The sequence below is a fragment of the Pangasianodon hypophthalmus genome, chromosome 29 (assembly GCF_027358585.1).
Source record: "Pangasianodon hypophthalmus isolate fPanHyp1 chromosome 29, fPanHyp1.pri, whole genome shotgun sequence".
Taxonomy (NCBI): Eukaryota; Metazoa; Chordata; class Actinopteri; order Siluriformes; family Pangasiidae; genus Pangasianodon; species Pangasianodon hypophthalmus.
In genome coordinates this window covers 10790580-10862668 of record NC_069738.1, presented here as the reverse complement: position 1 = coordinate 10862668, position 72089 = coordinate 10790580, and the positions used below count along the sequence as shown (strand labels likewise).

General features: G+C 40.0%; 1 protein-coding gene across 1 annotated transcript; it reads right to left on the bottom strand.

The window, feature by feature from the left end:
* Window positions 1-38015: 38015 nt before the first annotated feature.
* foxo6b (forkhead box O6 b) lies at window positions 38016-71303 on the bottom strand. The gene is made up of 2 exons (XM_026942110.3): window positions 69867-71303; window positions 38016-42414 (listed from the first exon to the last, which is right to left on the bottom strand). The coding sequence occupies exons 1-2, from the start codon at window positions 70314-70316 to the stop codon at window positions 40744-40746; spliced, it is 2121 nt and encodes a 706-aa protein (XP_026797911.2). The 5' UTR covers window positions 70317-71303; the 3' UTR covers window positions 38016-40743.
* Between the last annotated feature and the right edge of the window lie 786 nt (window positions 71304-72089).

The window sequence follows — 72089 nt, the reverse complement described above, 5'->3', positions numbered from 1 at the left end:
TTTTCGTGTCTCTTCCAAAGGCATGTTCGTGGGGGGGTTTGGGGGGGTGGAGTTAAAACCCACCTTGCTCATTAAATCTGTGACTCTAGGTCACTTTTGCTTGTTTAATTAATTACACGAGTATTTATTTATTTATTTATTTATTTCATGTTTTTATTTTTTCGTGACTAGACTTCACGTGAGTCATTTCAGTCACTGCTGATGATGTGTTACGAATGTGTTAAAAATTGCACTGGAAATCTAGAGAGCATTGCACTCTGTGTAATTACTGACATGACTGTCACTGACAGGCTGCGTGAATCTTCGTCATACTATTATGTGTATTTTTCTTACTTTGATAGCACTGTTGTATTTGGTTCCACTACTGAAATCCAAAAGATTCCACTTTAAAACATTTGTGAACAGCAAAAATAAGCTGATGACCTAAATGAAATCTTATATCCATGGGGGGGTTTCAGTGTTTGAAAGACAGAGTGGTTTAGCCCTGCTAGCCCATTGATACCAGCCACTCCTGATCGTCGAGATAAGAACTTGCAATCTCCCATTGATAAGGGACCACACAATACTTTTTGATCATTATTGAAGTGGACAACACTGCTTCCTATTAGCATCAGGAGAAACCCACAATCTGTGTATTACTGGCAAGGAAACAATCCCAGTTGTGGTGAGAATCAGTATTTATTCGTACTCTTAATTGATTGGCAGTATATGTCTAGCCTGAAATGTGATCTGCATAATGTCTGAGATATGAAAAATTAATATCATAGACAACACAAGATTTCTTTTAATAACCACAAGAGCAGTACCCACCCTAACCATTGAAAAAGAGTCTCATGCAGTGATTATAGCACAAAACCTAGGCATTCCTCTTTCAGGAACAATAGTCTACTAGGAAAGAAGGCTTGAATAAGGTCATGTCCCCTTATTCAGTGGAGACACAGGACTGACTGGGACAGAGACGTGGCTTGGAGAGCACTTGGGTGGAGGCCTTGAATCATAGGGGAGAAATATTGTTTTCCAGATTGTTGTGTTCACTGAGTAATGTTCCCAATGTTCCCAATATGCAGTGTCTGGGTGAACTGACTGTGCTTTTAGCCTCTCTGTTACTCTCATTCTATCTCTCTCTCTCTCTGTGTGTTTGTGGTAATGACTTACACATGTTTTCATTAAGACCCTTGGCACTTGGCATAACTCTCTTTCCCCCTGCCGTTAATTGATATAGCTCTCTGAGCTCTGATGTGGTTGAGAGGGGAGGAAAAGAGCTGAGAGGGAGGGAGAGGGAATGACACAGATGTAGAAACGGTGCAGCCACTTGCAGTGTGACACAGAAGCTTCAGAAAACTTGACAATAGATGCAGAAGCATTAAGTGGAGACTATGGAAAATCAGGACACCTGTATTATAAGCTTCTATCTGGTATTTGTGCAAATGGAATGACTTAAACACATAACCTTTTTTATTTTGGTGAAATATTTTTTAAAAATTAAAAGTTCTATCAACAAACTCACAGACAAACTTGACTTTATAAGGTTCTATCTGCCAGACAATCCTCATCCAGGATAAACATAGGATGAACACGACATAGACAGCCTTGACCGATCAACATCTGCGTTCTGTTTACATTCTGACAGAGAAGTAGGGCAAGCCAGAGAAGAAAGCAACTTTTAGCGGTATAATTTACAGCTAAACACATATTCTCCAAAAACAAAAAAAAGTACAAAAAATGTACAGAACAGGCACAATACAGAGTCACTGTAGTCGCTGGTTTTACAATGTATAAACATTCTGCCGCATTAGAAAGTCTCCAGCTCAGTGGAAAGCTAATATCGTGGCTAATATCAAATTACATTAGCATTAAATATTACTGACATTAGCTAGCTACATGCAATGTGCTTAATAATCAGGACTGAGAGTCAGCTAGCAGACTTGTAAGGTATGTTCATGTGGTTGCACAGAAACATGTATTGTGTGGACTAATGCATTTTAATGTTGTTAAATGTTTTACAATGAAATCCATCCATCCATCCATCCATCCTCTGTACTGCTTATCCTACTCAGGGTCACGGGGAGCCTGGAGCCTATCCCAGGGAACTTGGGGCACAAGGCAGGGGACACCGGGAACAGAGTGCCAACCCATTGCAGGGCACAATTGCACACACACTCACACACTAGAGACAATTTGGTAATGCCAATCAGCCTACAACGCATGTCTTTGGACTGGGGGAGGAAACCGGAGTACCTGGAGAAAACCCACGAAGCACAGGGAGAACATGCAAACTCCACCCACACAGGGCAGAAACGGGATTCAAACCCCTAACCTTGGAGGTGCGAGGCAACAGTGCTAAACACTAAGCCACCATCTCCCCCACAATGAAATCTCAAGGTAAAAATTTTTTACGTTTTTTGAAAAGTCTATTTGTAGTTTAGATCCCAGAGAATATATTCAAAAAGAATAATCTTATCAAAAAGCCTATATGGCCAAATTGTGATCTTAATATGCTCAAATGTTTATTACCATTTATTAGTTATTTAAGGAGATTAAGAGATTGCCTAATAAGAAACAGACAGATAGAAACTTATAAAACCAAACTGGAGTTGATTTGATTTGACAGAATAATAAGGTTCTGTGTTTGGTCACTGCTCAAAAATGTACTTTTTGTTTCGCTCAGAATTTCAATAATGTAAATGTGAAGTTACACTGAAGTGTAGGCCTCGTTGAGCTTTTAATGATGTACATTTCAGTACTTTAGAGTTTTGCTAGCTGGAAAGTCAAAACTTTGATGTCCCATATCTCAAAACAGCGCTTTCACCCAAATAGAAACTTTAATACTAAGGTCACAGAATGGAAAAACCATGGCACAAACCATAATACATGAAATCCAAAGATTTCTTACGATTGTGTATAATCTTAACAAGTGATACCTCATGAGTATCACAGAGCTACACCAAGCCTATGTAAGCCCCTTCTGACATGTGACATAAACCTAAACTAGACATTTACAGTATATAGGCTTATAGCAACACATTTCAGCTTAGATAAAGATTGCTTTTAATGTTTAACAGCAAGCTGACCTTATATCTTAGTAATGTGACATAATGTAGAATTTTTTTGACATAAAATTGTGTTATGATGTTTTATTAACTGATTTATGTTAAACCATCATAGCATCATGGCAGGTGAGTGCACTGCTGTTTCAGGGTCACATAATGGTGAAGATGTGACATCATTAAAACCAAATTCAATTAAAAATAAGATAAAATATACTTTTTTTAACCCTTTCTTACATCCGTACATCCATTCAGCCAGAAGAATGGAAATCGACTTTTCAATCAGTATAAATAAATGTATTACTTTGTCTCTGCAACTCTGTTATAAGATTAGTCAAGACAGTGTTGGGTTTCTGTGTGTAGAGTATCGTGACTCTGAGGTGAGAAGGGTGCTGGGAAAGGGTAGGGGTGTGAGCCCTCTGCTGGGCAAACAATTCACACCTCTCCACAATAACACTGGTACAGAGATAAAACAGGCAGCACAACTAAAGCTTTTTTTGATAGTAAAACACCACATACAACTGCCACAATAAAATTATACATTTAAACCTAGAAGGATAGGTTTAAAAAAAAGAAAAGAAATACTTACGAAAAACTGCGAATTCTTAAAGCCCTTATGAGCCATTAACCGTGGCGTGTGACATCACAAATAAATTCAATGCTGAACACAGACAGCCCCAAAACAGACGGAACTTCCGTTTTTTGACCGCTTGTAAAAAGCGCTAATTAAAATCTTATAAATAATGAGATGAAACTCACTTTACTCAAGTGACGATGTCATGGATTTGTCATAAACATTCATAAAAATCTCATATAGGTAAAAAAATAAAATCAAGTACTGTGTCATGGCACTGTCTTAAGTATTCATAAAAATCCTAAAAAAGAAGTTTATTTAATATACAGAACTCTGATTGACAAAAGTAGTGTTTATTACAGCCGATGTCTTTTGGAAGCCATTATAAAATCTGATATAGATTTATGTCAGCTGTCAAGAAGGTCTTATGTAGGTGTCATGAAGCCTTATGAAGAATGTCCTTAAGAAAATTGTTTCTATTAATTCTCAGAAATCTCCTGCTAGTAATCTGAACTCTCATTCATTCTACACAAGCCAATTCAATGATGCTCAAGTACCCTTCCAAGCTATTATTGAAGAAGACCCTGGACTACCACTCCACTTAATAAATATTTTAATGAAAAGGTTACATTTTTCTTTTTTCCATTGTCAAGAAGCCGGTATTGAGCTGAATTGTGGAATTTCTGCACTGCTCTCAGGCCTACTCATAATTTCATAAGACTCTTGAGTTAAAATCATGTCCACTTCTCTCTGAGCAAATCATTGCTAGTAGTCCTAGAGGTGAAGCAAGTGCTGCTCTGTGATCAGTTTTTCCTTACTACCTTTATTAGTCATACACAACTGATCGAGGAACAGCATGGGCTTGGGCATCTTTGACCCCTGACCTTTAGACCTGCTGTACTCCACAAACTACAGTGGATGTGAGGGAGGATGCCTGGGCAAAAAAAGAACAGCAAATGGACAGGACACACACACACACACACACACACACACACAGAGTTCCCTTCAGGTGGCTTGGAGCAGGAAATAGGAAACAGGAGTGTGACCAGCCAGCTGTATTTCAGCCAGGCCCTCCAGCTACACAGAATGACCTGAAACAAATATGTGCATGTGTGTGTGTGAGTGTGAGTGTGTGTGTGTGTGTGTGTGTGCGCGAGGAAGAGCCTCCAAACTCACTGGAATGATCACACCATCACAGTATGACACTAAAGTACTACTCTGAATGATATAAATTATACTCATATATACACTATATGGCCAAAACTTTGTGGACACCTGATCAATCACACCCATATGTCCTTGTTGAACATCCCATTCCAGATTTAGTTCCCCCCTCCTGCTTGTTGTTGTTGTCTCCACTCTTCTGGGAAGGCTTTCCACTAGATTTTGGAATGTGGCTGTGGGGATTTGCTCATTCGAGGTCAGGCGAGAAGATCTGGCACATAGTCGGCGTTCCAGTTCATCCCAAAAGTGTTCAGTGGGGTTGAGGTCAGGGATGTGCGCAGGGCACTCGAGTTCTTCCACTCCAACCTTCTCAAAACATGTCTTCATGGAGCTCGCTTTGTGCACAGGGGCATTGTCATGCTGGAACAGGTTTGTGCTCGACCCTTTAGTTCCAATGAATGGAAATTGTAATGCTACAACATACAAAGAAATTCTAGACAATTATGTGCTTTAAACTTTGTGGCAACAGTTTGGGGAAGATAAAGATATGTGATGGTCAGGTGTCCACATACTTTTGGCCATATAATGTAAGTAGGCACCATTTTGTGAAATATATTCATGTTTTCCTAAACTTGAAGTGTCAAAACCCAATTTATGCTAAAACCTGGCAAACATTTTCATCAGTTCTGGTTGTTTTCCAGACACAGCAACATCTGATGGGTTTTCCTAGGCTGCGATACAAGGGATCGAAACAACATAGTAGTAGACGGCATATAAATTTACCTTCAAGTTAAATTTTATTTTAAATTTCATCTTACTACAGACATTGTGCGCAGGCCATTATGATCTGGGTGCAATAAAAATAAACGGTTGTGATCTTTTGCACACACACCTGCTCCAGGAGGATCCTCAGTCCGGTTTTGTCTGTCTATTTCCATGAACATTGTTTATATTACTTATATTACTTATAATGAGCTTGAATAAGGGAACATTAATTGCTTAATAATGAACAGAAAAAACAAACACAAGAAGTGAAGTACTTAGGTTTGATCAACTCTTGCAGTTTGGCTACTCTTGGCAACAAGATGCGATCCAATTAGACTCACAAAATTAGCAGCTAGATGCAAGTGACTGTGTTTATCTGAGAAACTGTGATTATTTCTGTCACAAAAACTTCTATTCCCCTCATAAACCTTCTTCTTTTAGTTCTTTAGCTCTGCTCTGGCCCATTTATCTGATGCTTAAGGTGGCTTTCATTTGATAACATGCATTACCAGTGATGATATTAGATGGAAAGGTTAAAATCTAATATGTCCAGTGTTTGACAGTGAAACTATTAGGCTTGAGCAATGCATTATATCACAGTGATGTGGGGTAAATTATTAGACACACTCTTAAAGGCAGATAGGCAGCTGCACTCATGAATTCAAATTTTTAAAAAGGGTTTCAAATCTGTAATGTCCTTCGGGGTTCATGCCATGTTTCCTTTGAATTCTTTCCTTGAATAGAAAAGAACGAAAGACTGTAACTCTTTCATTCAAACACGGTTTTGTCATCTGTCCTTTTGTGTAATTTGTACTTTGTTTGGATTTGTTTGTCTACTTTTAGTTTTTCCTCCAAGGCATTTTGGAAGAAAAAAGAATAATAAATAATCAGTAAATAATCCACCTTATTCACATTCATTACACTCATGACTATATTTCACATAAGTATTCTCAATCACTGCTGATGATGCCATATGGACTTGTCATCAAAGCATATTAACCCAAAAGAAGATTAATCTACGGTCAGGGCTAGAAAGAAATCAGCCAAAGCCTCACTTCTTCATACCATTCTGTGTATTTTTCTTACCACCATTGGTGGCACTGTTGCGCTTTCTTTGACATAAATCCAAAATAATCTGCCTTAAGACATTTGTTAAAAGCAGATAATCTGACGTGGACACCAAAAAATGAAACCTTATATTGAAGTCTTTTTATCTTTAAAGACAGGAGTCTTTGCCATGCCCATTTATACCAGTTCTAGATATAGTTTCATGACAAAGTTGAATTTTCATGTCCTTGGAGACATTATTATTATTATTTGATTATTGATTGGTACTACTTGGATGCAAAAATTCTAACATGTAAATTAGTAGATTTAAGTCATTACTACCATTACCACCCACCACTGATGATAAGGATGTGAATCATGAGCCCTATTACATGCTTGAATGGGTATAACACAATAAATGCACTTAAATACCACTGATAGTGACCTGCACCAACACGATCCACACACACACAAACCTCCACCCTGTAATTATACAGCGCTATCTCTTTCACCCAGTACTTCAGCCCTCACTTTGTGTCAAAACCTGCCGTATTGTGTGTGTCGGCATCCCCCACCTCCCACTGAGGCAGTGTGTGATGATTGCAGAGCCCGGGCCCCTAACATCAGGGCCCCATCTACTGCCTCTACCATCGCTGCCTCGTTTTACGCTAAATTAACCAACATCAATTGGCTAAACAGATGAAACAGTTTAATGGTTGGACAAGTCCGCAGAAAAACAGAACTGGGAGAGAGAAGAGAGAGGAGGGAAAGTTGCAGCAAACATAAAAGGGAGAACCAGAGATGTCTCGTAAAAAATCAAACCCAAAGCAAAACGGAAACTGAACGGCTTTGGCTTTTAGATATTCCCTTTTAACAGTGAAATTCTTTCATAACCCAGAGCCTATTTAAGGATCAGGGAGGAGAAGGAGGAGGATGAAGAAGCCACATGCGTGAGAATGGAGGGAAACTGTAAAAGAAACTTGAACTTGTGGTAAATGGTTCGTTCAGATGGGTGGAGGAGACAAGGCATGGAATGATTGCTAGCTCCCCTTTGTGGCCTGTTTTGTGATACTAGTTTATATGTATAAATAATAATAAGTTTAAAAAATGGAGATAAGTGTGTCTGTGTGGCTTTAGGACCACATACAATCATGCAGACACTGGAGCTGGCCTGTTGTATCGAGCAATCTTTGCATTCTGCAGATGTGTGGAGGTGAAGAACACTCCCACTATCATCTCTCTCTCTCTCTCTCTCTCTCTGTGTGGCAGGTGTTTGGGGTGGATTGAGGTGAACAGGCCTGAGGGGAGGGAGAGGAAGAGCGACAGTGAAAGTTCAGACTGGTTCCTCATTGCTCCTGGGGGACTTTCGTCTCCAGCAGTTTCGACAGATTAAACTGTGACTTGAGTGTATAACATAGCATTACGTTACCATCTTGACTTTGTGCTTATAGCTATGGAAATCAATATAAGGTGTATATAATTCCATCTATCAATAGGAAGATTGTTCTTGAGCATCAAAAGACTTCTAGTTTTTTTTTATATTGTCTGCTATTAAACCACAACACTGTTGAATTCTCGATATACTGTATAGTATAACATATAGTATAACATTATACTGACAGTATCCTAGTACATTATTGTTTCTATAGTAACAACTAACTCAAAGGGACTTGTATGAGACTCGCATAATTAAAGTCTAACAATAAACACATTTTTAAGTGTTGTTATTTTACAGATGAAAATGGCATGATCTATAATTAAACTTTCTGTAAGAAGAGGTTTATTTAACATTTATGGAGTCTCCACATTTGAAGCGATTTGAAGTAAAGCTGTAAGTATTCTGCCATGGAGAAAGTCTTCAGGATAGAGGCCTTTCCGCTTTGTGGTTTCTTGGTAACATGAGAAGCTCCATTTTTTTGTCTTATGAACGCAGAGAGAGAGAGAGAGAGAGAGAGAGAGAGAGAACTCTTTACAGTTATTTTATGGATGTTTCACAACAATAAATGTACCTGTAAAGAGACAAAAATTACAACATTCTTTAATAAATATAAAAATGCATTTCTTTGTCATATTGCAGAGGTATAAGAGGAATAAAACACTTCAGATTCTGAAGTTATAGGAATATAATCAAGCATCATATTGTTTTATTTTATTTTCTTTAATTTTATTTTGCTATAACTGTCAAAAGCTGTCATGCTTTTACTTAATATGCAAATTAAACAAAAAAGCTATTCACCTGTAAACAAAACTGAATGATGGAGTGAGATATGTACATATAAGTGTAATGTGGAAGGCCATGCCTTATCCCGCACTGTTTTTCTTTCTTTCTTTTATCTATCTTCTTTAGTAGGAACTCAAGCAGATCAGCTTACAAACTCCACTGAGGTGGCCCTACCCTTCACGACCATCTGTCTTTGTGTGTCTTCATGAGTAGGGACCGTTAGACATTCTGGGCCGATGCCAGAATGCCTGCTGCTATGCCATTCTGTGCCACTCTCGGCCCCCCATCTCTTCCTGTATGCATCTGTATGCCAGTCATGATTTGTGTCTGGGTGGGTTGAGGTGGGGGGTGTGTGTGCAGTTCCTTTAAGAGTGTGGGAATGAGGACACACATACACACACATACTGCTTGGGCCCCTATTTTCACACATTCCTGAGGAGGGCATATTGAGCTCATTAACGATACTAACTACAATGCCTCTTTGTACTGGGGAATGGGATTTGAGGAGGCGCCAAATTGCCTCAAGTGTCTAGTGTGAGCATGCGGGTGTGTGTATGTGTGTATGCTTATAAGCAGGGAAAACGGAATGCAACACACTTAAGTATTGTGCTCCACAGACATGCATTAGCAGGCAGGTCTTCTGATTCCGCCATTCTCGTTGTCCTGGGATGATCTTTCCGACTGGACCGATTTTCTGCAGCTACAATGTTCCTCATGTCATTTTGCATTTCAATCATTGGCGCACCAGTTAATAAATACGTGCACCATTATGTGTCTGCTTCCAATCATAGCTGTCTAAATCTGATTTCGTTTTTGGCATTAAGTTGTCATAATCATATCATCAAAAAAGACATGGTGAGATAATACACAAGCAATCCTGGGATTGTGCAACGTGCTTTTCACCCAGCCTCTATATTCCTCTGTCTATCTCTGTGTATTTCTCGTCATGGCCCTTCTGAGTCTTTTCCCGCGGAAAGCGCGAGAGGAAGGGGTAGAGAAAGAAGAAGGGTGGGAATGCACCCCAGTCAACAACCTTTTCCTCCAGTGCCGGGAAGAAAAGGTTAAAAGGGGCCGTCTTTCAAGCGCTCTTCATCGTCTGTGCACCTGCATAATTTATGGGCTTGTTACTGTAATCAAAAATTCTTATTTATTTGGAGGGGTTGTTGGGGTAGAGGCAAGAGGGAAGAGGGAAAAAAGAACACACACACATATGGATACACACACCCACACACACAACTTCCCTGTAAGTCTCTTGCTTTTCATGTGAAACGAGATGCCGCTGTGTTGTCCCCAGGGTGGGGTTCTACAGCACGCTCCAACGCACACACACACACACACACACACAAACAAAAAAACACGCTCACACATAAACTTATTGAAGTCTGAGTACAAACACACACACACACACACACACACACATACACACACATCATGCATATTAAAATTCTCCAACTTTATGATGGATGTACGCTGCCAGTATGCTGCCTGTCCCCCGGGGTGAGGTCCAACCACACACACAAACCCACATACACCAACATAAAGCAAACTTAATGATTAGTCTTCGTACGGTGCCACACACACAAGTAGAGTCAAAGACTCCTGCATAACAAGAACCACAATCTGCATAGTGAACATACTTTCTCAAAGTTGGGCAGCTTGATCAGGACGTGATGCTGCTCTTACTGTGGCAAGCACAGACATGTGAAGGAAGCTTCCACTCACTAATGAACAAACACTCATCCGTTCCAATAGTTCATGTGTTGAATGATTCTCAGTGAGAATGTTTATCTGGATTAGTTCTGAGTGTGTGCGGTCTAAAGGAAGCAGGCCTGTCTATCCACTGTGCGTCCTTATGGAGAGACCAACTAAAATCTTCTGTGGTTACAGTTCTTACACCAAGCAATCTGTCATTATGGCAAAGAAGAGTGTATAAAGGAACCGTTCTCCTCATTCTTTTATTTTGAATGAATGTGCATGCGTGTATATGTGTGTGTGTGTGTGTGTGTGTGTGTGTGTGTGAGAGAGAGAGAAAGAGAGAGAGAGTGCACTGCCTGCAACGTGCGTGCCTGTTTATGAACATTTCTACTCAAACTGCTGCAGCTGACCCCGGTGATGAGCAAATGGATGGGCTCGCACCACTGGAATCTTGTGTAACACCACAGATGAAATTTTCTTCTACAACCACAGCCGCAGGACCGCTAATTTGTGCAAACGGCCATCAGTTCCCGAAACTGCTGGCCCCAAACCTCCTGTGCTGAGGTGATTATTGCGTGTGTCACACACATCAACAGCAAGCCTGCTGGCAATCACAATACCTGCATGAACACATCCGTTTCCGTGTTTACACATTTACACAGCGTCATGAAGTCGCTGATCCACAAATGGCGCTGTTCCAGGACAGGATTAAAGCAAGACACCTGTTAAAAACATAGTGCTATTGGTCCAGGATTAGACCTCTGGGAGGATCAGTGAAACTAGACGTTCTGGGCAAAGAGATAGAGTAAACACATACTGTACTGATCACATACAATATTGGTTTAATAAATTTCCAGTTTCGCCGTGTTTATTTGGCATAACACAATGTAACATATCTACTAACAACTGTTTTAAAATATGAGGGAAAAAAATGTCTTAAATAAACATTTCAGATTTTATACTCAAACAAAAGGCAACACTACAGTCCTTACGTTTCGCTGTAAGGAAAACTTTCCAATACTATTTTCTTTCAGAACATATGTAGCAAAACTATTTTGAATAGTTTCCTCCAAGTAAGACACTGTACTATAATTTAGTCTGCTGAATTTCAATCCTTAATTATTTTCCTCTTGGCTGGATATACTAGTGGTTTTAAGGAAATGAAAATATTTGTGGATAAAATCTATTTAGCTTTCCCATACTTGGAATGTGAGAACGACTTGCCTCGCCTTCCTGCTTATTTTTAAGCCCCAGAGAGGATTCATCTGTAATGAATCTACAGCCATCTTCCTGCTTCAATGGATAACAAGATGCTGAACCCAAAACCGAAATTTGCTGAGATACTTCTCGGTACTACAGTCCCTACTATCACCAGCCTACAGGTGTAATGTAATACCATATCTGTATCTGCATCTGTGTATCTTTTTATTGCTCCAAATGTCCATGTCTGTATTCAGATTTAGCCCTGAAGTGGGTGTGGCCTAGCCTGAAAGTTGATGGGTGTTTTTGTTTGTTTAATTGTTTTTTTTTTTAATTAAATATGAACCCTACCATTAAGGTACCATTAAGGTCTGTAAATTCTGGCTCTGACAGTTCCTCAACCTCAGCTGCATGACTTGTATTCATAATTGGTCTCAACTAGAGATGTACACAAGAATTTTACACAGTTATTATTTTGGTTTGTACCTGATTGTGATGTTTTCTAAAGAATTAAGTTGGCTCTATTTCCCAAAATATGAACATACTAGCAGCCTAATTGAAACCATCTCGACCTTGACCAGGCAGTTACTAAGGATGCTGTAAATGCATCACACAGTGACACACTTCATATCTGACCGCTTGCTCGTGCCCACAGGAAAGTAATAAACTCCCGCTCGCATGACTTTCATTGAGACTCGTGATCCCAGTCCCAGTGTGCACCTGTAGTCTCAACCACATGGCCCATGAATCTTTCTGGCAAGCTTTTGAAAATAAAAACAAATAGTGTGCCTCCTATTTGTATCTGTTTAGAACATTTTTCAATCAGAATAATAGATTTGCATTCAGTTACATCCCTAGCCTAGCCTTTATGTCAATTAAGTCAACTGTAAACATGTCATCAAATTAATTTTGTCACAAGAATAGCGTGTACTAATGAACAAAGATGAAGAGTATTCATAGATATTCAGGGCTTCATTTCACAATATAGGAAAGACCCAGAGTAATACTGTCTAAATATCTACTGTGTTCCTAACCATTACTTTCTCTTTCCCAATCTCTTTCTCATTTTCACTATCTCTCTTTCCGCAGGCAGTACAAAGTGGATGAAGAGGGGAAATTCTCATCTGTTTGATGGATAATTTGAAAAGAGCATTTAAGATTGAAGGAGAGAGGGAATGAAATATTGCTTGCCCTCCATTCTGAATCCCATCGCTCCATTGCTTTAAGAATTTGGTGTGTGTGTGTGTGTGTGTGTGTGTGTGCCTTTGAAACTCAAAAGCTTTATACATGAACAAAGGCAAAACCATCTGAAGTTCCACAATAGAATCCTTTATTGTGATTTTTTTTTCTCTCACACATACACACAGACACATACTTTCATATATTGTCACACATGCAGACACAAACAGACTCACAAACACACTCACACGTACATATCAATCCCCTAGCTTCCTGCAGTGACACACCTCCTCAGCATCCTCCACGCCACCTTACCAGCCTACACTTCCACTCATATTCGGTTCCAAACCCCATGGGGTTCTTTCTCCCCCTCTCTAATGAAGGGGTGCGGCTGTGGTGTCTATGGAACGTCAGGAATGCCCTATTCAGCTAGCGGTGTCCCACAGGGCTTGATGACGGAGCTGTGGCAGAACGAAGAAGGACAAGGACATTGCCGCTGACAGGGAATGAGTGTCCAGTCCTCCTCTGTGTAACACAGCACGGTCTCCTTAATCCTGCATATCTGCGCATTTGTGTGGGATGTATACTTCAGGCTGGGATGGTAGAGGTTAATGTATTTAGGTCCCCTTCACTCTGGCATGGCACCAGCATGGGGTGGTAATTGATTCTCTGTGTGCCATTAGTCTTTGAGACAGAGATGCGCCAACGAGGGAGGGTGCTGTCACTTAGAACCTGGCAACGTGCCCAGTGCATACACATACCAATAAACACATGCGCACTATGCAAGCTAAGAAACACACCCACACTATTAGCGTCGGCCATCAAGGTCTAGTGCATGAAGGACGAACTATTAACATATGTGCAAAACATGAATACACATTAAACTAAAGGAGCCATACACTAATGTTAACACATATCTACAACTCATAGCAGACAAAGTCCAGCGCTTCTCTTGATCGTATTAGTGCTAACAAGAAGCTGCGGCACAGCCTGTATGCTAATGCTAATCTGATAAGCCTGCCTAAGGCAGAAACAGGAGTCAGCGCCATCACACACTCATCATCACCTGGTGCCTCTTGCCATCCCTCGACCTCATTAGCACCATTCCTCCCTTCATCATTAGCTCGACTTCTTGGAGTTGATGGAACATCAGTGTCATTAGAGGCACGCCTATCAATGTGGCAGAAAAGAATGCTGATAGCAACAGTTACACAGTTAGGATCATCACTGCCTAAAACACTGCAAGATTAACCTTTCTGGCTTTGCTGGTGCATTTCCTCTTTCACATGTTCAGCTCTCTGCTGCACCACTGTATGTAATGTTGACAAAAATACATCAAAAAACATTTTTTTAATAAAACATATCATATATCAGTGCATTGCAAAGCTACTGTTTAGCTGGATCTAGTTTGTGATTTCCTTTAAGTCTCCTCAGAACACTGCCAAGAACTGTACTAGGTCTAGATTAGGGATGTAACTGAATATGAATACATTATTCAGAATGAACAGTTAATGTGTTCTAAATGAATACAAATACAGACACGAAAAGGAAGTGACATTTTTTCACTGGTTTGCTTCAGTAGCCTCAAGCTACTGAACTCTGCATTACTTGATCTTCATCATAAAACCATATTGCTACCATACCATATATTTATAGAGCTGCCACTCCATATAACTCACGCAGACCACGTTCAGTGCACAGGGCAGCATCTCTGTCGGGGTCTCCAAAAAATAACTGAATTCATTTTAAAACTGTTAACTTTTCATTTTTCATCATTATTCAATAAAATCTTACTGGAAAATTATACAGACTTTACATAAAATGCTCATTAAAGGACCCTATTTTCACTAGCGACTAGCAGTGCCAGCTTCACAGTAGATTCTGATTGCGTGTCCACCAAACTATTCTGATATTGTAATTTGGGATTGTAACAAGCCCAACTAAAGTACTGAAGTAAATCTGATAAAATATTATTAGGTGGTTCCTAAAACTTCCAGTTTTGTCTATGCCAGTTCAAATCCATATACAGATACAGATGTTTGGAGCACTAAACAGATACAGATAGTAATCTTTACATCCAGCTTTACACCCCTAGCATAGATATACACTATATGGCCAAATGTTTGTGGACACCTGACCATTGAACCCATATGTGTTTCTTTCTCTAAACTGTTGTTCCACAAATATAGAAGCACACAATTGTATATAATGTCTTTATATGTTGTAGCATTACAATTTCCCTTCACTGAAAATAAGAGGCCCAAACCTGTTCCAGCATCACACTGCCCCTGTGCACAAAGCGAGCTCCATGAAGACATGATGTGTGAAGGTTGGAGTGGAAGAACTCGAGTGTCCTGCACAGAGCCCTGACCTCAACCCCACTGAACACCTTTGGAATGAACTGGAATACTGACTCACCGAACATCAATGCCTGACCTCACTAATGCTCTTATGGCTGAATGAACACAAATCCCCACAGCCCCACTCCAAAACCTAGTGTAAAGCCTTCCCAGAAGAGTGGAGGTTATTATAACAGGAAAGGGAGACTAAATCTGGAATAGGATGTTCAACAAGCACATGTAAGTGTGATGGTCAGGTATCCACAAACTTTTGGCTATACAGTATAGAAGGTGCTTGATCATCTTTCCTAGAATTTTGACTTTGGCTCATATTCATAATCACATACCTGTAAAATGGGTTTATGTTTTTGTTTTTCAGTTTGGTAATGTGACTGTTTTTACTCCATTGCTTTTTATGTGATCACTACATCACAAACATACTACATATCTTCATCCATTTATTCATTCATCTTCATTTCATTTTTTGTCTAGTGTTTTTAACAATGGACATTTTCACAAAGCAGTTTTACAGAAATCCAGATGTAAATTTAGGTCCTTAATAAATACACCAGGAAGGAAAAACTCCCTGAGATGACATCAAGAAAAAATCTTGAGAGAAACCATACTATAAGGGAACTATTGTGTTCCGAGTGATGCTGAACAGTGAGATTACATTTGACAGTCATATAGAAAAAAGGCAATCAGTACTAAAAATGTTAAAAAGATACAGAGTCTTTGGTATGAGCATATTGTGAATAGGAGTCCTAGGATGAGTACAGGATCTGAAACCTATCCTGTGCTCAAAGCAGGAATACACATTGAATGGGACCGTCCATTGCAGGGCATCACATTCTGACACACCTAGGGGCAATTTAAAGTATCCAATCTACCTAATATTTTAGGAGGTGAGTGGAAACTGGAGAACCTGGATGAAATCCACATGGACACAGGGAGGACATGAGAGACTCCACACAGACAATAACCTGAGCCTAGGATCAAACCCTAGACGCTGGAGCTGAGCAGCAGCAACACTACCTCCTGTTCAATCATGCTATGCTAAAAAAAAAGGGTGGTTTCCATTTCCTCAATATTAAGTCATTGCCGATTTCCACCACCAGCTAGTTTTACCTATTACACGAAAGTTACTAACTTAACAGGATGCTTCCTCTGAGACATTGGAAACCATTGCCAATACTAACAAAAACTGTAAATACATGATTATATCTTCTGTTCAGCTGAGGATATTATGTCATTTCCACTGCATGTACGTGTGGAATAATCACATGGATTTCACTCATTGTTTCATGGATGTGTTAAGAAAGAGAGATAGAGAGAGAGTGAAAGTGCCATCCCTGTCATACATGTCTGGCACTCTCACTGCTCATTTGAAGTTGGCCATTAATTGGACCCATACTCTTTTCTTTATCTATTTTTGTTTGGCTGTTGACCGAGGCTTGCATGGTCCTCCATCGCCCGCATCTCTAGGTCGACGCGGCTAGCTAATTAAGACTCCAGAGAGCCAATAATTGCTGTTGCGTGCCTCTCGGCAGAGCAAAGGAGAGTTCTCTCCCGGCACTGCCTAGAAGAAACCAGCACAGGAGCACAGCAGAATTAAAAGGCTTATATAAGCTTGCGGTGAAACTATTAAACAGCAACCAACTTTTTTTGCCTTGTGAGGAACTGCCACTTGATTTAATAGGGCTTATTAAATGTGCATATCATAGAGAGCCTCTCCCAATCTCTGTCTTTCTCTCTTTCTTTCATATATGCACATAGAGAGAGTAAGAAGACAACTGCGATGCACAATTAAGTCCAGAAGACAGTCAAGAGTAGCACCTCACTGAGAGCTGTGGTGGACACTCTTAAAATAAAACAATTCCTGACTTCAGACAAAAAGTTCAGTAAAAAGACTTGGAAGGAAAATGAAGGAATGAAGAAGCAACGGGAAAAAAAACTCCAATCACAAAGGTACATAACTTTAAACGTTTTAACACAGTCTTTACACTTGAATAACATTAAGGATTAGCTTACTCTCTTTTTCTCTTGCTCTTTTTCTCTCTGCATGCTTGAAATCAAAACTTAATTGGTGTCTTAAAAAATAGCTCCCATGTTCAACATACAGCCTTTAGCTTTCCCTCACCTCAGGACAATTTTTTTTCTGTCCTTTCTGTATTGTGTTTTCACACAAATAGCTAACCCAATACCCCTACCACCTCCCTATAATACTCTTATTTATATTCTACCTTTATTATCAGTCTTTCTGACCTCTCATGACTGTGACTCTAGCTTGACACCAGCCAGTTACTCAAATCAGTTATGGATATGAGTTGATTCGTGAGTTATGGCTAGTCTGTATAATGTTCCAAAGCTTTGTCAATTAAATAACTAACTTTTTGTCAAATTTCGTGTGGGTTAGTTCATTCAAATTCATGCAAATGGTTTAAATTTTCTACCTTTTCAGGGAAGATGTACTCAAGGAAGTGGCAGCTCATTGGGTAAGGCTTTGGGCAACTGGTTGGAAGGTTGTGAGTTTAAATCCCAGCACCACCAAGCTGCCACTGTTGAAAGAGGCCACTGTCATTAGGGAATACCGTTGCCATAAAGGGGTGTACTTGGTCTGTAACAATGTTTAGGTAGATGGTACATGTCAAAGCAACATCCACATGAATGTCAAGACCCAAGGTTTCCCAGCAGAACATTGCCCAGAGCATCACACTGCCTCTGTCGGCTTGCCTTCTTCCCATAGTGCAACCCGGTGCCATCTCTTCCCCAGGTACGTGATGCACCCAGCAATCCACATGATGTAAACGAAAACGTGATTCATCAGACCAGGCCACCTTCTTCTACTGCTCCAGTTACGCAGCCCCATATGCAGCAAGCTGCAATGTACTGTTTGTTCTGACACCTTTCTATCAGAGCCAGCATTAACTTTTTCAGCAAGTAGCTCTTTTGTGGGATCAGACATGACAGGATGGCCTTCGCTTCCCATGAGGATCATTGAGCCTTGGGTGCCCATGACCCCGTCGCCGGTTCACCAGTTGTCCTTCCCTGGACTACTTTTGGTAGATACTAACCTCTGCATACCTGGAACACCCCACAAGACCTGCCTTTTTGGAGATGCTCTGACCCAGTCGTCTAGCCATCGCAATTTGGCCCTTGTCAGAGTCGCTCAGATCCTTACGCTTGCCCATTTTTCCTGCTTCCAACACATCAACTTCGAGAACTGACTGTTCACTTGCTGCCTAATATATCCCACCCACTGACAGGTTCCACCGTTACAAGATAATCAGTGTATTCACTTCACCTGTAAGTGGTTTTGATGTTATGGCTGAGTGGTGTATATATTGTATATGAACGAATAAGTATGTATTTTTAAACAAAGATATGTTTAAACAGTGAAATTGATGGGGAAAAAAAGTATTCAGACAACATATTAAAAATATATATTTAAAGGTAACATTAAAAAATTCTGTTTCTAGATAGAACTACTGCAAAAAAAAATCTCATGCAAATTTGCACCTGCTATCATTATAAAAGACATTGCTATTGATGGCGAAGATTTCACACAACAAGTAACAATCATGGTGAAGGTGAAGGAGCTTTCCTTAAAGTTCTCAGAGACAACATTATTAAGCAACACGTGAATGAAAAAAGCTAGAGAGTCATAGCAAAGACCTTAAACATCCCTGCCATTACAATTAGATTAATAATATTCAGGTGAAAATACCTATCACTGTTAGGTGTAGAATGAATTGTGGTTTTAGAGATGACATGCTTTTAAAACAACATAAAATTTGAGCCAAAGGCCAACTTGTCAATCACTTTCTGGTACATAGTTCTCTCCCAATTCAAGTAAATAGTAGCCTGGTCTTGTATGACTGAAAATAACTGCCTGGGAGCTTTGCCAAGATGGCCACTGAGCAGACAGACATTACTAGAAGGATTTTGGCTTTGACTATGCTCTTTCAACCCTGTAAAACCCTGTAAAACCACAAGAAACAACAGTGCTTTGGTTTGCTGATCCATCCGTTTGGCATCCATCTGTGTGTTTATTATAGTCCAGTCATTTTAACTATAATAAACCGTGCATGTAAAGCTATACCAGCAGATTAGCAAGCAAACACTTAATTACTTGTGCACTGCTAGCTATGTAAACATTAACTCAGTCAACTATGTTCAATCTGAGCAGATTAGCAACTGAAGGGGAAAGTTGTTTTTGCAAATGTATGGAAAATTGGGTCTTGATTCAAGATTTCCTTTGCTTGTTATTTAATTAATCAGAATTTGATGATTTCTGTGCTTATTAAGTTACATATTCTATGAATTTGACTAAATTAAGAAGCAATCCATATTTTTGGCCTGAAAGTAAGTTTCTGTAAAAACTATTACATTAGGAATGTTTCTATCACCAGCCATAGGCACCATATTGATGTATGTTCATTAAAGTAATAGCGACTGAGACTTAATGCACATCTTGGGTTAATATACAAGACAACTGCAAGACTGTTTTCCAACTGTTCAGTTCAGTTCACTTCTTATTATAACACCTTTAACAATGCACATTGTCACAAAGCAGATTTACAGATATTCGGATATAGATATAGATTTAGATTTTTCCCTAATGACCAAGCCAGAGGCCATGGTGGAAAGGAAAAACTTCCTGAGACGACATGAGGAAGAAACCTTGACAGGAACCAGACTCAGAAGCGAAGCCATCCTCATCTGTGTGACACTAAATAGTGAGAATATAAATAATTACTTTTTCCTACAGCTGTATACTATAGTTTCAGACAATGCTAAATGTGTTGAAAAGATCTTCATTATAAGCATCTGGGTCATGCTATCCACTAAACAATGAATTAGAATGAAAACTGTTTGATTTATATTCCAAATAATATGTTCTGTGGTCTAATACATGTCCTTGAAAAAAAAAGTCTTTTCATTGATTAGTCTGTAATACAGCAGGTCATAGAAATCATGGAAATCAACCGAGTGCATGGCTTAAGTTCTAAATAATAAATTAATCATTAATAATAATAATATAAATAAACATGTAAAATAGTATTTTAGAACTGTATACCACACTTCCTTTTTTGTGTTCTTAGATCCAGCTATAGAAAATACATATAACACATCCAGATCCACTTCTGATCCAGGAGCCACTGATCCGAATCCAGCCCGAATATTACAATGCCCAACCTTCGCCTGATTTCTAACACACCTGCTTCTTGTTTTTCCACAATCACAGATTCTACTTAAACACCTTGAGCAGTCATAGTGAGATTTTGTCATGTTTTCAGTGTGCAGATTTGTGTATTATTTCCTGATTGCTGTGCTGGTTTAAACTGTTTCCTTTCTCAGTGTTTTGGTCCTGTTTTCTCCTATATTGCTCTGTTTACTTCTGTATGCAGTTGATGAACTTGGGTTAAATCAAGTTCTCACTACAATCAGATTTGGGCTTCCTCTTGAAGGTGATATTGGACTGATTGCTTTGGTCCATACTGGAGTGTGTTTGCTGTGTTCACACCTGTCCAGTAAACCACACCAAAGATTTAAACACACCAGATTTTGTAATGAAAATTTTCCTAGTTTCCTTGTTCTATTTTCTAAGTTGTCTATTTATAGCAGAATCTCTTAAAGCTGTCAAGGCATTTTTTTGGGTTTATTTATTTTTAATTTTCCAAAAATGTCCCTGCATAAAATTGCTAAGAGCCTATGTAAACACAGTGGAATGACTTCTCCGTATTGAAGCTTGGGTTATGTGGTTCGGGGTCAACACTTCTTTTAATAAATCTCTCTCCACACAAATGCATCTAATTACAAACTTGTACACATGTACATATTCACTGGCACACGAAGTCACCACGTACACTTACTCAATTAAACATGACAACAGAAAAGCACCTAGCCGCCCACACAGTTTGTATCTCTCACTTTCTCTCACACAGTATCACACATTCACACTTCACATCATACACCGTTCACACAAATCAAAGCAGTGTATTCAGGCAAAGCCACAGCTCCCTCACACTCTCCTGTGTACATGTGGTTGGTTATGTACACGCACACACGCCTATGCAAACTAAATCGGATAGCATTCCATCTTTAGATAGCTTTACATTATTCCTTTCTGGCATATGCCTTTCTTTCTTTTGAGTTTATTCCTTGGAAATACTCATGCAGTCCTGTAAAAGGAAGAACTCGATTTGGAGGTCCCCCATACAGCAGCTCAGCAAAATTCTGCACCCCATTATTGACTTGATATTGTATTTGGAAGATATTTGAGAAAAAAATGGAAGCAGCCATGAGTGCAGTGCTGGAGGCAGCTCACCAGTGAGGATCCTTTCCCATTTTCCCAACTTCTCACTGTTGGAACCACCATGAACTCTTGCCCAGTCATGCATAATGAATTGGAAGAAAGATAAAACAGAGTTTAACATTTATTTTATGTAATTGAACTCCTTATACAGTTAGGCCCATAAGTATTTGGACAGTGACACAATTTTGGTAATTTTGCCACTGTACTCCACCACAATGGATTTGAAATGAAGCAATCAAGATGTGACTGAAGTGTAGACTTGCAGCTTTAATTCAAGGGGTTTAACAAAAATATTGCATTAACAGTTTAGGAATTGCAGCCATTTTTACGGAGCCCCTCCATTTTCACAGACTCAAAAGTAATTGGACAAACTAATATAATCATAAATATTAGGATTGTTTTTATTACTTGGAGGTAAATCCTTTGCAGTCAATGACTACCTGAAGTCTGGACTCCATGGACATCACCAAATGGTGAGTTTCCTCCCTTGAGATGCTTTGCCAGGTCTTTACTGCAGCTATCTTCAGTTGCTGCTTGTTTGTGGGTCTTTCTGCCATCAGATTTGTCTTCAGTAAGTGAAAAGCAGCTCAACTCACTGTCCAAATACTTATGGACCTAACTGTATGTAACTGGGAATTCCTTGTCCTTCATCACATCTTTTTCATTTTAGACCACAGAAATCTAGCATGTTTTTTTTTTTCCAAGCGCTCTATGGAATGATGGTACTTTAGAGTCAGTGGATTTAGAACCACACTGTTCTTAGTGCATTAGTTTGATCATTGTAAATGTTATTTCCTAATACATTATAAACACATTACCAGGACATTAATGCATACTATACTCTTGGAAGTAGAAAGCAATGCAAAAATATAAAATTAAATGATTTTTAAATTAAATATTTTTTTCTTGTTTACTGCCAGTGATGAGAGCAAGACCTTGAGTGTTCAAAGGTATCAATTTGACATGACAAACATTGAGTTTTGTCACCTGGTGAGTCTAAATGTTGTACTCAGTCTTTATGTAGCAAAGCCTGTAATTAACCTTTTATATTTTGTTTTATAAAAGTATGAAGCAGTTTTTTCTCCCCACTTTAATGGCAATCAATTAAAAAATAATAATTTAGAGTGAAAATAATTGAGACCTGTAAGATTGATGATTGACAACTCCCATCTTAGAACATACAGTAACTTTCCAGTTGGGGCTGAACTGAATTGAATTGAATTGAGAGTTGACCATAATTTTCTCCAAAAAGGCCACTATACTGTGCAACATTCGTATGTATAATGCATGCTGAAGTATCTCAGTGTTCTGTCCACCAAAGGACTTCACATCCCGGGTTCCATTTTCTAGTGCCTACAGGGAGTCTGCTTGCCTTGCACTAAATTTAAGCAGGGGTGGTCACATCCTCAGACTCCTGGTAGGCAACTCATAGCCTTTTGTTTATTCTGTGGGGCAGCTCAAGACGGTTCATGTCCATGGACCTGTGAGATGCTTATTTTCATGTTCCCATTACCCCAGAACACAGACACTTCTTAAGGTTTATCTTCCAAAGACGATTCAAATCCTGCCCTTTGGCCTCTCTGTTTCATTATAGGTATTTTTAAGATGTATGTAGGTGCCCTTGTCTCTCCTGATGATCAATGGCATCATGATACTGCCATATTTGGACAACTGGCTCCTGTGTGCCAACACCTAATAGCTGGCCATCTGGAACACATCCACTCAATGTAAGGTCAGAAAAATACCAATCAAACCAAACAGAAGGTAGTTCATCTGCACTCTGCAAGTTCTTCTTGGCAGTTCTCAGTTCACTACATGCTGGTCCACTCAGACAATGTTGTGACAGTTAGCTATATCAACCATCATGAGGTCAAGCATCTCTCTCCATCTACAGAATCTCCTTAGGCCTCCTGAAGTCTCCCTGAAGGCAACTCATCTGCTGGTGAATGCATTGTTGAGATGGCTCATACTTCTTGAAGAGTGGCTTCTGCGCCCAGAGGTGGTAGTGCCAAGTCAAAACAGTGCCGATTGTGGCAGCCCATGTCTCACCACTTGCTATTCACCCGGGATCATCAAATGGCAGCCCACTAGCGATTTATGTTTGGTACCATTTCATTCTCAAAACTTATTTCTCCAGTTACATTACAATTATGTAGAATCTGAATACCGTCCTACCATCAAGACCTACTGAAATGTATAACTACATATAGACAACACACTTGTGCATTGTAGACTTGTGTGTGTGCATGCACTGTGTGAATGCATATTATTAGAGTAGGACTGCAGAGTCAATACCTACACAATGTGAGCAGCAAAAAACACTGCTCTCACTATTAGACTAAACATGAGTGCTGTTAGATCAAGTGTCAGAAAAACAGCAAGGATTGAGACTGTAGCTGTAACTGAGGAGGAATTAATACTGAAAAACAGCATATTTCTGCACAGTTTTAGGTGAAATGACCCAACAGTATTTGCTCCATGAGAATCTGGAGCCAGGTCAAATTTAATTGATGACCCCTGATGACCTTTCCTACCGTACCACTGATTCTTCCCATGCTGTAGAGATTTCAACGACTAGGCCATAGGGTTCTGCTTGTGGCCCCACGATGACTATCTAGACCTTAGTTCCCACTGCTGTTTCTACAAGTTATCAGAACAACCTAGTGGCTTCCTCCATTAACAGATCCGCTGTTCCAATTGAATGACAAGGTTTGGAACTTTCAACCAGATCATCTTTGTCTGTGGGTCTAGATTCTCAGGCTCAATCACCAACAGCAGGCATGTAAACATTTCTGAAAGCAACAGTCCCCAGCACATTAGTCTTGTATGTCTTTCATACAAGTTGCCACAAGTTCTTACAAGTTCTTTGGTTGCCAGATGACTGGGTGGCCTTGTGGTTAAATCCAGGATTTCTGCCCAAGGCCATATTACCCAACTATGTCTTCAGTGCGATTGAGCCTGGAGAGAGTTCCTTGCTGTGCCTACAGTGTGCCCTACAGTGTTTTTCTGACCATACAGCAGACATCCAATCCTCAGACCAGCTATGTATTTGCTCTGGAGTAAGTCACTGGGGAACTCCCTTGTCTAAGCAGAGACTGGTCCACTGGGTAGGTAAAGGCATCACCTTGGCCAAGACACAGGCTGGATGTCCATCCCCTACTGTGACTTGCCACTCTACAAGGAATGAGTCCTTTTTTATGCGCCTTATTTATAGGTGCGCTGCTCCAGTAATTATGTTCTGCTGCTACCTGGGAATCATCACATACTTTCTCTACTTTAGAAGGTTAACATTCAGCAGTCATAGGACATACTCCGAAGAGTCTTGTTCCTCATGACATTTTTGGCATACATTATCCAGGTGTTACACTCCACCCCAGTGTTTTTTTAGGGGTTCATAGAATGCTAGTTATACTTGTAAGTTTGGTTCTATGAAACCTGAATAACCACCAGGGTTCCTTGTCATTCTGAACATGTGCTGACTTAGTGAGAAGGTTAGAGCAAATGATTCCTGTATGAGAGTGATATTTTATTTATTTTACTGCAAACACTGTGTCATAAGTGACTTTGTTGGAATATCTCCACATGACTTCTTTTTTCTTCCTTTTTTACATAATCTTTTCTTGAAACGTACTTTGTGATTTTACTGAATTCTCACTTACAAGCTTTTCATTTCTGATTTTCCTGTTATGTTCATGAACTGTTTTGGGATCTCTTCTATGATTTCTTTTTATTATTATTATTAGACTATTATGACAGTTACTTTTAATTTGGTGTATTAGATTTAAAATGTGTAAATTATGGTAAAAACATGTGCTCACATATGGCAGGGCTTTAGATTACAAAAACCTGTCCCGCTACTTTGTTGAGTTTTTAGTAATTAATTGACAGTGCATGTACGGTATACTTACATTATATGTGATGTGGAAAAAAATGTATGAAGTAACAAGTCAAATTTCATAAATTAAAAAAATTATCTGAACAAGGCAAGTTGCAGTTTTATTTCATTTGATCAGGGTAATGCTGTATCTCCCTGTAGACATGCACTGTCATGCAATCTAGTCCTTTTTAATATGGCAGACATGCTGATGTATCACTGTAGCTAGTAGGAGCAGCTAATGTGGTATCTATTGTTTCTTATATCTGTGGACCTTGTAATCAGTCCTAATTATGATATTATATTGCTTGTTTGTATGATGAGGAACAATGTAGTTGAACTCTAATACTTTCTAACACAGGCAGATGCACACGCACAGATAAACAGCCTGGAGAATGATTTGTAATGTATTCTCTGCTGGTGTCAAAGTGAAGAATATTAAAAGTCACATCATAAATAAATCAGTAGAGGACTCACCTCTGTAGTATGACAGAGCGAAAGAAAGAGAGAGATAGACACCTGTATCTAAAGGCCAGTGTGAGTATGACAACAGTTATTGTAACCCCGGAAAGGTCAGACAGCACATCACCATAAAGGAAACAAAACAAGGGGGGAAAAGAAATAAAGGACATAGGATATAAATACAAGCAACTGATTGTGTAGAAATTAGTAGGATTCTAGGATTGTAGAGTGTGTGTTACTTTGAGTGTAGTGACTACAGGATTACAATCACAACTCCACAAATCTATAAACCCTATATTAGCCAAAAGGCAAAAAAAGGAAGTTTGGAGATTTGCTGCAAAGCTTTGATAATCTGAAAAAGTCCCAGAATGCAGAGTTACTGTAGGAACCAGGCGCTTCACAGCATGTAGCAGTGTGATGATGTGCAGAGAAACACACATTGCAGGTTAATCCTGCCTCCAGGCAGAGCATCAATCTTTCAGATCTACTAATCAATAATTGATTATTCAGGATTTGTCAGGGTGTGCCTATCAAAGAGAACAACAGCTCTAAGATTTGGAATAAACTGCTGGTTAAGGTTTTCTTTTAAATGTGTAGGTATGATTATTCACACTTGCATAGCTCTAATACTAATAAATACTGTGGATATTCTGCTCCTCAACATGAGCTTACACACCTACAGAGTATTTAGTTTGTAACTCTTTGCATATATTGCACAAACTGGACATGCACGTGTTTGTCTTACTATCCTTGTGAGGACCTTCCATTAATTATTACTGCAGCTAGCCAAGGCTAGTGTTGATTAAATCTAAATCTAACCATACAGTTAACTTCATTAACCAAAATGAAACATTTTGGCTCACAGTATTTTTTAAAAACAAAGAAATAAATAACTTTTTAAAAATCAGTTTTCCTCATGGGCACCAACGAAGATATAAAAGCATGCCCCCCCCACACACACATACTTCCATACACATGACAAGACATTTAGGTAACGTTTAGGAGATGACATATGAGTATATGTTTATGTGGATGAGCAGCACGCAGTGCCTGTGACATTAAAACGCACTCACATACATGCACACAGATGTTCAATCATCTGCCTACACACATGCACACTAAGTGGCTACATCATACCAGACAGTTGGTGTGTGCAACTGAGAGAGAGAGAGAGAGAGAGCACTTGTGGAGATTATTTACTGTAAGGCCCTGTGTTCCAGTTAACTTAAGCATCTGATGTTGCCAGGTGCTTAAACAAAGTAAAGAGTGGAACATAACCATAATCATTTGTCTTGGGTAGACTAGTTCTATCCAAGTAGAGAAAACCAAAAGTAACAACTCAAAATGTATGAAAATGTACAGAAGAATTTATTATATTTTACCAGCTCAATATGTTACTGAGGGAGACATGATGGCGTACCAGGTAGTGTCGCGCCTTGGGGCTCCAGGGTCCCTGGTTCAATCCTGATCCTGGGTTACTGTCTGTGTGAAGGTTTGCATATTCTCCCCATATCCTCACGGGTTTCCTCCACCTCTGGTTTCTCCCCACCTTCCAGAAACATGCTGGTAAGATGGATTGGCTATGCTAAATTGTCTCTAGAATGAGTGTGCTATTGTGTGTGTGCTTGGTGCCCTGCAATGGACTGGCATGCATTCCTGCCTCACACCCAGTTTTCCCAGAATAAGTTCTGGATCCACTGTGACCCTGACCAGGATAAAGTGCTTACTGAAGATGAATGAATATTCATTCTTAGTAATAAGGCACAACACTGTTGTCCTTCTTCTTTCGGCTTGATTTGATCTAATATTTGATTTGGCACAGTTTTCATGTCGGATGCCCTTCCTGACACAACCCTCCCCAATTTTGTCAGGGCTTGGGACTTTACTGGGAGTGCACTGTCGTGTGCAACCCCAGTGCTGGGGTCTGTTCCCTGGCCGGGAATCGAACCCAGGCTGCGGCAGTGAGAACGCCGAGGAATAACCACTAGTCCTCCAGGGACCCAATAAAGCACATTTATTGGATCTTAAAAATAGAAAGAGGACATTGGGTGTGAACAACCATAAATGAACAGCTACTACTGAAAACAATTCAATGTATTCTAACAAAAAAAGTCAGTCAGTTAATGAAACCAAACACACAACTACAGAGAAAACCTGTAAAGATTAAACACCATTTTAGAGCAGACACTGGAACTGTTCCACTTTACGCTCCTTTGCTAATCAGTATACAAAATACAATATTAATGCTGTTTTGTACAGTCTATAGCCACAATCAAAACATCACATTACCTTTATTTACTTATGTCGTCAGAAGTAAATAAAAAAAAAAAAAAAAGATAAAAATCGCAATGAACTGATAGTTAATCAGTGCACAGCAGGCTACTGTAATGAAGTTTTTTTTTTAAATATCTGAATTATCTGAATCTAAACTAATTGAATCTGAATTTGTGAACACTAGAAAAAAAATATATGCTTGAAAATTAATCTCTAAACAATAATTTAATTGCAAAGAAGGCAATAAAAATTAGAAATATATGTTTTTCTGAGTAATATATTTCAATGTTAAGAATTCACTGGCTCTTAAAATTCAAACCTTCAAATCTCTTTTAAAGTGCTAAAGTGCTACCTACTACTGAGCATAGGCGTAACTTATAAACTATTTGGTATTTAGTCTTATTTTTTGTGTGTTTTTTTTATAATTTAACAGTCAATTTAGATAGTTGCAGGGTACACAATAAGAAATGGTGGCTGGTGGTTTTAAAATAAGGGAAGCACAGGTGCCTGTTATTGAATTATATATTTCTGTGTGTTCAGTTTTATCTGTGTCTTCTTCTGCTTGGAGTCTCTGTTATCTGAAAAGCATTTGCTGCTGATCTTAAAGGTCACCATGAAATTGTTGTGGATGTTACCACACAGACACCCTAAAGATGGCTGTGGATGTTGTTGCTAAAAACAGTTTACACTCAAGTCTCAGTCATTGAACAGTTGATAACTTCAGTTCGATATAACAGACTTAATGTTAAAAAGTATGATAACTCTTATGATGCTCAGACTCAAGTTCCTTTTAACACACTTTGCACTGCTTGACTTTATAGTAGACAGTTACAGAAGTGTAATGATTTATCACACTATTCAGAGTCACCCAGATGAGGATGAGTTCCTTTTTGAGTCTGGTTCCTCTCAAGGTTTCTTCCTCACGTCGCCTCAGGGAGTTTTTCCCTGCCACTATCACCTCTGGCTTGCTCATTAGGGATAAATTTCAATTTAATTTTTTTTATATCTGGATTTCTGCAAAACTACTTGCAATGTCCATTGTTAAAACTGCCATATAAACAAAATTAAGTTGAATTTGTTGGTCTGGCCTCCTGTTCACTTCTCAGTCTCTCCTCATAAGTAAAAGCATCAAAAGACTTTTCCAGAATCAGGTCAGCGAAATTAGCAGCGTTCACAAGCTAAGCTGCTAATTAGCTTTGTTTAACTGAAGACGGTAGTGACAGTGAAATATCTAGACCTACAAATAACCAAAAAAACAAAAATAATTTTAAAAAACCTTCATACTTACAATTTATTTATGATGTATAATAATTACAATGCAAGTTATATAATATATATACAATGCAAATTATAACAAGTTATACTAGTTGTATAAAACTGTTATAGGTACAGATACAGATTGCTGCAGAGCTCCGACGTCTCAGTGATTCTGACTGGCACCAGTATGTTTGAGATGTCAGTCATGTTTATTACCGTTTCAGTGATTGGTAGCTGGTTACAAGTTTCAGCCCCTTTGAGAGAACTTATAATCATCATATGGAGAAGCCATTCATCTGAGTGGGACAAGCAAAGAGCGCACTGTCCAATAAACATGGAGTGTGAGCCACCCGCCCACACTCCCATTCACCTCCCGAGACACATAACATCCAGGCAGGACTCAAAATGACACATTAAAAGCCTATTGTCCAATTAGTGTTAATCTTTCCTCCCATTAAAACACATTGTACTTAAAACTTCCATAGAAGCCCATAGAAGCCATGCTTCACTGGGTTTTATATAGGCGCTGTGTTGGGGGCTTCAGAGGAGATTTTCACTCAGGCTTCTTTGTACACCAGCAACAGTTTGCATTAAATGAGCAAACAGCGTAATATTGCAGTGAGAGATTTGATCATTTTGTTTGCTAAAATTTTGAATTTCGCAAAGATTGATGAAAAATATAGACACATTTCTACCTATAATATAGAAACATTTCATTGCCACATTTTAATGAAATGTTAGGGGAGGCTATGCTTTGTGTGTAGTCTTAAATCAATCACCTCTGTTACTAACCCATGGCAAGAAAGCACAGAAATGAATGTGCCACACTTCTACATGATGGTTGTCATGCTCAGTAATTTTTTTTTTTTAATTTTGTTTCTGTAGTGAAAATGAGCTTAAGTCAAAAAGCAGTCTAACTCACTGATGAGTGAACAAATCCTCAGACAAACCTGACTATTCTCCTCAATTTAATTTCTCACAGCAATTAGCTGTTAATTAAACATATAGCTATGCATTGCTCATGCTTATAGTCAGTAACAATCTTTGGCTGTCCAGACGCCATGGGGTGACATCACAAAATGGCCCCACCCACTAGAAACACGATTGGTTTATTTCACTGTCATGTACTTGTTTTGGTTCCTTAATCAGCCCAGTATGGTCCTGACCAATGCGTGAGCTAGACCTGAGACCGTAATGAGACTATTATTTCAGTACATGCATTGAGATCTGTGATTAAATAAAACAAGCATGATGGCTGATGAAGTAATAATTCCTTAAGCTTTCTGTAAATTTCCTCTGCATGTGTGTGGGTGTTTAGTAGACTTGCTCCATGTCCACTGTCAGTTCTCTTTCAACCTGCTCTCTCTCACATGCATGACATACAGGGTTTCAAATGAACCAACTCTCCCTAGAAAGAGAGCAGAAGAAGGAGACCACAGAATGTGTGTCTGTGAGAGAGAGAGAGAGAGAGGGAGAGAGAGAGAGGCCGTGACCATTCATCTATATTTTTTTAACTCTTCTACTCTTTCATTGACTGTCAGAGCAAACGGCGTGCACAGACTGCCTGCTGTAGGTTAGCGTGACCTTTCACTGCCGTGCGTGTCTAATGCTCTTATCTCCCCGAGGAAAGCCGATTATTACCCACCTCACACTGGAAGATTGACAGGTGTGAAAACAACAGGACATCAGAGGTGTACAACGCAGTGATCAGCGTAGCCTTTAAATTATAAAAAAAAAAAACTGCTCCTGTATCATCAGGACAGAGGTTATATTTTTCATCTTTTATCACACACTGTTCATGTCTTCCCAGAGCGAGAGCCAGGATCCCTCTCTCAGAAAAAAAGGGAGAAATCTAAAAGAGGGACATTAGACGCTACCTTGAACAGAACAGACGAGCTGGCTGCAGGGAAGTGACGAGGGAGAAATTAATTAACGTTGGGGAGCGTAAACCGCCTAAGGGACAATGGCTCGCTAAATCATTGAAGTTCTCTGGCTCACACCATGTGACCAGCCAGCAGACCCACGGCACTTAGCAGCACATAAAAGCATAATGAGATGTCTATCATTTCAGTTTAGATGTCTCTTTCTGTCTCTCTCACTCAGTCGGTCTCTCTCTCACTGTGTGAACTGGGCCAGCAGGGATGTGATATTGGAAATCCCTTTTGGGAATAGCAAAATGCTTAGCAAAGGCGTGTTCAGGATGACGGATCACTGTGCTTGTGCTTTTGCACATTTGATATAAATCACTCTTGCCCTATGTATTAGCACACAGATTATATGAATATACTGTGTAGACTATTGGAGATTGACTAGAAATGCCATCTTGGTTTATGATACAGGGCCAAATGTATGACGAAAAACAACCCACTGTCCCAAGAGCGATTAAGCTCTTCACTCACTGAGTTCCGCATTTCTGACTGAAAATTAAAAAGAGTGAGCTGCTAGCGACAGCATCTGTCACTGCCCTGCTTTTTACAACATGCCTGCACTCTCTTCATCTTCAAAATAACAGTACAATCCACCCACATATTCTGGATGTTGTCACTTTCAATTGCCCTATTCTGACAACTTTGTAGATTAAAGCTTCCTTTTTAAATGGCTGGTCTTTGCCAGATGATGATCCTTCTTCATGAGAACTGCAGTGCACTGAGTTCAGCTTTGGTGAGTTTGTGAGATTGTGATATGACACACACATAAACATACACGCCATGATTGACAGGAATGTTAAGACATAAGCTATTATTAACACCATCAAACCTACATAGCCTGAGACTCACTTCTTCAGTCACTCACTCACTCTTACACACACTTCCAGAGGAAGAGAGTATGACTGAGTAAAGGATACTAATAGCCTTCACTCACAGTGCTGCTCATGAATAAAGCACCTGACAGAGAATAGATCAGGCACCTGTTTTTAGAGAGGTTAGAGCCGGCCATTTTTCATGTTCATTTTCAATTCTTCTAGTAGCCTAATTGACATTGACTGAATAAATTTAAATTAACTTAATTCAACTAAAAGTGTTTTTTTTTTCAGTTGCTTCGAGGAGGGCAATGATAAGTAGAAGGAGTCAGAGAAATGAAGACACAATATCCAGATTTCATGCAAAAATTTGAGTTTTTTTTTTTAATTGAGTGAAGATCATAAGTAAAGTAAGCTCTTCTCTAACCTTAACCATCCACACAGTGGCACAAACCCATTTTATAACTACTTCTTAACAAGATGACTGTGATTAGTCTGTATCAGTTTGACTATTTTTGCTATCAGAATGATATTCTAAAAGTGTTTGAAGACCTCTGCAGGGAATATTTGTTGTTTATTTGTCTGGAAAGAGGAAAGTCATTTACAGCTCCACAGCTTGAGCCATATTGTCTTAATTTAGAAAGCAAGGATTGCTTTGCCAAAAACTGAACAGAAAGACATTAAACCAGGAATAAACAAAAATGCCTGCAGATTTCCGTCTTCAGTTAAAGTGTGTTCATGATCACAAGATTAAAAATGATGTACACAAAATTAAAATGATGTACACAAGAAACCAGTGCTGACCTCTCTAATTACTGTCAAATCTCCAACACGTTTTCTACAGTTTTGGAGAAAGTCTCCCAAAAAGTTGTGTTCCTTCCTGAAACAAGAATGATGTATTTCAGACTGGAAGAATTGTAATACAGAATCAGAAAAAGAAATGTTGATAAGGGCAGTCAGAGGAAAATGGCCAGATTTTCAAGCTTCCAGGAAGGATATAGTAACTTAAATAAGCACTTTTTACATCTGTGGTGAGCAGAAAAGCATCTCAGAACGCAAAACACATCAAACCTTGTGTAAATGCAAATAAAATGCAAGGTGTACTAGACACAAAAGCTTGAATGAGTAAAAACTTGTGACATGAATGGTTTAGCTCTGGCATATCTTGCTCAACTAAACTCCTAAAATATTATACCCATCACAAACACTTCACTGAGCTGAGGCAGGCCTACCATTAGTAGCAACTCAGTTGGTGGAAAATGTTTTCCTTACATTGCCCCTAAACTCTGGAAGAGTGTTACAGAGAATCAGAAAACTTTTTTTTTTTTTAACTTGGCCTATTCTTAGTCATGGGTTTAATTGTTAAATAGACCTTTCATGATTCATACTCATTGTCATAGATTAAATAATTCACAATGGTTCTTTTCTGTGCTTTAACATAAATATCTAATTTATCTAAATATCTAAATATAACATATCTAAATATCTAATTGATCTGTTTTAAGATTACAACAATGTGGCCAATGTGTATGTAAATATGTAAAGCACTTTAAAATGCTTAAATTACACTTACATATATACATAAAACATATACATACATGTGTGTGTAATATATATATAGATATGAGATGAAAGATGAAAGACATCAAGACATTTCCAGGTGAATATACAGGTATGAGTTAATGGTGAAGCACATCTCGATTAGGATGCAGGCAAATAATGAAACATATGGCACTGGAAAATGTTACATGGTTTAAAAAAGTAATATACAGTACATTGTGTATAAAGCACCACCAGGCAAGCACCCAGAGATCCAGGTTATCAATGACAAGTCACCTAATCCCATGTGTGCCAAGCAATACAGCAGTGCTGGGAATCTTTCTGTATAATTAGACATAGTGCAAAATGTAGTGATTTATCTTGGTAATTGGGGTATACATACCTGCTTTAATATCAAATTCTGATAATATATACAGTATATGTCATTTGGACCAGAACAAAAATTGTCATTAACATGGCAGTGACATCCTTAACATTATTTACAGAAAAGTGAGGAACGGTCAGTTGACACTGATTGTATGTCAGGATTTAAAATGAAGGCAAAAAAAAAAATCTTCAAAAGTGATGAGTTAAGTAACTAAGATATGGACTTGGTTCCTGTAATGGAGTCAGTGATGGAGTCAGTAAATTGTTTGAGAGCTCTAATCACAGTATATGAGTGTTAATGAAGCCTCACATGTGGTAGGATATGGGATTATGTATACAAGGGTCAGTGTGTGTAATTTAATTCAATTCAATTCAAATTTATTTGTATAGTGGTTTTAACAATAGACATCGTCACAAAGCATTCTGGATATAAATTTAAAATTTATAAATTTTTCCCTAATGAGCAAATCAGAGGCGACAGTGGCAAGGAAAAACTCCCTGAGACAACAAGGGAGTGTATGAGTTGTCTTCAAATAAAGAAAACTAATGTATTTCAGCTGAGGTAATAAGATACAGATTTTAACTCGTCATTCAGCTGAACAGAGAGGGAATATGAACTAGATCATATTAAGGTATATTTGGGTGTATTCCCATCTTGTGCCCAGTATTCCCAGGATAGGCTCCAGATACACCACAACCCTAACCAGGATAAAGCAGTTAATAAAGATGAATGAATGAATGAATGAATGAAATTAACTACTGTACATACAACTATAAAACAGTATACAGTCTCCACTAGGGGAATTTTTGTAAACAGCGCATAAGACAAACAGAAATGGCAACTAATATAGTGGGAGAGCTAGCACATTTCTGCTTACAGTCTTCTGCAGACATGTGAGTTGCCTTTGTATATGTTTAAATGAGTGTGTACGAATACACTGGAATGTTTGTGTAAAGATATAGATATACGTTTATTATTAACTTACTTCCAGCTTCTCTCCATGGCTGGTGCCATGCATAGAAGGAGATCACCTGGGAGTCACCTGATTCACTTTCTGATCTAGTCGATGCATCGTCAGTAGACACAATCAAAACCATAATTGTGGCCCAGATGCGAGGGATCACACACTGCTTACTGTAAGGATGTAACCAAATATGAATATTATTCTGATTATATAGGTAATGTGTTTTAAACAAATAAAAATTGGACTCGCACTATTCTTTTTTTGTTTTTTTGTTTGTTTTTTTTTTTTTTAGAAAGCTTGCCATAGGGGTGAGACTAGAGGACTGCATCGCGAATGAGATCCTGCAGGATGCAAGAAAAAAATTGAGCAAGCAGGAGGTTTTTACCTTCATGCGACAAACAGTCAAATATGAAGCTTGTGGCATAAAAAAAGATGACATTCATGAGCATAAACGATGCATGCATTCATTCATCCCTAGAAACTCTAGTTTAAATTAGGCTGCTAGTTTTTTATATTTTAGGAAAGAGAAACAACTCAAAATTCAGTAGAAAAGGTAGATACAAACAAAAATAATAACCTCGCAAACAGGATTTAATAAAACAGTCCCACAAAAAAAAAAAAAAAAAACTTCCAGTTTAGGCCATGCCCACTTCAAGTTTAAATCTGAGCACAGATTCAGGTACGGATATTTAGAGCACTAAACAGATATGGAGACAAATATTTGGCATTGCATGGCATTGCGTTATACCCCTAGCTCAGTGATGCTGAGTTTCAATTGCTAAATTGATGCAAAAGAACTGTTTTTATTTTCTGAGCAAGGAGAGGAAGTAGTAAGAGTGTAGAGGGCCACATGAATAGATAATGGTTAATCCTGATGTGGGCAGGCAGGATGCTGACGGCAGTTGTGTCCTACATACATGGCTTGTGGCTGCTGCAGGCGACCCCCACCCACATATAACATGTTATAAAACATCTTTGATATTATTCATGATAGCTGGCCAAGAGGAATACAAAACACAGCCCAGCTATTATCAGCATCATCATACACTATCTTATATACGGGTAGAGCTGTTTCAGTGTTCCTGTTCCTATAGGCAGTTTGAAGATTGGGGTTTAGAGGTCAAGGTACGACAAGGCTCTTACTTGATCATCATTAGTCATACAGTATAAGTAAGGTAATGTGTACCTGGGCTTGTTTTTTAACAGAGAGAGAGAATTACTGATTATGGTACAAAAAGATATTGTGTGATATTTCGACTCACTGATGTTTGGTGAATTAAAAAATCCCTTTCAAAACAAATATTTTTGAATATATATACATATTAAATATTTTATTCTATTTAAAGATTTGTATATGTTGTTTTTTTTGTTTCTTTTAAATATATATTTTAACTCTGAAGGAGAAATAGCACTCTATAGTAGGCGAGACTCAAGCACATTCTCTGTCAAAGTAAATATTGCTTGTAAAGCAGCTTGCTAATGGATCCTTCATGGCATACAATGAAATAGTTTCATTCTCCCCTTGTAAACTAATTCTCCACATGCAGATACATTCATTCATGCTTCATTCCACATGTCTGTGTTCTCAGAAATCACACAATAGATGAATTTGAAAGTAAAAAACAGATAGATATGAGTATTAATAATGCATTTTTTTGGCTACACAATACAAAACTGAAAAAAAATGCTTTAAGAGCTCAAAGAATTTGTGAATAAAATATATTATAGAGTAGATATAGCAAGGAAAAAAAAGATGAGTAGGGAGGGGGAGGGACTCTGTCAGCACGCTGTCACCTCCTCTGCCAGAATAAATCCATCAAACTCTGAAATAAATCGGGCCGCGATGATTTGCATGACTACGGTGGAGGAAAAAAAAGCTTGGCTCGCCAGCACATGCCATTTAGTCAAATCCTGCTCTCCAAATACAAGTGGTATGTTGTTCCAGAAACTTCCATTGTCTACTTCTAACGGGTGTGTTTGATGATATGAGTTTGTGTGGAAATGCCAGCCTGGCGTTATTGTTTCACTGTAATGGAAATCAAGTGAACAATTTGAAGGCATTAACCGAGCTAATCAGAGATCTGATTTCGTTTCCTAAGCTGTTGTTCGAGCTACCGCATGCTGACCTTGTTTGAACGGATTTCAAAAGCATGTTTAAGGTAAGCTATAGATAATTTCAGGGGCAGTCAGACGCGTTTTCCCCAGGTGCAATGGAAGCAGGAGTGGTAAAGATGGGCAGATGGCATCTGGTGTTTCTCTCTCTCTAATTTGTCTCTCACTCATGCCGAAGTGTCTATGGTACCAGGTCAGCGTCTGGAAAGAGCAGAGTCGATTAGAGGAGCAGCCGTGTGTGTGTGTGTGTGTGTGTGTGTGTGTGAGAGAGTGTGTGAACAGTATGGAGGTGCAGATGCAGCCAGTCCCTCAGTGAGAATGTTTCCACTGGGAGAGAGACAGCTATGGCACAGCATCTGGGGCATTAACGAGCCTTATCACAGACACACACACACACACACACACACACACACACACATACACACACACAGAATGCACAACATGAAATAGATACATATATACATGGATATACTCTGTGTCTGTGTGGGTTTCCACTGGGTTCTCTGATTTTCTCCCACCTCCCAAAAACGTGTCAGTAGATGAACTGGCTACTCTAAATTGCCCCTAGGTGTAAAACTATATATATATATATATATATATATATATATATATATATATATATATATATATATATATACTTATATGTGTGTGTGTGTGTGTGTATATACTTATATACTTATATGTGTGTGTGTGTGTGTGTGTGTGTGTGTGCAGTGTCCTGTGATGGACTGGTGACCCATACAGGGTGTATAACTGCATCGCTCCCAGTGTTAGGTCGGATCCGCCATGACCCTGACCCTGACATATATACACACACACACACACACACACACACACAAAGCGCAGAGCAAGTATTCTGTCTTTTGTTTTTATTTTACAATCACCAGATGAGCAGATACATCATTTTAAAAAAGAAATAAAACCAAGATTTGTTTGTCAAAAATTATTATACAATTTTTCTCCATACAGATTTTGTACAGGAGGAAACATAAGTCAAAATGTAATAACATCATGATTTCATAATAAAGATGACAGGAGATTCAGGGGTCCACAGATTCACCCACAGACCCATCTTTTTACCCAATAAATATAAACTGTATAATCATATTGTTGTTAGCCAGGCATAGTGGATACCAGGGCACAACCTCAATGAATTTCCATAGTCATTTCAGATACACCACTGTGCTACACACACACAAGAAGCTTTACACAGAAGCAGACATGGGGTCAGGGACCAAAACACGGCTGGGGGAATGATAGAGCGCCGGTCACCAAGAACATAAAGAAGGGCAGAGGAAAAAGAGACGGCAGATGAAGACAGGCTTTATTGTCCTCAGTGGTAAAGAGAGAGATGAGAGAGAGAGAAACAGAGAGAGAGAAGGCTGACTATCTGATCAGAGTGTGTGCAAGAAAAGCTGCAGAGAGGCACTTGACATTTGGCCTGATTCAAACAGCTTTGCTGAGGGAAGGTACTCTGATGGAAACACACACTCTCACTCTCTCTTTCTCGCTCTCCTTCTCTCTCTCTTTGCCTCTCTCTCTCTCTCTCTCTCTCTGACTCTATCTATATAGCTGTCTGTCTCTCTGTGAGCTCATTTTTTCCTTCTAGCAACCTATTGCTCTCTTTTTCAACTCATTCATTCTCCAGTCCGTCTCTCTCTGCCAGCCTATCGATCAGTCTCCTCCACTCATTCCTCTTTTTTCTATCCTTCTCTCTCCTTCTATCCATCCTGCTCTACTTTTCTAGAGACTTAAACCTGGTGAGGAGATTCTGAGATTGAGCATCATGAGAAATCTGTCCAAACAGATTCACCCACTCAATGGGGAACGCATTGAATATGTATGACACCGTTTTTTCCCACAAAAAAGCCACAAAATTACATAACATCTATAATAAAAGACAAAAAGAAATATAGATATGTCAGATATGTGGCCATCTGGAGGTTAGCAATGAGATGTCTGACTGGAGTAGTATAAGTGTTCTCGTGTGGCAGCATGATGACGAAATTGAAAGTTGCTTTTCAAAATGGAACATAAACACAAATCATCATTCTTGGTAAGCACTTAATTACTTCTATCTCCCCTAGGTGTAATCAGTGGATGAAGAGGATATGACAGGAGTTCATCTGTGAAAGGGAGATAGCACCCTTTTTCTGATTGTGCTAATTAGCATGCAGTTCACTAGTGTAAATTCTGAAGGCAGTGTAATATAGCTTTTCTCAGAAGTTGGTCTGACTGGGCCTGGATTTATGGTTTTGTCTTTTGGCAATGTTATCACCACAATATAACCAATTACTTTATTAAGCTGATGCAACAGAATGTCATTTAAGGTTATATTCTGCAAATTCCAGCACAGTATTGAATTAGGATTGATAGTGCAGAGTTAATGAGGGTTAATGAGGCTTCGTGACTGATATATCAGCATTGATTATCTAAAGTAACACTGCATAGGCTAATGATAATGCAATACCCTAATGTAAACAAAAGGGGAAGTTAAGTTGAAGCTCAAAGTGCTTCAGATCATAGGAGGCTGCCACAGTAAAGTTGGCCAGAGGTGCACTGGAAAGAGCCTCGCTCAGGAAGTGTGGTAGCCTCAGATCGTTCCTTATCTCATTACAGGGAAGGCTACATAAATCCACAGATGGAGAGAAAGAGGAACAGGGTATTATTTGCATGTTTCCTCTCTCTCTCTCCATCTCGCACCATGTCTATGTCTACCTCCCTCACCCTCTTTCTCTTCTTCCCACCATTTGCTGTAGACTGACTATAATCATCACTCTAGCCAAAACACATTAAGCTGGTTTGCCTCAAAAAAAGACACTCTGAGTGCCACATTCGATTTAGAGTAGTGATGCATAGCTGGTGCATTACTTTGGAGAATAAAAACGATATGCTGAATATCAATAAAGTGAAGCTGATGGATGAGTGTGCTAGCATATGGAAAAAGGGACATCCAATGAACCTGCATGGGACGAGGACACATACACACACACACACACACACACAACCCTGACCAACATGTACACAACACTGCCTGACAGCACAGATATTTATTTCTCCATCCTCTAATCAAGGTTTTTATTAAAAAAATTAAAAAAAAAAAAAAAAAAAAACACCAACACAATTTTTTTCATTCTGGAAGGATAACAGAGTCATTTGGATACATTAAACCCAGCGAACCAGCAAACAATATGATTCCCCTGGTTTCAGAGTGGCTGTTACTGCCTCTGAATTTAGGGAGATGGATGTAAAGTGCTTGAGAGCTTTTGACCAGAAAGAGGTGATGGATATAAAAGAGTGAACTGAGGGACAGAGAGAGGACAAAACGTGGTTGAAGAATGCCATTATACTAATCCACAGCAGGGAAACACAGAGAGAAGGAGAGAGGAAGAATATTTATGGAGAACTCTACGTTCAAAATGACTGCACCGACTCCAGCAACTATACGTCCTTAAAATGCCTTCTTGCACTGTTTGGCTCTCTGAGCAAAAATAAATCACAGTCAAATCAGTTCTGACCTGATCAGACCCCACCCCACCTCCCACAGGGCCCTACGGGTAAAGTTTTCCCATTAGTGTCTTTGTTACCCAGGAACCCAACTCTGGCTGTTATGTGATTGTGGAGGCCCTACGAACATCCCCATCCCCATTCCCAAGCCTATTCCCATACCAACACCCTGTGAAAGTGATCCGTCATAGTTGTAGTCCATTCCCTCTGTAGAGTCCATGAAATCGTTGAGAAGAACAGACTCCACATCACCATCCAGATTGCTCTGATGGACTTCTATCTCCATCTCTGACTGCTGCAGTCGGTTAGGAGGTGGCTGGTGGTGACCAGATTGGTGACTGCCATTCTGGGCTGGCTGGTGATGGTAGTGGTAGTATCCATGCCAGGGTTCTGTCAGGCCCTGGTGTTGAGCACCTGGGTAAGGATGATGGCGGGTTTGGGGTGCAGACGCCATAAAGGAGGGGTCCTGGGGCACATCCATGAAGCCGGCTGGGTTAGGGGGTAGGGAGGTAGAGGGAAGGTGGGCACGAGGGCCATATGGATTGGAGGATTTGTGGTTGTAGGGTTGCAACATATCACTGTTGACTCTGGGAGAGAGTGTTGACTGCCTTGAGTTGCTGTGCTGCATATGGCTGTGCATATGGGTTGAATTAGAGCTGGGGTTAAGCTTATGGTTTTGCTTGTGAGGTTGGCCATAGTCATGAGCAGAGTGATGTTTGGAACCATGGTTGTAGTCTAGATCTGGGTGGTGCTTGTTGGGATTTTGGTTGTGATGAAGGCTTGAGTTCTGCTTATGGTTTGCTCCATGATCATTGTGAAGGTTTTGATTGGGATTGGGATTGGGATTCTGGCTGTGATTGTGACTGCAACTCTGATCATGGCCATGAGAGTGCACAATGCCATTAGATCGTGACATTAGTGAATGGGCAGCTTGACCTTGCCCCACCACCATGTCCTTCCCACAGTACTGTGGCCCACCAGCTAATAGGCTCTCCAGAGCATTGTTCTCTGAGTAAGCCCTTAGGGGGCGCTGGAAGCTGGTTGGCTTGTTTTCCTGGATAGTCTGCATAGGGGCATGGTGCCTCAGCATACTCATGGAAGGCTGACCATAGACAGTACCACAGTATGATGTTTCCCCTTTGGGTCCTGGGCCATAATGGTAGCCATTGCACTTGAGTTGCTGTGGTTGAGAGAAGTCTTCATCCAAGCTGATGGCTCCAGTAAGGTCAGCCAATTGAGGGAGCTCTACTGAAGGACAGTGGCCCCCAGTGCCCAGAGCAGGTGATCTGGTACTAGTGGGGCTCGGATACAGGCGAGGGGAAGCCGAACAGGACAACCCTCCCTCCTCTGGTTCATCTGGCTCTGCTTCAGCCACGATTGGTGACAGGCAGCCACTCAATGTGGATGCAGAGGAACTTGTTCTGGAGTGCAGGTCTGCCCAGGCATCAAACTCCTCAGTCCCTACTCCCATGCCACCCTTCGCAGCTGGGCTACCATGCTCTGGGGACCCTTGAATCCCAGGCCCAGCACCAAGTCCTCGGCCCATCCCCATGGCCCTCTTCCGGCTTATCCGGCCTCGAGATTTTAGGTACTTTGTGCCATTGTCCATGGAGGCAGCTCGCCGACGTGGGCCTTTTCCCATCTTCCCACCTTCTGGGTTCAGCATCCACCATGAACTCTTGCCCGTTCCCTCATTCTGCACACGAATGAAGCGGGTATGCAGAGACAGGTTGTGGCGAATGGAGTTCTGCAGAAACAAATAGGGGTAATGGGGTGGGGAGGAAAAAAAACAGATAGTTAAACATTTAATACTACACATATTATAAAATCACATCTTATCTTGGAAAATACAATGTAACAGGACTCTACAATTAACTGGGCTCTATTATTCTGTCTAGAATTATTGTCCTTCATGACATGTTGACTGCTTTTACATTTTAGACCACAGAAATCTAAAATTAGAAATGTATTTTTGTTTAACAATGCTATGAAATTGCTAGCGGAAATTGGTAGAGTATTTTTCAGTGATACTTCAGGGCCAAACGAATTAAACATCTGCACTTTTGTTAGTTTTTTGTTTGACATTTGTTTGGCATTAATTGTTATTCTAGCTATAAAACCATTCCCAGGTAAAATGCACAAATTTGACCATTATGCATCAACTATTATTGCTGATCAAGACATGATGGCTCTTCTCAAGAAAAAAAATTCATTCCTAATCATTCTAATCATTCAGATCAAACGGCTGTTCTTGTAAAGCGTGGCAGGCACTGAGAAGCAGATCGATACAGCAGGCAGCCTTGCTCCTCCACGCAGCAAATACTCCCTCTGACTCACACCACTGCCAACCGAGTCATGCACACACGCATACATGTACACACACACACACGCCACAGCAAGCACATCAAACCGTCGCCAAGGTTACCCAAATGAATCACACGTGGCAACATGATCGCAGACGCCCCTATCGATTGCAGGCCTCCAAATATGACAGGGAGCCAGCGAGAGAGGCGAGAGGGAGAGAGGTGTGATTCTGGCATGCTTACTGTGCTGGAAGAACACCAGAACAAAGAGAACAGAAAAAGAGGGGAGGGGGCTGTTTCCAATGCCAAGATAAACCATATTTAGATCACAGGAACAGATGAAGTAAACATGGGTTTGTTTCTTGCAACACAATAATTGGGGATTCTTTTTTTGAGAATTGAGTAATTAATAATTGAGAGTGATCTACTAGAAGTTCCTTTCAGGACAACGCAAAGACAGACTGCTTGTTGTACATCAAGTGCTACACAATGTACATAACTAATTGCCTTGTACAGGAAACAAGTCTACCATATGTTGTATAGTAAATGTACCGTGTATGGGAACTTTGTAGAGTGGCAATAGGGAGTTTAGATAGTGTAGATATGAAAAGTAACACTATAGAATCAGGATTTTTTTTTCATACTGACAAACATGTCTAGTTCTGATAAATGCACACTCTGAGTAATGCATTACATTTTTCAAACATCAGATGCAATAATGCATACGCACATAACATTTACTCTATAGCATATGGTTCCAGTAGTTGAGCGAAATACATTCCTGGCTGGTTGGCAATTCAGAGCATCACACTGCCTTTTGACAAGATCTATTTTACTTTCCTTTTTCTTTTCCTTTTAGTGGTCATGTATGAATAGGAGTCATTCTTAAATTGCATGAAATACATCTCTGGCAATTTCGTGGCTGAAGATGTTCACAACAGCATACCACCATACCACCGTAATATATAGCATATCAAAATATCTATGTGAGAATATTGATCATACTCTACGGAACGTAGTGTAGTATTTTCCATAAAGTTTTGTAGTCAGAATTGTGTAAGATATCACTCCATGTGTCAACATACACATACCGTATGTCCAAAACTGCATACTACTGTACAAAATAGTATGTCTGACATTTTGTTTTGCCAAACTATCTGGTACAGTAGTAAGACTAAATATACAGTGTGGCACAAAAGCCGAACTCAATTTTCAGGAAATAACAACAGCAAAGATAGCTTTATTGATGTTGTTTTGTGAATGGCAATAACACATTTGTGTTTCTTGTGTGAAAAAACAGAAACTGCTACCTTCACCGGAAAAGTTAAGCCGTCAATTTTACGGGTTTTATATGTGAAAGCACCTCCTGTTGTCTTGCCACAGTATCCTTGTATTCATTGTATCATTGTACAGTATCACTCAACTAATCTCCATCTCTATTACACCCTCTGTCTGACTCACACACATGCACAAATGATATTTTCTTGTTTCCTTGCTACCTCTCTATATCACAAATCAAAACAAGTGTCTTATAGCTACCTGTCACGATTTCTGCCTTATTATTATCTATTGTAAGAGTAAGTTGCAAATAACAGTTTGGCCTGCACTTCAAGGAAACCACTTGTTTAAATTTTCTGCTGCTCCTGAAAATTATAACATACAGTATAAGTGATAACAATTTAGCTTTTAAAACAATTTGGATTGCTAATGAGTGAACTAAACAACAGAAGCCATGAAATGTTTAATAGCAGTAATAAAACTGTAACTACGCTATGTTAAAGATAATTATTTAAACTCTTAAAATATATCCTAAAATACAATATTAAATAATTAACAATTTATTCACTGAATAATCGATGCAAGAAATGAAATCAGAATAAGAAGAAGAAGAAGAAGACGCAAAATAAGTTGTAGTTGTATACAGTACATTTACATTTAAAATGTTTGGTAATGTATCCCCGGGCAGCAAGGTAGTGTATCATTCCTGCCTTACAGCTTCAGGGTCCCTGGTTCGATCCTAAGCTCAGATTACTCTCTGTGCAGGTTCTCCTTTTGTCCGTGTGGGTTTCCTTGGGGTTCTCCAGTTTCCTCACACCTCCCAAAACAAGCATGTACATAGACTGGCTACACTAAATTGCCCCTAGGTATGAGTGTGTGTGTGTGCATATGCGATGGACTGGCATTCAGTCTTGCCTTCTGTCCAGTGTTACCAGGATAGGCCCAAGATCCTACACAACCCTGTTCATTAGACAGTTAATGAATAGTCCTGCAGTCAATAAATCTTAAATGTTTAGTATTAAAACGATGAATTTTGTGTAGTATACTGTGTATTTATACTGTATACACATTGTATATTGTAATAATCATAGCCTGGGTTTGGCAATATGTGTAATATTGTCAATTAACACGTCTAATTCTACCGCTCTAGCCTGAGAAGTACCTCCACCAAGAATTAATCCTGTACCCAGGCCCATTTAGAAGTGCTAATTTTACTAAAGGTACACACAGCAAGTTTGGGAGTCTTTCTTTGTTCTGAGCAGATTTTAGTTTAGCAAATGAGATGAATACCATCCTAAGCATCAAGAACTCCGTTACAGTATTTAGTAGTTCACACCATCATCTCACTTTCACACTTATTCATCCCTTTTTCTCCATATCCTCCATCTGTTTATCACATAACCATACTTTTCACACCCCCAAAATCACTTACATACTTGTCCTTCACCTGTACTCAAACAGGAAAACAAAACCATCAGACAGAAAGAGAAACACAACACACGCTGGCATCCATCACTTATTTTCACTGAATAAACGTTCATCAAGTACCTCTATCAAATCACATATAATCTATCTCTCCCCTCTTTTCTTTGTAAAAAGAGGCATCTTGTTTTTCCATAGTGATTCTGAGAGCTATTACAGCTTATATTAGTGAATGTATATCGGGCACCCAGGTGAGCCAATTATCTTGGTGCGATAGAGAGCTGAGCTGGAGATGAGCTCCAGAGTTGGCTGATCTGAAAAAGCCCCCTGCCTCCCTCCCTCTGTCTCTCTCCCTCTCTCTCTCTCGCTCGCTCTCTCTTGGGATTTCTGAAGGGCTGATTCTCCAGCCCACACTATCAGGCGAAAAACCGTGCCACTTTGACTCCGCTCCTTTTCAAAGCAGTGAGAAATTGGATAAGTGAGGGGTATTTATGTTCTCTGGCCCCCCTCCAAGGAGCTCCTATTCTCAACCAGCAGCTCAGCCAAATGACACGAGCCCCCATGCTGGTGTAATAGTCCAATGTTGTGCAGCCACGGCAGGCAAGGGGCTGACTTAATCAAAGCCAAACGGTGTGACAGTGTCGAAAAATGCCCCATGTCAGGCGATCAGAAAGCAGCCCTCTGACAGCTATGCCACCGCTGACGTTAGCTGCAGAGGGGTAACCATGACTACAGCGTTAAATGCTGGGGAGAAAGGCGGGAAGTGTATGAGGTGGGTTAAGGATAAAAGTATGAAGTGAAAAAAGGTGGATTACGACAAAAAAGAAGCACACGCATTTTGATGTTCTAGGTTTCATCTGTGACTGTCAGGTGACTCACACCAACTCACAAGGGAGCTTCAATCATTCAGTCACACTGCCACAGGAGATGTCTCTAAGGACTGGTGATTAGCAAGGCAAGTATAAGCTGCATGACTTGCTTGGTAACTACCACTAACCATCCGTAGCTCACAACAAATATCACCATCCAACTACCAAAAGCTCAGGGTACACAAATAAGCTTGTACAAAACCTTGACTCATCATTCAAATTGTTCGAAACCTTGACTCATATTCCGTAAGTTCGAAACTGACAAGCTAGAAATAATTGCATAGCTTGACCTTGATCTCTATCCTCTAATGCTGAAGAACAGTGATCCCTTAAAGAACACAGATCCTCTTGTTAAGTCTGCTTTGCTCAACCACAGTGTGGCTTGTGGTAATGTTCTGCGAACAGCAAGCCTATGGCTCCATAATTGACTCAAACACCTTGTTGGTCTCATGTGAGTCAGTAGACTGCCTAGCCTTTCCCATCACACTCATACGTACTTGTGTACACACTCACAAGACATTCACATTCATAAATTCATCCATAGGAATCCACACCCATACACAATCTTATGACCACACTCACACAGACACACACAGCAATCTAGCAATCACAAGCAATCCCACTCTAGTCAGGGTAATCCCAGAAAGTCTGGCGATAATCCTGGTTAAATCTGGTTGTTCGTCACCTGTGTGTCAACCCAGGAGCTGCTGTAATGCACCAGGGATTGGAGGGATCATTTGTTGGCCAGGAGAGCAATAAGCTGAGAGTGATGATGGTCAAAATATTCAGGGCAGAAATATTATTGACAAATTCAAAACAGATCTTTCAATTGTGGATCTTATTCGCTATAAATGTCTATGGCTTTCAACAGTTGGAAACGAACACTATAAACTGTCTGGCAACAATTGCGAACATTCTACAACCCTGTGTCATGTAAGAGGTTTTGCTCACTTTTACAAGGTCTTGCATTTTTCTAGCTTATAACCTTCAAACCATGAAGATAGTTCAGTGATTACCTTAAAATCATTGCTTAGGCTTTGGAAAACATAGTCTTGAGAAAATTTCACAAACAAGGGCAATGTGGTTAGATTTGTTCAATATCCTATGAAGAGATATGAATGCTAGTCCTGTCCCTAAAATAAACCAAGTGTTGTTTTGGTTTGATGTATAGTTCAGGTTAACAGTAACTATTCATGATAGCAATCCTAACACTCTAAAAATGCTGGAGTAGGGCTCCATTTTTCCAACAGAAAAATGTTTGCCCTATCTTCAGGAGATCACTGTTCAAATCCCAACAATGCCAGGAGCCAAGGAAGCATAATTGGCTGTGTTCTCTAGGTGGCATACTGTCTCTTCCCTGTCAATCATAGTGGCACTAGCCTATTGTGGGTGTCTGTGAGCTTAGGTATGCGGAAGAGGGCAGACAGTGCTTTCCTCAGAACTGCCCTTTTAGGAATGTAGCAGCTGTTTCTTGCAACAAAGTAAACAAAACCATGTAGATTTGTACATGGTAAACAGGTTATCTGAGCCATAATCCATGAGATCAGGCTGCTGCAACATCAAAACATTGCAAGAGACATCTCTAACATTTATTCCAACATTTATTCTAACATTTATAGCCACTGATCTAGACTTCAAGATGACATCTTGATCAAATATATTCATGAGATGTAGTTAAGGGGGCCACTGCTTGTCTGGCCTATAGCCAAGACTAGGATAACTTCACAAACTTAAGCTTTGGTACAGAAAAGAAGGGACAATAATGACTGATTATAGTTTAGACAAAGTGGACAGCATTGGTCATTTTCAGTGTTTTTCAACAGGGATTTTTTTATTGACTTTTCTATGTCTTCTGCGTAGGTTAATAACTGTGGACGGACAGTTTTTGAATTCCTATGAAGGACTCAAGAAAGGCATTGTGCTAATTTGCAGAACATGCTCCTTGGAGCATTAAAGGCATTCCTCTGTTTTACATTTTGTGCATTGCTCCATTTGATACTGTGCAGAACATTCTTTTCAAGTGGGGATTGCTAAAGTGTTCTTAGCAGCTAGCAGGGCCAAAACTGCTTTGCAACCCTTGCTCAACAATTATGTATTAATCCTTCTCACACAGCCATCAGTCATTATGTACAGACTTGTCAATGGGTCTCTCTCTGCCAGACAAATTTTGGATAAGCATAAGTGTGGTAAAAGATAGACACTGACTGTGTGCATTATGAAGGGAAAGCAAAGGAGGGAGATTGAGAGACAGGGAGACAAAACAACATACTACAGGCGAGGAGAGTTAAAATGAGAGCTCTGTGTGGGAAAGAGGGCTCGTCTGCTAAGCCTGTCTGGAGGCAATCGATGGAAATTAGCAAATGCTAAAGATACACTTCCTGTGGAAGATGTCACAGGCAACGTTCATTTGTTTAAGGGGAAATGAACTCACAGCCATTCAGATTAATGGGCAATGTCTTGAGAGAGAGGATGCAAAAAGAATTAATTCAATGGTTAAGTAGATCTTAATGATATTATAAATATGTAATATTAATTTTGCCTTTACCATACATTCACTGGCCACTTTGTTAGGAATACCTGTACACCTGCTGATTCACACAGTAATTCAATCAGCCAATCATGTGGCAGTGAGCCTCTGCCCACTGTAGCCTCGGATTCCTGTTCTGGCCTGATCTGCATAAATTAGATGAGTTTAATGGTAGGAGTTTGTAGCAGTGGCCTAAATCTCTTTGTATTTGGCCTACCTACTATTATAATAACTATTATTACAGAGATGCTAATTGCTGAAAATTGCTCACAATTGCTATCACAACCTTGGAAACACAAAAGACACAGCTAACACTCAGACAACAGACAGTCTTCCTTTTGTTCTTCACAGAGATGTCTGTCACTGCCCAGAGTTAGTGAGCGAAAGGAACGGGTAGCTCTATCGTAGACTAGTTTGAATGTAAATGGCCACTATGTTTGAGTTTTTGAACTACCAAATGATTACCGGTTGCATCAAGTGACATACTGTAGTTTCAACATAGCCCTAAGTTGTAACTTAAAACTTATACCAACCCCCTAGTAGGTGCAACGTCCAATGTCAACAAAACTACTCTGTGATTCAGTTCAACAAAACTACTCTGTGATTCAGTGCTACCATGCACAGAGTAAAACATATAAATCCAAAAATAAATGTTTTCTTTGTATTTTGTTAGGGGGAATCCTTCATGGAGACAGTCATGGTATATGATTCCTGGAGATGGATACCTCACTATATGAGACTATTATAGCTTATAAGACTAAGGCTATTTTTATATTAGTCAGTGTAGCAAGCTCTTTCCTCTAGTAGTGCAAAATGTCAGCCAATTGAGATAGGTATAGATATGGCATACACATGCCATATTCTATATATTACCATGAATGTAATATTATACTGTCATTCAGTGCAGATTAAGTTTGCAACTGTTAGTTATTTTTCTTTGCTAAGGTTTTTTACTAAAATGCTGTTAAATTTGTTGCACTAGAGCACAAGCAGCAGAACAGAACAGCACATACCATTATAAAATACAAATCCGAGAGATGAATACACTGAGTCACCACTTTATTGTGAAGCACAGTCCTTTTTGGATATGCTTCTTTATCTAGGGTTAAAACATTACTAACTTGAAGTAAATATATTACACCAAATGCAGATGGATATTAACCACTTTTTATGTCTGATCCTGTTTCTGATTGGCTGTTAATGGTGAAACACATCACTCTGTATGACAAAGGTTTGATCTACGACCACTTTACCCACTACTAGTTATGACACATCTTTAGTGTCTGTGGTGAAAGTGAATTTTTTTTACCAAACTAGTTAAACTAACAACACTCAACTCATAGTTTAGGACTGACATTACACCCTGACTTATAATTGAACTTCAGCTGGTGCAACTGGCCCCTGGATGTTAGCTCCTTGACCAATCTCATTTGGACTTACAGGCCAAGCTAGTCCTTTCCCCCTTAAAGAGTGAGAGTCTGAGGGAACAGGTAGGCTAGAGATGGACAGAGTGGAGTGGGGGAGGAAGGAGGGCGTTTGAAAATAGACTGAACAGATTAAAGAGCATCTGAGTGCAGAGCAGGGGATCAGAAAATCCGCCCTGCATACCAAAATAGCCTTTGAGGGCACGGTGAGCCAAACTTTCCCATCCCAATGGCTGGCACAACAGAGCATGAGTCCAGCCAGGTTTCCCGTGACAAAGTGGCTCACAATGACGCCACAGTTAATACGCTTACAACCTCAAACTATACTTCTACACTACATCTCTTTCTCTCATTCTCACTTACTCCTACTGATGGAAAAAACAAAATCACACAATCTTTATGTCCAATGCTGTAATATAATATAATGTTTAATATAATGTTATGAATTAGCCCATGTCCGTTTACCCTTAAGGTACCCCTAAAAATGACACTTGAAGTCATCAGAAACAAATTCTGTTGAATAAAATTATAAATTATTTAGTATCTTTAATAGCCAGGAAGCTGTTTGAAATGGTCTACATTTCTACTTCTTTACCTTCATTAAAAAGGCAGGGTCTATAAATATGCAGAAATTTGTTTTTTGGATTCAGCTCTATGTGCCGCTAAGTTATATACAGTAGCTACTTTACTGATGATAAACTAGCACCCTTTTGTCACAGGTAGAGACAAGGATTTCAGTATCAATTTCTTGATTTGCATTGTCATTTTCTCAGCACTTTATTTACCAGCAGCTAAAATGCTGGTAAAAAATGGTGTCAAATACACCATAACAATCACAAATTTGTTAAACAATTTAATTAATTCTTGCTTAGCTAAGTAAGTAAGCTAGCTAAGTTAACTGCTAACAAACTATCTTCCATTTGCCACAGGCAAACATGAATGGGATTTCAGTATCTGAGTATCTGTTTTGTTCATCACCACCATTAAGTAAATTAGCTAGTTATCAAAATGATCATGGTAATTTTCTAATGATGTTCAAGTTTAAAGTCATGAAGCTTCATTAGGGAGATCACAAGCTCATACATAATAGTGAAGTGAAGTGACGTGATGTGTAGCCAAGTATGGTGACCCATACTCGGAATTTGTGCTCTGCATTTAACCCATCCAAGTGCACACACACAGTAGTGAACACACACACACCGTGAACAGCCTTTTTTTGCTGCGGTGCCCGGGGAGCAGTTGGGGGTTCGGTGCCTTGCTCAAGGGTCTCACCTCAGTCATGGTATTGAGGGTGGGAGAGAGCGCTGGTCATTCACTCCCCCCACCTACAATCCCTGCTGGACCTGAGACTCGAACCCACAACCTTCAGGTTCACCTTCGAGACTCTAACCATTAGGCCACGACTGCCCATAATACACTCGTTTGTTTGTTTTTTCAATAAAGACTTAAATAAAGATTTAAAATTGGAAAATGTCCCAAATAACAATCTATAATCTATAATCAGTATCAGCCATCCAGGTGAAGTACGTCATTTATAAATGAGCTCAGTGATAGCACCTGTAGTCCTAAGCCCATTGTGTCACTCCTCTCTTCCAAACAGTGAGTGAAAAGACAGTGACACTGACTATCATTTTTGCACAAAGTCATCCTCTGTCCTAGACAGAGCATGCACAATTAATTAGTAAATCATTAATTAAGTCACGCTTCGATTCTTTCAGTTCGAGGGCATGGAGAGAGTTGATCACTTTAATCAAGAGCAAACAGATGAGGAAGCACACTTGCATGATTCTTAATTAAAGCACAGCTAGATTAATGCATTTTATAGCATAGTTTAAGATGAAAGTTCATGCGAAAGGACAAAGGCGCATTGTGTACTCAAGGATATTTATGGGATTTTCTTTGGATGCTGGGAGATGTATTCATGCTTACAGTAAAAGAATGCCTTCAGTGCTCATGCACTTTATAATCATGTACACCACACAAAGATGTGGCACACAAATACACACACACACACACACACACACTTGTGCTCTGTTAGCCTGGCACATAGGGCCCGCTCATTACAACAATGCCAAGCTACCAGTTGCTAAGGAGACCTGTGGGAGAGGGAGGGTTCCTGTTGCTATGGCAGCAAGCCTGCTTTCTGCCAACCGCCTTTCCCCACGAGACCTGACCGTAGTACGCAGAGAAAGGGAGCGACAGAAAGAAAGGAATATGGAGAGGACAACAGAGGAGCAAGCGAGTGTGTGTGTGTGTGTGTGTGTGTGTTTGTGTTTGTGTGAGTGAGTGGGTTTGCGGGGGTGTAAGAAGGGGTTAGGGGTAAGAGATGTTGAAAGAGTTTACAAAGAAGGCAGCAAGCAGTGTAGGATTTGGGGGGAGGTGTGACAGAAAAACATAGGGGAAAGCAGGAGAGGGAATGTGCTGTGAAAATTGATGGAGTGAAAGAAGAATTGTCAGAGTTAAGGGGATGCAGCAAATAAGCGAGGATGCATTTGAGAGCTCCATTTTCTTTCCCACGAAGTGATGTACAGCACTGAATTGTGCTCAGCTGATGGGGACCGAACACAATGGGCACCATTACTAAGAGCTCGAAGTGAGGACACTGAGGAACCTGAAGTGACCTGAAGTGAGCCATCACTCTGACCTTAACTTCCCTTCCGTTAACTCGGTGGGAGCGGCTGCTGAATATGGAGTGCTCAAAGGCGAATCAGTGAAACAAAAATGATTATAAACAGCTTTGGTGTGTATTTACCAACCCAGTATCATAGAAAAAGCACCTTCTATACATTTGCACATCAACATTCTGCATAGCAACGTATCAAACTTTCACTCGAATGCTCTGTATTATCACCTTCTGTGTGACATCACTGTAATTTAACCACGCCCCTATCTACCACTCCACTATTCAAATAAGATCACTATGTAATAAATAATTACCTCTTTTTAAAGTAAAGTAAGGTAATTTATGTGTAAAGTTTTCTCTTCTCTTCAAACACAACCAGTCTTGCAAGTCACGTGGCAATGCAGTACGGTAACGTGGGCATTTTCAAAATGTGGATAGCTTTTAGTGTGTAAATTCTTTAGGCTATTGAGAATACAGAGACATTCCAAGTTTTAGATTTTAAATTAGATTAGCTATTTATTTTTAATCACTGACAGACTTCTGGCAATCTGCAAGCACAAAACAGTAAATAAATGTTAGCTATCTATTAAACAAGCAATTCACTTACAATTGTAAATATACTTTCCACTGGAGGGACAGTTAGTTCTTGTAGAAACTTTCAGTCAAGGGAACAGAATTATGGGATTGCCTACAAAAAGAAGGATAACACACCGAGTTGCCCTCAAATCTGGCCACTTAAATGGGCAGTTCCTTTCCGAATGAAACCTGTTGCCTACCTAGGAACTGGAACTTTCGGGAACTTGGAACTTTTCCACTCCATGATGTTACTCACTTCTGATTAGTTCAGTCTGCTAAGCTTCGATTATCAACTTCCTGTGTTTGTGGATACATGTAGACCAGACAATGCTGGAGAAAAAGTGAAACGGCAGCATGGATAAAGTGCAAAAAAAATCTACCAGCATGGCTACAGTACATCTGCCAGCAAAGCTTCCAAAAGAAATTAACTTTTAATTCCAAATCGGCTGCTGGTGATTATAATGATGTTGTGTTAAACAATGCTATAGAATATATGATTTACATTTTCGCACAAAACATTGTTGTTTGTGGCTATAATGTTTTTATTTATGTAATATACAGTACTGTGCAAAAGCCTTAGGTACATGCAAAGAAATGCTGTAGAGCAAAGATGCTGCCAAAAATATTGAAATTAAATGTTTCTACATTTTAAAAAAAATACTATAAACAGCAGTAAACAGTGATAAATGAAACAAAGTCAATATTTGCTGTGATGACCATTTACTTAAAAAAATAATTAGTAGTCTCAGGTACAGTGTGTGCAGTTTTATAAGGAAATGAGTGTAAGTGTTACTGAGCATCTTGCAGAAGCAGCCACAGTTCTTCTGGAGACTTTGACTGTCGACTCGCTTCTTATTTTTGCAGCGAAATCCAGCAGCCTTCATTATGTTTATTATCTGAAAAGTGCCTCTTATGTAATCTGCTGCTTTCTTTACTGACTTTGATTTCTTTAGTGACATACAAAATTTTTCTTTAACATTTAGTTTTGTGCTGGAAAACTAATGTTTGGAAGTCTAAAATGTTTTTGTACTGACTCGATAATGTAGAAGTCATAAAATAAAAATCTATAACAAAGTTTGTAGTAAAAAAAAAATAGGATGCCTAGGACTTTTGCACAGTACTGTGGTGGACCTCATGTAGTGTAAGTTGTAATACTAGTTGATGCACTTTCATTTGGTACTTTGGACAAATCTACAGAGATACACTAAAGCAAATTCCAGGCCTGATTTTTGTTCCCAGTTAACCCCTGTCTACAGAGTTGCTTTCCACTATCCCAGAAACACTAGGCATGAGGTAGGGACACATTCACACTAGGGGCAATTTAGAATTACCAATTCACCTACTGATATGCTTTTGGGAGGTGGAAGGAAACCAGAAAACACAGGGGAAACCAGCACAAAAACAGGGAATACGTGAAAAATTCCCCAAAGACAGTTACCAAAGCTCAGATTTTGCTGCCTTCAAGTCCTCAGAAGTTCATGTGTACGAGTTCGAAGGTGGTGATTATGACACGGTGTGTGTTCAAGTGGCTTTAGCTGCAAAAAAATGGACTTTTTTGTGTAGTCAAAAATGACAAGAAGTTTATTTTGCCATATTGAATGAAAATAAAGAACTGAACACTTAACATGACAAAATTCCCCAAAGACATAAGACATAATTATCACTTAAATATCGAGAGCCACCACAACATTTTATTATTGACACGCCCCCAACTCAGAAAGTCAGGCTCAAAGTAAAATACGAGTTTCTGAGTTGTAATTACGACACTGTGCTGCTGTTCATGTGTTCTCACTTCATAATTTCGATATTGCTGACAGGACTTGAAGGCAGCATTTGAACCAAGGAAAACTGGAGTTACGAGTTGGCAACACTACACATTGCACCACCATGTTTTCCTATTAAAAAGTCAAAACGCTAAAGCAGATCATACTTGGAAAGCTAGGGGAAAAAAACTATGTACCACAGCTTTGTAATGATGTATAAACACAACTAATCACAACTTATATGTGTTTACACACTCTTGGGTTTACAAAGCAAGACGCAGGTGAAACTACACAAAGGGTGTAGCAACCCATAGCCAAAACAGAGAAATTCTCTCACAATCAGTAAGTGACATTGTGTTACACTGTGCATACATTATAGCTTGTGAGATGTAACAGGAATTACAATGATATTCCAGCACGAGAAGATGCAATGAGGCGCATCACAACTCAACGCCATGGCCGCTCTGTAGTAATAATGCACTGAAAGGAGAGAGAAAAAGGGGAAACGCAAGGAAAGAGACAGAAAGAGAGGAAAGACAGTATCAGTCAGGGGCATGACAAGGGCCTGTAGTGAAGAGTCAAATGAGGAGAGATGAGAGAGCAAAAAAAAAAAGAAAGCCAGAGAAAGTTGACTGTCTGAAGTTTATTTTTTTATTTAATTTTTTTTTGCAGTGTTCAGCTTAGAATTGGTTCCATCCTGTGCTGCTACTCTTCCTCTGTGACATTCTTCACTGCTTCAATTCTTCTGACACACATACTGCACAAATCTGTCTTAGCTGATAAATTAGGCTTGAGGGGATAAGAATGAGACAATGGACCGTCTAAATGTTTCCCTCCCCATCACACACACACACACACACACACACACACATTTCGCAGTGTGCTTATACCATATTCATTGTGGTCGTTTAAAGGATGCGCCTCGCTCCCCCTGTGTGTCTGTTTCTCATTCAGAGGGAATGTGGCGTCTCGTTCTCATAGACTCGGGGATGAGTGGCAGAGTCGGTCCTGTTCATCTGCTCTCATTCAGACACACACACACACACACACACACACACATGTACACACCCTCATGAACTTACTTCTATATTCAAATACACTCAGACACTGGCTTTATTGACTTATTCATGCATGAGTGTATTTCAGGGGCAGAATGCACTGTCTGCCAGTTGTCTCATATGCTCCAGACATACCCCAACACCCACCCCCCAAACACACACACACACACACACACACACACACAGACAAATCCTTCTAGAGTGCTGATGTTTTAAGTTTAATTTGGGGTCTTTTGGTTTTTTGTTTTTTCTACAGTGCTCATTGCACTCAGTCCTACAGCACTCATTGCACTTTCTGTGTTTTTCCCTCTTTTCCTCTCACTCTTTCCCTCATCATCTTAATTTATTTCCTCCACTTATTTCTCATTCCTTTCTCCATCCGTTTCTCTGGTCTACATTTAGCAGAAAAAGAGAAGGATGGCTCGCCATTTCTGGAACAAAGACAGCCCAATTAAGTCAGTTTGAGTTAAGGTCAGCACGGCAGACAGAATAGAGAAGAGAGAACGAGAAATTGAACAAAAACGAAGCGGAGGGTAAAAACGAGAGGAAGAGGAGAAAAAGGAGAGCCTGAGTGACTTTGTAGCAAGAGAGCGGCGACTCAGTTTTTTAGCTCCTCGATGGGAGACATATGAAATATTAATAACTGCTCCAGCCATCCACTTCAGAGGCCCATGCTAAAACTTAGTGTCTAATGAGACACTGCTCATGAATTGCTAATGAAGATGCTGGAATGTGTGTTTGGGTCGTGTGTGTGTGTGTTTGTGAGTGTGTCAGTGTGGGGAGGGGCCATTTAGATGGGAGAGGGGGGGTGAAGTTCAGTAGAACGTGAAGTCTTTGAGAGAACTTTTAGAGAACTTCATTAAAACAAGAAAAACTACAAACTAGTCCTCACAAATCTAAGCAAGCACCCCTCCCTTACCATAGTAACACTCTATAGATATGCAAACACACAGATACATATATATATACACACATACACACACTAGGCATATGACATGTCAGCATATATTGTCTCAATATAGTTTTAAACTTTTGCCAATTTGAAAACTTGTGAAAAGTTTAAGATTAGATTTAGGAGAAGGGTTCATCCTCATTCCTTTTCCTACGACTCCATGTATGCAAACAAATGAATTCCAACCACACATTTCTCCTGAGACTGGGTTGTTTATCTAGAAAATCTTGCATATAAACCTGTCAGTCCCACACTGTGAATACACTTCATGGTCTCCTAACACTAATATTCTGTTCAGTACTTTAAATGTGTTGTGGTCTTAGGAAACCTGTCAGATGACACTGTGGCTGAATTCTACAACCTTTGTGGTAAATGCAGTCAGTCTCTAAAGATGTCTAAAACTTTACTAGATAAATGTGATTTCTTCACACAGCAAATGTCACGCTTTGATCAAGTTGTTGGATAGTTACATAGTGCAGTGAAAAAAGACATAAGCCTAATTAATTCAGTTGGTAATCAGATACCGGCTGTCATGATGGCTGTGATGCTCATGCACCGCAGTTGGAATAAAGTCCTTAAATTTGATCCTTTTTCACAGCCTTTGAAATGTTATAACTTTACTTGTGGGTAAGATGCATCTAAAGAGAAACATATTTGAGTTCAGGAAAGTCTGTAGTTTTCAGGACTATATATAGTTGGACATTTCACAAATAATATAAAAGCAGACACACAAAATTTAAGGATCTTCCTAACAGCAGGTGTAAGAGATGTAAGTCATGTAAGTCAACAGACTAAAATCCCACTCTGTTTCATATTTACAAAAACTAGCTTTTACTTCATCTCTCAGATTAAAATCTCTTTTACATGAATCAAAAGCTCGGTTTCTTCCAGGTTCTCCGGTTTCCTCCAATCACCCAAAGACATGCCAGTATGTGAATTCACTCTAAATTGCCCCTAAGTGTGAATGATCCATTGAGAACTTGATAAAGCAGTTACTGGAGATGAATGAATGAAAAAAAGAGCCAGGCAATTAACATTCCTTGTTGGAAAATTCATTTCACTCTTCAGTCATTCCACTTTTAGTAAATGAAATTTTGACTCAAACAGAGAATGTATAGACTGCATCTATAGACTATTTGTGAAGACCTTTTTACACAGAGAGCTAGCCCAGAGTGTGAATGCAAGGCGGCAGTGTTTCAGGTTTCATTACGTGTGTTGAATATGAATATTTGGAGGAATAGCAGCGGTGGCTGACAGCACAAGTGAGTGAATCTCTCACATCAACCTTATTTCTAATGTCAGCTGAGCCTCATAGATGCAGCTCAGACACCAGTAGGAAGGGGTCTGCTTCCTGGGAGTTTATGTATATGCATGCGTATTTGCGTGTGTGTGCTTGTGTGTGTGTGTGAGAGAGAGAGAGAGAGAGAGAGAGAAAGAGAGAGAGAGAGAGGGAGAAGCTTATTCCTGTGTTTCCGGTGTTTATGGCAGTGTTGTAATTTGAATATACACTGAACACTGAGAAAGGGGCATGTTTGCTCACGCTTATGCACAAAGCTTGCTTACAGCATTACAAATTAACTTGCATACAGGATAAATAGTGGGAATTGGTGTGTTTAAAGAAAGCGTGAGTGTGTGTGTGCAGCACCAGGAACACTGACTTTCTAGATGTATGTTCATATGTGTGTGTTAATGTGAGTGTATGTCAGCAAAAGTCTCTCTACTTAAGTGGTGCTGTCAGTAGGCATCACTCAGCCAAGCCATGGCGGGTGGAGCACATCATTAACAGTTACGAGAGAGAAAGAGAGAGAGAGAGAGAGAGAGAGAGAGAGAGAGAGACTGTAATCCGGGGCACAGACAGGGCTGCTCACTGAGCTCAGTCATGCAATCACAGCCTCACACCGAGACCAGACCTCTCTCTCACCAACACTCCATGCTCCAACATTCATCTTCTTAGTCCACATTCTTCACTTTCCCAGTTATCATTCCTCAAGACTTCATATAATTCCAGGGTCACTACATAGAAGCCACAGGTTTGTATTCATAATCCATACAAATGCAAACTCATCATAATAACAACACAGTGTTTCAGATCTTCTGTCCCTAATCTGTATAATTATTGATTATGATTGCAAAAATAAATGTTGTGTTTATATATCATTATACACAGTGATCACTGGTCGCTATATTGAATAGGAAGTCTTAAGCAAATTTTTCTACCCATCACTAACTTGCCGTTACTATTATTGCCATTAGGGTTGAGTCTCAAAGCACAGAGTCTCATCATATAGGCATTAAAGCTATTATGCATACCAGGGGTGTACCACAATGCCACTATCTGTAATTTCTTTAATTAACCATACCACTATGCCCTCAAAAACACTGTAAAACTGGAGTTAGAAATGCTGACACATTGTCAGCATGGTGTGTGAATTCTACCTCTGACAGTTCCTCAACCTCAGCTACATCACTCAAGTTCATAATTGGTCTCAAGTAGAGATGTGTGCAGGAATAGCCTAATTTACCCTGACCAGGCGGTTAGTAATGATGGATTAAGGAACAATGTAAATGCATCATGCAGTGCCTCATGTGTATGGTCTTGTTTGTTCCACTTCATATCTGATGCTCACTCACGCCCACAGGAAAGTAAAAACCTCTCACTCATGAGACTTTTGTGCTGTGTCCTGTGGGATCCCAGGCCCAGTGCACACCTCTAGTCTCAAGCAGATGCCTGTGAACCTTTCTGGCAAGCTTTGTTTACCAAAAAAAAAAAAAAAAGAATAATGTGCCTCCTATTCTGTATTGTATCTGTTTATCTGTTCATTCTGAATAATGTATTTGTATTCAGTTACATCTCTAACGCATGCAAACAGGAAAACACATTCTTTGAATGAGCAGCATTCTTAATTTTTTTGTCAAATGTTTCAAGTCCTTAATTATGCCATGTCTATACAGAGTAGCAAGCAGTAAGCAGAAAAAGATGCACTTGCCATTAGCCAGCTCTTTTATTCAACCCAAGGACACAAAACCTTGTCTTGTTTGTCCCTTTGTGTAACTTGAACTTTGACTGAATGATGTGTACTTTGTCTATTTACTTCTAATGTCCTCAGAATGAAAAAAAATTGAAAAAACAAATTCCTGAGAAAGTAATCCACCTTCACGTTCATGTTTATTGGACCCGCTATTGTATTTCACATGTACCTTCTTAGTTGTTGCTGATGATGTGTTAAGGATGTGACAGCAAAGTGGACTTAAATAAATTAGTCCCAATGCACACAAACTCTAAGGCATGTTTCACTCTGTCAAATCAACGATAGGCTGCATGAATCTACGGCCTGGGATAGAAAGAAATCAGCCCAAGCCTCTATAATAATTTTTTTTTTTTTTTGGCTGGTGGTGCTATTGTTTTTGGTTCTACCAAAGTATCTTCTTTTTAGTTCTTTCTATCTTTCTTATTTTATTTTATTTAATGAAAAATATTCTCAGGATGTTCTTTATAGATAACCTGTTCATTCTTTCATTTTCATTACTAGGCCCATTACCACACTGTTAGCATGCAAGATTTAAGACACACATTGATGTGGCTACAAAAACACACTAATCTAGTGGCAGATCATCAAAGAGAATAAAGATCCTTAATGAAATCCCAGATCTGATGCAGCCGAAATTTAGGAGAAAGCAACAAATCAATAGTGGCAAAGGCGCGACCAGTTAAAAATGAGAGCGAGAGAGAGGGAGGGAGGGAGCGAGAGAGAGAGAGAGAGAGAGAGAGAGAGTATCACGCAGTGTCTTGCATCAAAGCTATCATGCAAACGCTTAGATTAAAAAAGACAGCATCAGAAGATGAAATGTTGAATTACACAGTGCGTGAGAGAGGGAGAGAGACAGACAGACAGGGAGAGAGGAGAATAGGGTTCATCCAAGGCTATGTGTGGTCTCGGGAAGTCAATAGACACATGGGCAGCATACTAAATGCAGCATGGCCTGCATCATGACCTATTTTCATCAAACTGACATGCAAATCTTCCACACTCAGCTGCCATTTTATACCCCAAGTCTGCCTGCTTCATAACCCACGTCTTCCCTTTAGTCCCTCAAACATGTCTACATTCCCATACATGTGTACACACAATATAATCTATACATTAGCTATAGACTTCATGTTATATATTCATAGAGCATGAATACATAGCTTATAAGTAAAATATTAGAAACACAATATGTCACAGCTCTTGCGCTTGCATCCGAACTAAATGTGGAAAAATGTCTTGATGGCATTATTAGAACAACACTGCAACAGATCAGGACAAAGCACCATACACAGGCCATACATCTGGTACACAAAGAGTACAACATACCCGCTTAAGATGAGGAACATTGTCTAACTGCATGGCTACATCTCAAACCACTAACAACAGCAAAGCATGTGTTGTAATTCTTCTCTTTTACAAGGCAATAGCGAGGCTGTATATCTTGAAGCGGAGGCATCAAAGTGGGACACTGGAGGGTATCATGAGCTCCGTTGCACAGTCCACAGAGGCTGCATTAATCACTGCCGTTCTCCTGTCGCTGATTATGGCTCATCCATCTCTGCTTGTCCAATGGGAGAGAGCCTCATGAATTTCTGATTAAAAATGTAAGTACCTCATAATACCAACACATAACTGATCTTCGACTGATCTCTTTCAACTAACAAAGGGATAATCAACTCCATAATTTTTGGCGCCATTTAAGAGAATGGGCAAAAATCACACACAATCATTTTTCACTCAGTCGAATGGGGAGAAACTATTTACATTTCCACTAGACAAACTTAATAACAATTTATCTATCTAAAGAATATTTAACATAATTGTAAAACAAACTGTCAACTTGTTTTAGGTCTCTAGAAACTTTTTTTTTGCCATGTCATTTTTCCTTTAGGGTATAAATGACATTGGAAACATGTAAAATCCCTTTGTCCTCCATCACCACAAGCAGCTTTCAACACAAAAGAGACAGATGAATGTTGACCCTCACAAGATGTATACACAAAATACATAAGCATGGATATACAAAATACAAAAAAATATGGCAAATTAAAAAAAAAAAATCCAAAAAGAGTATATTGGCCCCGACACAGTGAGAAGGTTAGTGAGGAAGTCAAAGAAGAGCCCAAACTGTTTCAGCTTTGATTTTTGGGATTGTCAAGTTTCAAAATGATCTCCTCCATAACAACAAGTAAAGCAGAGTACACACTACATGACTTTCAAAATCCCTGAAACGCTGACCCTTTTACACTACATGACTTTAATCACTTGCAAGCTGTTGTTTTGTGCACATAGAAGTGTGCACACTACACGATCGCACACAATAAGGCTGACACACAATCTTTCACTTGGAGAGATCCCCACCAAAGCATGCCTGATCCCTAAATCCCACTTTCTTGAAAATAAACAAAAGGTTTCTATCATGTCACTATTTTGTACAAAAACAAGAAAAAAGAGAAGTAAGAGAAAATGTAGAGAAAAGCTTGGTTGGCTGGCAGTAAGAATCTGCAAAGAGAACTGGAGTTTTGTTTGTTTTAATTTTTGCTGTTCCTAGTGACCATTTGGGTATGACATGCCAAATAATTTCTTATAGAAGCGTTATTATTTTGCTTACATTTTGCCTTCGCCATCCTGCACATATAGATGGATGATAAACTGGATTCAGGGATCTGCTGCACATGACAGCACATGAATTTGTTTTCCTTTCGGACTCTCATTGGTTGTTTCTCATTGCTGCACTTGCAATGAGTCACAGAGGGGTTTGCACTACATGAATCAACAGCTCGAAAATATCGGAGCCTCTGTGATTGCTTACAGACTGAGAAAACTGCATTGCTGAACCGTTCACACTACATGACCAGTCGCTGCGAGACCGCGCAGCAAGTAGTCACAGAGCTGGGGGATGTAGTCACTGAGCCCCAAAATTAGTCGGTGACTGAGAAATCATGTAGTGTGCACTGTACTCATGAGTTGTGTTCAGATGAAAACAAAACAATTTTTTTTTGTCTCTGCAATCCACTGCATGTTTGACAAAAAGGGGAACCATATACCGTATACGGAAAAGCACCTCATACCGGCTGTATAATATAGGGGTGGATCATTGATGGTTTGGGGCCGTTTTGCATCTTGTAGTCCAGGGGCTCTTGGGAAGATTGATGGCATAATGAATTTGGTTCAATACCAAAATGTACTTGCCTATTTCGATTTGACCAGAGAACGTTAGGTACTTCACAATGAACTTTCATTTGAGACTGTTTATCTCTCTTCCTCTTAATCTTCCTTGTCTTTTATCTCCAGCTCTATCTCAATCACTATACTTTGCTCTTCCTCTCCCTCCATTTCCTCCATTGTACAGCAGTTATTCTTCTTATTGCTGTTTTCATTTATGTGTGTGTTCCTGTCCGGTAGTCAAATTTAGGACCTCACTGGCTGAACCATGGCTGTCAGAAGTAGCCATTTTCATACAAGAAATTAATGTGACGCTTTATAATAAGTAATGGTTTCTAATTGTATTCCACTTTCCTGTAAATTTACTTATGCATTATACTATGTATAGGAAATTATTTTTACATTTTTTTTCATCCCGCTGCAGAAGTATAGACAAAAGCTCTGTGGTGTTAGTCATCATAAGGAGTTTCTGAGTTCACTGATTTGAACAGTTTGCATCTTATGTCTTAGTGTTCCCAAAATCTGGAATGAGGGTTATTCATGAAATTTGTGCTTAAAAGTAGAGCACTGTCTGAAGTGTTTTGCAAAAAGTCTCGAAGCAGTTTTGAGACTATGGCTTAGGTAAAACACAACTCTGGTTACTGGAAAACATGTGCCACGGTGCAATAACAACATAAGTGCACGCATGGCTGTGATTAGCTATGAAAACACCAAGGTCCGGACCCTGGTAGTTTAGGAAGGTTTTGTTTTTTACCTCCTATGGAGCACACTCCAGCTGTCAGATTCAAAATGGAAATTATCAACAACATCCTGATAATGTGGTGGCAGAATATAGCCTACTCTGAGGAAAAAATTTGACCAACCAATCAGAAGTGATTGGTTCCAAACTGACCTCAGAGTAGCTGTGGAGACACTAGGCTTGCCCATAGACTTAAAAAGCCATTTTGTTTAGCTCTCGCGAGATGCTATGCTACCAGACTTTAACCTCATGTTGAGAGATAGCTGTGATTTAAATATTTGAATTATGGTGTAAATGTGAGTGTTTATGAGAACAATTGTCAGTTTCTACAATACAAACTACTTGTAATGTTGCTAGCCAAATCTGCATGCTAATTGCAGTAATGTTAGCTTATGTACCCCATGTTAGCTGCAGGGTACATTGCATTTTTAATGTATGCTTTTTCAGTAATCAGTGAGGGGAAGCAAGAAAGAAAAGTAGGAGAAAGAGAGAGAGAGAAATGTAAACCTAAAATATATAGGCACCTAATATATAAATGTAAAATTAAACAATACTTGCACTTGAGTCTGGGCAATAAATGTAAGAATGGTAGTATAATACGAGAGCTTACAAATTAGCATTTCATGTAGTACACATTGTGGTATATTAACTATGAAGTGGGTCACATTTTTGCAATGCTTGATCCTGGTTATGGCCCTGAATACATTCCCTTTTATGAAAGTGCAAATGAGTCAATACCTTGGAAACAGTTTACTGTACAATTAGCATATAATATAGTACCTAAGCACAGAAGTATGTCATAAAATGAGAGACACTCAAAAAAAAAAACACAAAATAGTGTCTCTGTGGCGTTGAAGGAAGGAGTGTGTGCAAGATTGAAGCTTTGCAGCTGTAATTAAGGTGGAATCAGAGTGAGATCTGCACTGCCATGATAATGAGCCTTGTCTGAATTATTAATTAGAGCAGCATCCCTTGGACATGCAGTCCCATCAGGCTCTCTCTCTCTCTCTCTCTCTCTCTCTCTCTCTCTCACACACACACACACACACACACACACACACACACAGAGAGAGAGAGAGAGAGAGGGATGACAACACATGCCCTGCACGCATCTAAAAACTATATTGAAAGCACTGAAACAAGCAATGTGCTGCAAAATGGCATGATTCTCTTTTTGAAAAAGTGCTTGCTGACAAATCTAGAAAATCCATATGAGTTTTGCACCTCACAGAGTCACAAGGGAGAGAAAGTACTGCTTTTGTCTCTTCCCACCGGTTTAATGGGACCACGTGGGGAACTTGTGCGCACCTGCAGCCCTCAGGCCTGCAACAGAACCAAACATCTTTCCACTATTTAAAGTCCAGAAATCTGTCTGGAAGAGATGGTTTCTGCCTGTGGTGTTCACTTGCTGTAATCAAGGAAAATACTGATAGTATAGACTCATTTCATATGTAAGTAAAGTCATTCATTTAATTAGTAACCACTTTATCCACGGACGGAATGCCAGTCCTTCACAGGGCACTATGCAGACACTCATTCACACCTTGGGGCAATTTGGAGTAGTCAGTCCACCTATTGGTGGGAGGTGGGAGGAAACCAGATACCCTGGAGGAAACCCACACAGACATGGGGAGAACATGCAAAACTCTGTGCCAAAAAAAGCTGTGCCACTGTGACATATCTATATACGTAAAAAACAATAAAAAACGATAAAAGTAGTTGCTGAGTAAAGTGCCTTAGATGTTAGGTCTTTTGTAGGGCTCTGGGTAGTTCTTGTATCTTAAACTGCATGGAATAAAGGTTCACAGATGTACAATACTGTACCATTAGCATCCATTACTCTGCCTCTAAAGAATCCAGATATTTAAACCATCTGCAACCGACTTGCCTTTTCTCGATTCACTCCACATAATCCTTCTCTCACTGACTCCAAAGCACAAGCCGAGCTTAGCCAAAGGCCAGAGCATAGATTTCACTCTCAAACTGTCTGGGCTTTGATGAAGCATCAGTGCCAAGCCAGCCCACCAAGCTCTCTGTCCTTCTGCTGTGCCTTTGTCAGGACAATGCCAGTGGTGTTTTCTGAAGCCATTTGAGCTTTCCATGGGCTTTCTTGGTGTGTTAGCAAAGCTGCCTAGGATGGAGCTGCACTACTGGCATGGGCAGCCAAATCAGAGCCGCCCTGCTTGGGGTGGCAGAGAAGTGAATTCCTCCATCAAAGAAGAATGCTTCACATACTTTATCTAGAACCTATCATGAATTCTTAAGCTATTCCTCTGTCAACACTGATAACTTCTTATTTCATATAAAAACATTCCCTATTTATTCAGTCATTCATTCATAAGCAATAATTACCTTATCCCAGTCAGGGTTGCAGTGGATCCGGAGCCTATCCCAGGAACACTGGGCGCAAGGTGGGAGAATTCACACAGGATGGGACGCCAATCCATCACAGTGTGCCATGCACGTACACACACATTCATACCTACAGGCAATTTAGTGTAGTCAGTCCACCTACCTGCATGTTTTGGACAGTGGGAGGAAAACCAGAGGACCCAGAGGCAACCCACACAAACACAGGAAGAACATGCAAATCTCCACACAGACAGTTACCTGAGCTCGGGGACCCTGGAGCTGTGAGGCGGCAATGTTACCCGCTGAACCACTGTGTCACCTTTGATTAAAACAGGCTGCTGTTTCATTGTGTGAATACTATCCTGCAAGATAGAGCCTTCAATGAACCCATTACTCTCTACTTCCATTTCAGGTCAAAGGGCTTCTGGGCTTCTATACACTTTCCATTTAGATCATTCCACTTAGATCATTCTACTAATTCCTACAGATTCACGTTTTTTTTCTGTCATATCTACAAGGCCAACTCAGTGATCTTCTGCTTCTTTTTTTCAGTTCCTTCACCTCTAGGACATTCTGCCTTCTCTCTACCTCCTGTACTTAAGTATAGCGATTTTTACTCTCATGCTAGACAAAGAAAGGCCACATTGAGATGTAGGAGTGTACTGGACTTATCTGATCTACGTTGGAGTCACACATTCATCTTCAGTAACTCTTTATCCTGAACAGGGTCAGTGTGATTTAAATGACTTTTTTCTTTTGAATTGAATTCTTTATACTTTACAGCTCAGTTCATTAGAAAATATTGTGGATGGTACAAACAAATATAACTGTAGGAGTTGGGGGGAATTGGTCAGAATTCCCTCAAGAGTGAGATAAAAACAGTCTCAGACACCTCTACTTCAGTATTCAGACAGCAGCACCTGCAACTGAAATCACGATTCGGGTTTCTCACATTATTGCTTTGACAAACTGAGCTTTCCTGTAAAATAAGCAAGAGTTATTGTAGAGCCTCCAAAAAAAAAAAAAAAAAAAAAAACCTCACCACATACTTCTTGTAGATATTCTCGTTACGATGTCCAAACACTCCAAACACAAACATTGACATTTCACACACACACACACACACACACACACACAAACACTCTGCTTTATTAACACACAGAACTGATAATCTGCTTTTACTTTACCCCCCTCCCCATTTAACTTCACCAGTGTTTCTTTGTGTGTCTGTATAAATGTGTGTGAGAGAGTGATTATGTATGTTTATGTGTTTATTAAAAAAAAAGAAAAAAAAAAGAGTTTTAACTGTGTTTGTGCGTTTGAGTGTGTGCGCATTTGTCAGAATTAAAAGTGCATTAAAAGCCGATGCCAACTGTTCAGGGGCCAACACGTGCGAGTGTGTGAGTCTGTTTTCCACAATGTTATTTTGATTGAATCAAGTTGTTTTTCACCCTTATCACACCCCTCTGACAAACCAAAGCCTGCACCCTGCTGCAAAGTCCAATGGGAGCATATGAGTGACACCCAGCTGTAGATCCCAGGGCAAAACAATCACATCCCAAGGAATTAGGCCAGATTTAAATCTAGTTTTGACATTATGATCTTACGATTAGTATAAGCTAGCTTTGGACTGGGGGGTCTACATCTGAAAGCAATCCTGTTGTATCCTATCAAAGACGGTAAACTAACTGTTGTAAACAATTGACATTCGATCTTGGAAAAACAAGACGTGGCAAATACAAATATAGTGCAACCGAGGACAAAAAGTCAGACCCAATGACGCATTCAGGACTTAACATCATATATATATATATACCTTTGTGTATACATTACTAGAAGTGAGTCCAGTGGTTTGTAGGCAGTATTATTTAATAGCATTTTACATGCTCTCAAATCATATAGGCTACAATAAAATTGCTATTACTTACCCTCTTCAGGTACTAACAACATTCCATATTTAACAACAGTCTCATAAACGACCAGGCTCGAGTGAAACACCCTGTAAAAACCCATACAGCCTAAAGGTCCACATGTGTAAATAATTGGGAATAGACTGCAGAACTTATTTCTTGTCTTATGTCTTATTTTTAAGTTCATATTTCCAGACTAGGCACATCTCTCTTTCTCTCTCTCTCTCACTCAGTGTGTGTGTGTGTGTGTGTGTGTGTGTGTGTGTGTGTGTGTGTGTTGTGACTTTTTCAGTGTTTTGCCAAAATGAGACAAATCATTCACAAAAATTCAGTACAGTTCAAAATCATGGACCACTCCTTGGCATCATCAGAATATCAAATGTGAAGAAAGAGGCAATCAAATCCCTTTTTTAAAGAGAGAGAGAGAGAGAGAAAATAAGAGCACCAGAGAGAAAGATCCCTTATGTGCTGCATTATGAAGCATGTGCACTCAGTTGGCCACAATGCAAAAAAAAAAAAAAAAAAAAAAAAAATAATGAGATTCTTATGAGAGTATGTCATAGGCCACTATGAGAGGAATAAACCGGTTAACCGTCCCAATGTGACATCATTTGCATTTATCTGTCGCCAAGTATATTGTGGTTTACTTTTGCGGTTGCAGTTGGCTCATCATATTACTGCTCGATACAATCTAATATACGGTGCATCTCCATTTCTTTAACTCTCATTCGCACTCTTTATTTCTGACAGGAAAAGGTGAGGGTGCATGCTGGAGGGGTTTACGTGTGTAGCCTGTGTTTCCCCCCTGGCCGGATTGACTCCCTAGAGATCTTTACCCTGGTGGAGCCCAGGCTCACACATACAGCACACAACACTACAATCTAATCAGCTCAAATGCGTCACGGAGCTTCACATTCGCACGAAGCAGGGCGGATGGGTTTTTCTCTAAACGCGAGCCCAGCACTACGAACCCAGTGAACCCTCTCCACCCCCACGTCCCACTGCTCCCCATTCATCGCGCTCTTATGCGTCATGATACGAGGCATCATTTTAAATGATCAGTTCAATGTGCTGCGGTCACCGGAGGACACAATGGGGTTTTTACTACTGGAGCACTGAACGCTCTGTGTACCTAGAGCATGCAGAGCGCGTGCAGCGGCTTCAAGCACGAGAATGCAGAATAAAACCATGATCGTTGCACAAGCATACCTTCCAGCCGGCAGAGCTGTTGCTGTCCCCTTTATCCTTGAAATATGGCACGAAGCGCACCATCCAGTCGTAGATTTGGGAGAGAGTGAGGCGCTTGTCGGGTGTGCTCTCGATGGCGCGGGTGATGAGGTCGGCGTAGGACTGGTTGCCCCACGCGTTCCGCCGCGACGATTTGGATTTGCGCAGCTGGCCGGCCGCGTCCAGCGCAGCGGCGGCGGCCGCGAGGGGTACCGGCGCTCCGGTAGGGTGCTTCAGCTCTGTCGGTGCTCCGCCGCCGTTTCTCTCGGCGCGACACGCGGGCACGTCAAACGGCTCCGCTTTCACTGGCGGAACCCGGAGCTCCTCTTCCGGACGCGGCAACTGTGGCCAGGTGCAGGAGCGCGCGCGGCCGTAATCCCCGTCACGTTCAACCTGATGCGCGTCCATCCCGCCGTTCTCCATCATCAGCATCTGGGCGTTTTTTTTTTTTGTTTTTTTTTCTTTAACACTGGCAAGGTCAGAAAAAATGAACCAACTCGTAAATCCAAACCACGATCTTGAAACGTCGAGTGTGTCTTATTACTGTCCGCTCGGTCGTCTTTCACGGTCGGATCCAAATCAGCAAGAAGCCCGAACCAGAAGCGCGGCGAGCCGCGGAGCGCGCGCTCATTGTGTAAGACTCGTCTGCAATATCAAAAGCGAGCACGCGAGTGTAGCCAACGCATCGTTGTTAGCAACAGTCTTTCTTCCATGTTACTGAACAATTCAGTGGCGCGCTGGAATCACACGCCCATCGCCGCGCCGTGCCAAATTCAAAGCCACATGAGAAAGCCTGTGAAATTTCAACTCCTCTTTTCAAATCGCTTGCGCGCAGCAACAGTTGATTGTTCTGACAGACTGCTTGAAAAGACAGCCCGCGAGCTCGTAAATTTTTATCTCATCCAGCTCCAAAGGCAAAAAAAACAGAGACCCACAGAGAAAAAGACACAGAGAAAGAGAGAGAGCGAAAATCAATCGAATCTCTGTCTGGTCTCTGGTTCTGTTTTTTTTTTTTTTTTTTCCTCTTTAGAATTGGAACCGGATTCACACGCAAGCGCTCACGCAACGACTGACAGCGCGCGCGCAACTACCGCCTTTCCACACCACCTCGCGGGAATCGTTAATAAACGCAGAAACGCAAAGCGAGTGCTCCGTTACGATCTGCGCGCGCGTGATCTTTATGCCCACGTGCGTTCTTTAGTCTCCGTGTCTAAACTGCGCGTGTTCTTTAGCAGACAAACACACACGCACAGGGCTGGACACGATTCTGTCCCTCTGGGCCAGGTTTATCCAGGGGAGACATTGGACATTTAATACAGCATGCATGTTTATTCTGCAAGAAAAATGCCATGTGCATGCAAACATATAGACATGTAGCCATAGAGCCATGGAGCCATGGAGACATAGGCCTGTGTATAAATACATTTATTATAGTGTGTATAATAAAATAACTAAATAATCTGTTTTAACACCAATCACAATATGATTAGCAGCCAAGGATTACAAATACAACTGCGTAATGAATTTAGCTTTTAAAAAAAATACACTGTTGTTTTGTAACCGTTCCCCCTTTTTTATTGTAGGAGCGCGTGCCACCTGTTGCACTGACAGGTTGAGATGTGACAGGAGTGTTAACGCCTCGGTGCACCTCTTCCACTGCATCTGATGCTCCTGGCAGGTCTTATGGCAAAATCTGGACCTGGACAAATATTAGGGGCTAGATATGGATGAGAGAGAGAGAGAGAGAGCGAGAGAGAGAGAGAATCAACGGCCACGTGAGACGATTTCAACGCCAGATCTGTCTGCCAAATGTGTTTAAATCCGCAGAGGGGAGAGAGGGAGGCAGGAAAGTGGCATATTTGGATGGTGATGGCTTTTTGGCTAGAGATTTGTGTCCTATGCACGAGCGCGGGTGGGTGGGGCCGGTGCAAACGTGCCATTTAATATTAACGCGTGTAACGTGCTGATAAAGTGCCAGATTTGGCAGAGGGGAATTCCGCCGGACCCGGATCAGACATCCCTCCATGCTCCATCTCCAGCCAGCGGCGACCCTCCGACACTGGCTGATGTTTGGCCAAAATCCCGTCCTCTCACTATTTGTGGTGCAAAAGCCTCTCTAGTGATGTGGTGACACTATGCACGCGTATTGACAGGTCGGTCGTCATTGGCAACCGTGTCCTCAGTCCTCAAACCCTCCACTGGCTA

What these genes read in the sequence shown, in the direction of transcription:
- foxo6b (XM_026942110.3), bottom strand. Translation starts at nt 70,316, where the DNA reads ATGCTGATGATGGAGAACGGCGGGATGGACGCGCATCAGGTTGAACGT. An exon ending in ACAGCTCTGCCGGCTGGAAG is followed by an intron (nt 42,415 to 69,866) that starts GTATGCTTGTGC and finishes TTGTTTCTGCAG; the next exon opens with AACTCCATTCGCCACAACCT.